General features: G+C 42.6%; 2 pseudogenes; one reads left to right on the top strand and one right to left on the bottom strand.

Moving 5' to 3' along the window:
* Positions 1–12087: 12087 nt before the first annotated feature.
* On the bottom strand, positions 12088–12840 carry LOC122676402 (annotated as a pseudogene).
* Positions 12841–35389: 22549 nt separating this feature from the next.
* Positions 35390–36012, top strand: LOC122677465 (annotated as a pseudogene).
* The last annotated feature ends 36077 nt before the right edge of the window (positions 36013–72089 follow it).

The raw sequence follows: 72089 nt of genomic DNA, 5'->3' as shown, positions 1-72089 counted from the left end.
TACATGTACACAAACTCACACAACACTTTTTTTCTGAGCAAATTGAGAGTAAGTTACATACGTCAAGGCTCTTTCCTATAGGTAAGTTTGTATTTTACTAATAGAGATATTCTCATATATAACCACAGTGCAATTATCATTCACTTTTTTCAGTGTAACAGTGTAACTTGCTAGGGTCCACCAGCCTGGGAGTTCCACTCAGCTCAACTAGCACCCATAGTAAACTGAAATTTCTCTGGCTTTCATTCCCTCCCGTTATTAGGAGATTGCTTGTCCACATTTGAAGCCCATAATCCCCAGGGTATGTTCTACACCTGCTTACAATGTTCTACATCTCCATTCCGCACCCAAGCCAGCCCAACTCCTTTCAGCACTGTCCACCGTCCAGACTCTGGCTGACCACTGACCCTATGATACCTCATTTCCGCCACCTCTGCTGCTGGGGCTGCTCTGGGGGATCAGTTGCTGGTGTTCAAGACATTACTTCCTCTCATTCCTGGGCCTCCAGCCCCACATCTCTTTGCTGTCCAAGATGTAGGAGCCCTCCAGCATGTTCAGTGCGGAGGAAGGCAAATGCTTTACACACACATAAACCACTATCTAGTCCAAGGCCTGGAATGTTATTCACAACTTACACTTACCCGTGCACTCTACCACATCACAACCACCTGAGGACATAGACGACAGGGTTGGAGGGAGAGATGGAGAGAGGACTGACCTATCGCCCATACATCTCTGCTGTTTGCTCCAGCCATAGGGAAATGACCACTAACACCACTTAATCAGGGGATTTCTCAGGTCATCATTTGGGTTGTTCACTGTGATTAATTCCCTCTGTTTGGAGCACAGGAAAGGCTGCCCCTCTCCTCTGTGAAGTTAAATGGGCCCTGGGACCTGTTCTAGCCAAGTGAGGTGAGCAGGAAGGGTCAGTTTCAGGCTGAAGCCCTCACCAGGCAGGGCACAAGTCCATACTGTCCTTTTTCCAGCCTCAGGAAACAAGGCAAATACGGAGCCCTGGCTTGGTGGTACGTTTATGTCTGAGGAGGAAACTAATCTTGGAGGTTGGAAGGATGGAGTTCTGTGTTCTGTTTTAGGGGAAATGTTAAATGTGCTGCCTGTGGTATCTCAGGAGGTATGAGATGTACAGACTGCACTGGGGCGTTAAAGGAAGGCCTCGGAAACAATGTCAGCTGACTTGGTTCTGTATTACAAAGGGGAGGGTCTGGGAGAAAAGGTGGTCATTTTGCAAGCAGGAGTGAAAGGAATAACTAATCCTGGGTCTTCAACAGGCAAATGGTATGGAAAAATTTCCTTGACAAATCATTAAATCATCTTCTATCAGGACACACACACACAGAATTATATGTGTGTGTGTATGTTAGTCACTCAGTCGTGTCCAACCCTTTGTGACTCATAGACTATAGCCTGGGGGGCTCCTCTGTCCATGGAATTTTCCAGATAAGAATACTGAAGTGGGTTGCCATTTACTCCTCCAGAAACATAAATATAGATAAGATATAGATATATACCACTCCCAAAATCTTTGTCTCCATCCACTTTAGTCAAGAACAAGTATATACTATTTAGTATCTCATGTGCAATATAGTAAGTAGTGGCAAAAACACAACCTAGCAACTGAGGGAGCTGAGAAATATTGTTCCTGCACTACATATCAAATTTCTAAAATTTTACTAGTAAAATTTGGGAGACTAAAGCAATACCTTTTTAATTACGTTTAGACTAAGCATGTTTCCAGACGTTCATTCACGTACTGACATTCTGAATTACTGTGCTCTTAAGTTCCAAAATACCAATATTTGCGGTATAATAACATATTATAGTATTTTTCAAGAATATGAAATCTGATTTTTTACATCTTAATTTATATATCCAAAGGAACAATTTACATTAAAATTTCAAATTAAAACTACACTCCTTCAAAAAATTGCCATCATACCCATTTTTCACTTAAAACCCCATCTTGGTTTTACCCTACACTAGCATTTCAGTCTGGAGAAGGCAATGGCACCCCACTCCATTACCCTTGCCTGGAAAATCCCATAGATGGAGGAACCTGGTAGGCTGCAGTCCATGGGGTCGCTAAGAGTCGGACACAACTGAGGCGACTTAGCAGCAGCAGCAGCATTTCAGTCTTACAGAATACAACAGTGTACTTGGATACTGAAAGCTTGTTTGTTAGTCACTACATCCTGCTGGCAAACCCAGGTTTTAGGCCTAGTTATGGTCCATTCTTGCAACTCGTTTAATTCTTACCCCTATACATCTAAGAACTCTTTTTTATGTTAGTTCACCCGGACTTATTGAGTAATTCATTTCCTTCATGTCCTCAAAATAGAAAATGTTACCTTAGCAAACAAGGGAAACAACCAATGTTTTCTTGAGAATTGCATAAAAGATAAATAAATATTTGAAATGCAATGAAATCAGGTACATAATAAAAGCTTGTCTTAAAATTATGAAATTACATACAAGGAAGCAGTTGAGTTTGTCACTGGAAAAGGGAGATAAAAATTTGTTCTTGAAGAGCTCACTGTCTCCAGAGTATGAATAATGTCACACTGTTTGATCATGAGAGGGGTTTGTACTAAATCAAAGATTCACAAATTGCCATCTGAAGTTTGGGGCAGGTCATGACAGTGTTAGGCATACAACATAAAAAATATAAGAACAAAAATATAGGTTTTCTATGGAACTAGATATATTCAAGCTAAAAAACTACATTTACTCTGTGATTATGGCCCTTCTATTTTGGTGTTGTTAAAATACCTTTCATGTAAAATAATACTGATAACAGATGTTCTATTTTTGCTTTTTAATTTTTAATAGAAATTTTTTTTTAATTTTGTAACAACTTTTTCTTGTTTCCCATAGAAGTAAATAAACTTTGTGACAAGTCCTAAGCTATGATTCTGTGTTGAGCCTGGTCTAGTCCTGAGAAAACCCATCTTCATCTCCATGGGGCGAAATACGTGGTCAGAGGCACCACTGGCTTTTCCTCCTAAAAGACCCAGCAGCAATCCCTAGAGACTTTATAAAACAAGGAAAGGATCCCAACTTAACAGGGAATTCTTCACTCCAAGAAGCTCATGAAAGGAGGGAGAGAGAAGGGAAAGTTCCTCTGCTCTTTGGAAGGAGAATTCTGGGGCTGTTCTGGTTTGGTTATTAAGTTTCCCACTTCTTTCCCTTTGGGGTTGCATGCCTATTGTAGAACTATCTCTCAGTTATGTCCATCTTTGCTTTATATATTATAGTGGTATGTTATTAGTTGTATAAATGTTTATAATTGCTGTATCATTTTGCTGTACTGAACTTTATAAATGTATAATGTCCTTTGTCTCTTGCTACTGGTTTTTTTTTTTTTAATCTATTTTGCCTGATTCAGTATGAATATTTGCATGGAATGTCTTTTTCCTGCCTTTCACTTTTATCCACTTTCAATCTATTTGCATCTTCAGATCTTAAAGTGAGTCTCTTGGAGATATCATGGAGTTGGATCATGACTTTTTTTAACTTTCGGCTGTGCTGGGTCTTTGTTGCTGTGCATGGGCTTTCTCTGGCTGCAGCGAGCAAGGGCTACTTCCTCCTCATGCTGACGGGCTTCTCATTGTGGTGGCTTCGCTTGTGGAGCACAGGCTCTGGGTGTGTGGGCTTCAGTAGGTGTGGCACACAGGCTTAGCTGCTCCATGGAATGTGGTATCTTCCAGTACCAGGGATCGAACCCAGGTCCCCTGCATTGGCAGGCAGATTCTTAACCCCTAGACCACCAGGGAAGTCCTGATCATGACTTTTTAATCCATTCTGCCATCTCTGTCTTTTTATTGGAAAATTTAATTCATTTATATTTAAAGTAATTACTGACGAGGGGGGATTTACTCCTTTCGTTTTGTTTTGTTTTCTATATACCTTACAGGTTTTCCCTTCTCCATTGTTGTATGGCAGAAACCAACACAACATTGTAAAGCAAATCTCCTCCAACTAAAAAGAAAAAAAGATTTTCCTTTCTCATCACCTCATTACTGTCTTCCTTTGTGTTCAGCTGGTGATTTTTTTGTAGTGGAACACTTAAATTCTTATCACATTTTCTTTTGTGTATATTCTATACTATTTAATTTGTGCTCAACATGAAGATTACATGTAATCTGCTAAAGTTATAATGCCATATTTGAATTTTAACAGCTTAACTTCAGTATTATGCAACTCTGTTTCTTTAAAGCTCTGCCCCCACCCCTTTCTGTTGCTGATGTCACAAAATTACAGCTTTATACCTTGTGTGTCCTAAAAGTTAAACTAATAATGTTTTTAATGCCTTAATCTCTTAGATTGTATAGAAAAAAGTACACTCATAGCGTTTGAATAATTTGCTTACATGTATGTCTCTCCCTGCCATTCCCTTGACTTCACCCTCCATCCCACTGTACTCTACAGCTCAACGAACATATTGTTTTCATCTGTTTCAGAGTTTACCACAATTCATAGTATAGTGATTATTCAGCAAAAGTGTCCCAAAAATCTCTTTTTAATAATTGAGTAAAACAGAATTGAAGTAGACTTTTCAAAACTCTTAAGAATATAATAATGGTTAACAAGTATCAAGCAGTTATCACAATCCAGGCACTCTTTTAAGGGCTGTAATGCTATTTCATTTATTATTTATAAAAACAAGTGAGGACTCTACTATTATTATCTGTACGTTATTAATGTCTGTATGACCTGTATTCAGTTAAAAAAAAACTAAGACTGATATATGAATAAATTTCTAAGGGCCAGGTGAATTTCAGGAACCATGATTTGGACTAAATACACTTATGAACATTTTTTAATGTATTGTCCACCTGGAACTTTCTGCCAATTTTTGTTTCTACCTGTAGAGAATTAGAGGATCCATTTATTTCTCTTTTTTTAGGAGGCATAATTGACATACTATATTAGTTTTAGGTATACAACATAGCAATTCAACATTTATGTACACTGCAATATGGTCATCACAGTAGGTCTATGTACCATCTGTTACCTCACAAAGTTAACAAATTCCCTACATTTTATCCCCATGACTAAGTGCATTATATCCACATGACTTACTTTTTTTATAACTGGAAATTTGTACATCTTAATCCCCTTCATCTATTTCACTTTCCCACCCCACTCCTCCTCTGGCAACTAAAAATCTGTCCTAAAAGAGTCCATTTTTTTTTGTTTGTTTGTTTTCTTTTTTACCTCACTGTGCGGCTTGAGGGATCTTAGTTCCTTAACCAGGGATAGAACCCATGCCCCCTGCAGTGGAAGCATGATGTCCTAATCACTAGACCACCAGGGAATTCCTAAGAGTCCATTTTGTGAACCTTTTGTCAAGGATTATATTTGGCTGCAAATAATAGAAAAACCTATCACAGCAGCTTAAATAATTCAGTGGATTTATTTATCACAAAATAAAAATTCCAGGGGTAGGCAATGAAGGACTAGTGTGAGACTCAGCTACTTCAAGAGGATACTTGACTTCTTTGATATTCCAACTTCACCTTCTATTGCACATAATTTTTTTCCATCCTCCTGATCACACAGAATGGCTACTGTCTCTCCAATCATCCTATCTGTTTCCAGGGCTAAAGAAGAATAAAGGATGAACAAAGAACATTTAGACTTCTACTCACTAGCACTTGTATCATGGCAACTCTAGATACTAAGGAGTCTGAAAATTTTAATATTTTGTACTGACATTAGAAGAAAGGGGGGAAACGGATTGGAATGATGAGCTGAGTTCACTACTAGAAACTATGATTTATCATGTTTTTGTCAATTTCAATTTTTTTTTAAAGTAAACTTGTCATCTACATTTCTTTGATTATTAATGAAGTTGAAAAATGGTGACTTGTGGAATCTTGCTCTGAGTTTTACTAAACCAGGAAAATAATTTAGAAATAATGGTAATCACTTCTGCCTCCTCGGCCATGCCACATGGCTTGCAGGATCTTAGTTCCCCAACCCAGGCCCTTGGCAGTGAGTCCTAACCACTGGACCACCAGAGAATTCCCAACCTTTAAATATGTAAACCCATGCTCAGCTCACTGGCCATAAAAAAACAGGTCACGGGCAATGGTTTGCCAACCCCTGATCTTGACAAGAATAAAGCATTAATGTTATTCCCGTCTGTTTCCAAATCTACCTGCCTTCTGGAATTTATCACGACTTTGTCTGGGTAAAATCTCAGTATATTATTATCAAATCAATGAATCTGACCTGTGCTTGTGAGTTAATTCTCTACCTCCCAAGGCTAGTTATTCCACTTGGGCCCTCTTGATTGCAAAAAATAATTTTATGTTCCTTTGTCTTAAATATCTTCTTCATTAGTAATATTTCTGTGATGTGTTATGAGAATTGCAAAATTCCCAGGAGGCACCCACACCTTCAGAGGTGGGCCATTCCCGCTGGAAGTCTTATGGCTTTGTGTCTAATGGCTTGTGGGCTTGAGAGGAGAGAAGAGGGCTCAGATGACAGTAGGATCTGGGGATGCCACCATTGCCCAAAACGTCCCTGTTTCCAGGGATCACCAATTGGTCCTTTAGTTTTTAAAGTCAATGCCTACCCATACTATAAATTATCATGGTGGTGTACACTCAAATTTCAAGACATTTCTCTGGCAATATAACAAAATTTTAGCAAAACTAATTTTAAAGAGCTATTCTGCAATATTAAATATTTCCAAAAACTAAAGTGATGAAGGAGATGATGGCGGAGGAGTAGGTGGACGTGGAGTACATCTCTCTCCATGGAAACATCAGGAATACACCTTCAGACACAGAAGTGCATACAGAACACCAGCTGAGAGCGGACACGCTTACCTGACTAGCAGAGAAGAATATATAGAACCACGCAATACTCTGTAGGATGAAGGAACTAGGGGGAGAAACAGGAGTGTTAGTAGGACTGGACCTGCCCTTGGAGGGTAGGGGAACTGAAGCAGGGGTCCGATCCCCACATCGGGGCATCTGAGTCAGAGGAGAAACATTTAAGGCTGAGAGTGAAACAGCTGATCTGTGGTAACCTAAATGGAGTGAAAATCAGACCGTCCTTGCCGCAGCCACACATACCCCAGACAGGGACACAGGTCCCCTGAGAAGACACAGCATCTGGGAGCTGGAGTTTAGGGACTGTGGAGCAATCCCAGGGTGAGGGCTGCTGTTGACTGTGGAGAGGCTGATCAAGGGGATGTGAGGGAGGAGACTGTGGTGGGAAATGCCTGTGGGGGAAAGCCAGGCAGAGATGGAAGCAAGGCGATACTGCTGAGTCACGCATAGGGGGTGGAGTCACCACCATAGCCTCTCCTTCACCACACGCCAGCATCGGCAGCTGAACAACAGACAGGCTGGACCGCCAAATGTTTGAGGCACTGAACTAGAGTAGGACCCACCCAGGGTGCTCCTTTAAGTGACTGATGTGCCGATCTACAGAGTAGGACCCCGGCCGGGGGACCACTCCACGTGCCTGACACGCGGAACAACAGAGAAGGACCCCAGCCAGGGTGCTCCTTTAAGTGACTGATGTGCCGATCTACAGAGTAGGACCCCGGCCGGGGGAACACTCCACGTGCCTGACACGCGGAACAACAGAGAAGGACCCCAGGCAAGGGAGACCTCTTAGCGCCTGAACAGGCAGAGTTACGGAGAAAGACTGGCCAAAAAGGACTTCTGATCGCCAGCTACAGGAGGCTCAAAAAAAGACTCTGGTAGGGCCATAACTCCTGTGGCGGAGGCAGTCTGTGTCCCTACCAGGCTTTTTTGTCCATGCGGTCGCAAAGAGTCAGACTTCACTTTCACTTTCAGTATGTAGTTCAAAGACATTAAATATATTAATAATGTTGTGCAGCCATCATCACTGTTCATCTCCAGAACTTTTCCATCATCCCATCCTGTCCTCATTAAACAATGACCTCTATTTCTCCCTCCTAATTTCAGCCCCTGGTAACCACTGTTCTACTTAAATACTTAATATACTTTAAAATGGTATATTTTATGTTATGTATGTTTTGTGACAGTTAAAAAAGTTGTGATAGGTTATTACTTGAAAGATACTGAGGAGTCTCCACTCTGGAACTACCCAAGGGTTTTAACTAGAGCTTGAACTATCTTTCCCTTGAATCTACCCAAGAAAAGTCTTTAGTTGGCATAAGAAATGATAAACATTTTTTTCTTTGGTGATGTTCCTAACCAAAGAAATGGTGATGAATCAGACTTAGAAAATGAAATTATGGTTGCTGACAGCTAAAGAAATAGTTAGGGAGTTTGGGAAGGACATGTACACATTGCTATATACAAAATGGAAAACCAACAAGGACCTATTGTGTAGCACATGCAACTCTACTCAAGCTTATGTGCCAGCCTGGATGGGAGAAGGGTATACATGTCTATGTATGGCTGAGTCCCTTCACTGTTTACCTGAAACTACCACAGCATTGTTAATCAGCTATACCCCAATACAAAATAAAAAGTTTAAAGTTTGGGGGAAAAAAGAAATGGTAATGAGTGATGTTCCTCTTAGAGGAAGGGCTAGAAATGCTGTACAGACCTGATGATTGGCAGTATGCCTTCAGCCTGAGACTCTTGCATTCTGCCATTTAAAGGAGGAGTCTGATCCTGATCCAATTAAAAGGAATGCTTAGTCCTGCAATAGAATATTGTCACATCTGGCTCTAGTGAACCTGAAGTGCCTAAATGCAGAGTGCTGTTACTTCACTGAACTCCAAAAAACAAGTTGTATATTTGGTTTGCACCTCTTCCATAATAAATAGTATGGTAGATTTCAGTTTGAGATTTGCTTTCCTTTTAGTATATCAGTTCAGCAGGGGAGGCTGTGGAAAAGCAGACCCGTAGCCTTCACTGCCTCAAATCATCAAGATCACTTACACCTACCAAAAAGAACTTGGTAGCAACTGTGAACAACCAATTTGGCTTAGGTCAGTTTACAAACACATCCTTAATGACTCATTGTCTATAAATAATCTCAAACCATGGTTCTCTCTCAAGGGTGATATTTCAGACAGTCTCATTGGACAGATCCCTTTGACATCTCCATATAGTCATGAGTTGAAGAACACTCTAAGGTACCTGAGACCACATCTGTTTTTACTCACTATTCTACCCTCTGTGTGTGCCATGTCATAGGTGTTCAATAAAAACTATTAAATGTATGTTTTAATAAATGAATATGTAACACATTTTAGCCAGAATGTCCCCAAGTCCAAATCTTCCAACTTTCATTGAACAACAAAAAAAAAAAAATCTGCTGACTCAGCTTCCTGCTCTACATACTCTGGAAAAACCCCATGCCCTCTCTGAGATTTCAAGGGATTCCCAGGGACCCCTCATGGCTACCTCTGGCTCTGACTTCCTGTTCTTGCTGAATTCTCTCACGTCTCTCCTCCCACACAGTTCTCATCCTTACACTGTATTTAGGACCAAGTATGAAGCCTCCCCTTTTATCTGCAAAACATCACCAATCCAAGGCAGTTGTTGAGATTGCTACTGAAGCTTTTGAGATAATAGAGAGGAATTACTGCCAGCCCCAAAAGTAAATAAATATGGGACATTAGACATCTCTGTTCTCATGTTCCTCAGCATCCCTGAAACAAGGAACTTCCTACTGCTGAATTTCCCCCTCAGAAGAGTGACCCTGCCTCTGGCTCCCAGAGCTATAATGACCTCTCGCTAACCTCCGACATCAATTATTAACTTCCCAATGTTGTCTTATACAGGGAAGCCTAACTCTTCTTTGCTGCACCATCTCCTGTCTAGGCTGAGTTTTTGCAAGCAAACTGGCCTGTTTAGATGTTTTTCCTAACCCAGGAGTTTATATCTCCCCCACTAGGCCATGCTCTATACAAGAGCATTTACTGTATATATTCTATGAACAAGGTGTCCTAATAGATGCCAGGATATAAGATGAATAAGAGCTTTCATGGTGGCTCAGTGGTAAAGAATCCACCTGCCAATGTAGGAGACACAGAAGATGCAGGTTTGATCCCTGGGTTGGGAAGATCCCTTGGAGAAAGAAATGGCAACCCACTCCAGTATTCTTGCCTGGGAAATCCCACGGAGAGAGGAGCCTGGTGGGCTATGATCCATGGGGTCACAAAACAGTAGGACAACCTAGCAACTAAATAACAAAAAGGATGAATAAAATATAGTTTCTAGGGAATTCCCTACCTGTCCAATGGTGAGGACTCTAAGCTTTCAAGCTGAGGGCCTGAGTTCAATCTCTGGTTAAGGAACTAAGATCCCACAAGCCACACAGTGCAGTCAAAAAAGAAATATATATATAGTTTATATGTATATATATAGTTTCTATGATAAAGAGACTCAGTTGTCATTTCTTAATCTCAGTATCTCATTTCCATGACCCAGCTGTCTGCTTACATTAAAACGAAGTAAAATGAAGTCAGTCTCCATCCTCAGCTTCAGCATGTTGTACTTTGTTAATAGCAGTCAGGTTGGTTATACATACTGATCTCCAAACCTCCCTAACTATCCCTTCCCTCCACCCTTCCCCCCCGTAACCATAAGTTTGTTCAAGTCTGAAAGTCTGTTTCTATTTTTGTATATAAGTGTATTTGTATCATTTCTTTTTAGATTCTACACATAAGGGATATGGGATATCATACTTTTCTTTGTCCGAGTTACTTCTGTCTGACTTACTTCTGTCACTCAATATCACAATCTCTAGGTACATCCATGTTGTAATGAAGTAATGAAGAATGGCATTACTTCATTCTTTTTAATGGCTGGGTAATATTCCACTGTATACATGTACCACTTCTTCCTTATCCATTCCTTTATCAATGGGCATTTAGGTTTCTTCCATGTCTTGGCTACTGTAAACATATTGCAATGAACACTGGGGGGCATGTATCCTTCCAGACTATGTTTTCCTCCAGATGCATACCCAGGAGTGGGATTGCAGAGGCATGTGGTAACTCTAGTTTTAGCTTTTTTTAAGGAACCTCCATACTATTCTCCATAGTAGCTATACCAATTTACATTCCCACCAACAGTGCAGGAGGGTTCTCTTCTCTCCACACCCTCTTCAGCACTTAATGTTTGCGAATTTTTTGATGATAGCCATTTTACTGGTGTGAGTTGATATCTCATTGTAGTTTTGATTTGCATTTCTCTAATAACTAGCAATGTTGAACATCTTTTCATGTGTCTCTTGGCCATCTGTATGTATTCTTTGGAGAACTGTCTATTTTGGTCTTCTGCCCATTTTTTGATTGGACTGTTTGTTTTGATGATATTAAGCTTCAAGAGCTGTTAGTAGATTTTGGAGACTAATCCCTCATCAGTCACATCATTTGTAAATATTTACTCCAAGTCTGTGGGTTGTCTTTTGTTTTGTTTATGGTTTTCTTTGCTGTGCCAAATCTTTTAGGCTTAATTAATTCCCAATGATTTATTTTTGTTTTTTATTTCCATTATTCTAGAAAATAGATCAAAAAAGATACTGGTGCCATCTATGTTAGGAGTGCTCTGCCTACGTTTTCCTCTAGGAGTTTTATAGTGCTCAGTCTCACCTCTAGGTCTTTAATCCATTTTGAGCTTATTTTTTGTATGGCATTAAAGAATGATCTAATTTGATTTTTTTCCATGTTGCTGTCCAGTTTTCCCACCACCATTTGTTGAAGAGACTGTCTTTTCAAAATTGTGTCGTCATGACTCCTTCATCATAGATTAATTGACCATGGGTGCGTGGGTTTAGTTCTGGGCTCTCGATCTTGTTCCATTGATCTATATTTCTATTTTTGTGCCAGTCAGACCACACTGTTTTGATGACTATAGTTTTGTAGTATAGTCTGAAGTCAGGGAACCTGATTCCTCTGGCTCTGTTTTTGCTTCCACAAGCTTGTTTTGGCTTTCCCTGAAGCATTTTCAGGAACTGAGGACAAGAGACCAAACGTTATCCCAGTGCTCTTATCACTCAATGGACTCCAAGGGTTTAGAGAACTGTAAGACAGGAACTGTGGATGAAGACCAAATATATATTTCTCATATATTCTGATTATCACCTGAATGATCAAGTTTATTTTCTATAAATCACAATATCATAGGCACTCTTGTAACTTCCATATCTTTCATCATAATATTTGGTTTTGGGTTTGGCCCTGATGCCCACCATGATCCTCGTACCGCCTGGTCCCCCAGCTGCAGCTCCCCTTCCTCCTGTTGCTATTGCTGCTTGTACATCTCTTTGGGTTGTGCTTTTTTTTTTTTTTAAATTTACTCATCACAAAACCAATTTGATGATATGTGCTTTCTAACAATTTCTTTATTGGCTCTTCATCTGTATATGTGATTTTTTTTTAAATCCTCATTTTTTCATTTATTTTTGTATCATGGAGAGTTCAATATTTCAACCCTTCCAAAATCTCCAAAGTATTCTTTAATTTGTTCTTCAGAAGTATCTGGGCTCAACTACCCACAAAAATCTTTTTAGGAGATTCCTTGCCTCTTAAAGCATTGACTTTGGCGGGGGGAGTCTATCAACTTGCCGTCTAGTTAGTGTTCTTTCACTTCCAAAGTCTTATTAACACTAGCAGCATCTCTGAAAAGCACAAATCCAGGTCCTCTTGATCTTCTAGTAATTGGATCTGTTTTGATTATGCAGTCTACAGCTTACCAAGTGAGATAAGTATTCAGTCAGGTCCTTCTTGCTTATATACAAACTTAAGGCTCCAATAAACATTTTACTATCATCCTGCTAATCCTTACTGATGTTGATCTTGTAGCCCTCTGCAAATTCTTCTGGGTCATCATACTTATTTACATGCTGCATGGTGGGGGTGCTGGTGCTCAGCCTGAGTCCAGGCAGCAGCGATGATGGTGCATTTTATGGAGTTGAGTTTAAAATGATGGCAGAAGGACCCATTCCTTGAATTTTTTTAATATTTTGACTTCTTGGGGGCCTTACTTGCCCTGGAGGAACTATCCCTGTCAGGGTTAGCTAATTCCTAAGGGTAGCAAACAACTTGCCTGTGAACTTTCCTGTCGTGTGCAAACCAACCAATTCAGAGCTGGTACCCTCAGTCTCCTGTCTATTAGGGTCTCACATTCCAGGACACTATCAACCTGCCCCAATCACCAAGGATCAGGAACCAGACAACTAGAGACAGCTCCTCTGCCCCAGAGCCCGCTGAAATTATTCAAACTAGCCAATACTAAACCTGCCTGTCCTGCTTTACCTCTTCCTATGGAAACCACAATAAGGGCTCTTGCATAAAATTTCCCCTCACTATCTCTGCCTCCTGATTGACCCAGTTTCTGCCTTTTGCGGCCCCTCACTCTGATGCTGGGAAAGACTGAATGCAAAAGGAGAAGAGGGCGGCAGAGGATAAGATGGTTAGGTAGCATCACCTACTCAAAGGACATGAATCTTAGCAAACTCCAGGAAATAGTGAAGGACAGGGAAGCCTGGCTTGCTGCAGTCCATGGGGTCACAGAGTCGGACGTGACTTAGTGACCAAACAACTACAGCTTGTGGGACTGAGCACTTTACCTGTGGAATCTGATTCTATCTCTGGGCAGATAGTGTCAAAATTGAGTCAAATGCTCAGACACTCTGCTGGCATCCAAATATTGCTTGTTGGTATAGGGAAGCCTATACACACACACACACACAGGAACTGAGTCTCAGAACCTTATTTAGTGCCTATAGTGTTGATCAAAACTATAGTGGTTATGGGTGGTATGAAGATACTGTGTAGAACTATGGGAAATCTGGATATGGACTAGAATATGCAGATATTGGCAAACAGAGCACTTATGGAAATGCATCTCAAGCAGGAGACAATCACCAAAACAAGTTCCAGCCATACTAGTCGGGGGCATTGGAGAAAGCAAGAGTAGGTGCTAAGGCATTAATGATTGTTCTTCTGTTGATTTAAAATGATTATTTTGTAAAACATTTTCTACTGTACAAGACAAAACTATGTCCCACTGCATATAATTGAAACAGGAGGGAAGGGGGCAAAGCACATTCTTTAAAAGAGTGACATAGCCTGAGGACATGACATAAGCTGATTAGAACCAAACAGGTCCAAGATGGAAGACAAGTTGACTTCCACTAGGCCATAAGCCTTCAGTATATGTTCATTGTAACATATCAGCAAGCTAAATGACATACCTACCAGGGAAAACCACTAGACCATTCAGGTATAACCTAAATTAAATCCCTTACAATTATACAGTGGAAGTGAGAAATAGATTCAAGGGAATAGATCTGATAGAGTGCCTGAAGAACTATGGATGGAGGTTCATAGCATTGTACATGAGGCAGTGATCAAAACCATCCCCAAGAAAAAGGAATGCAAGAAGGCAAAATGGTTGTATGAGGAGCCTTACAAATAGCTGAGAAAAGAAGAGAAGCGAACGGCAAAGGACAAAAGGAAAGATATACCCATCTGAATGAAGAGTTCCAAAGAATAGCAAGGAGAGATAAGAAAGCCTTCTTCAGTGATCAATGCAAAGAAATAGAGGAAAACAATAGAATGGAAAAGACTAGAGATCTCTTCAAGAAAATTAGAGATACCAAGGGAACGTTTCCTGCAAAGATGGCCACAATAAAGGACAGAAACGATATGGACCTAACAGAAGTAGAAGATATTAAGAAGAGGTGGCAAGAATACACAGAACTATACAAAAAAGATCTTAATGACCCAGATAACCATGATGGTTTGATCACTCACCTAGAGCCAGATATTCCTGGAATGAGAAGTCAAATGGATCTTGGGAAGCATCACAAAGTTAGTGGAGGTGGTGGAATTCCAGCTGAGCTATTTCAAATCCTAAAAGATGATTCTGTGAAAGTGCTGCAACTCAATGGGCCAGCAAATTTGGAAAGCTCAGCAGTGGCCACAGGACTGGAAAAGGTCAGTTTTCATTCCAATCCCAAAGAAAGGAAATGCCAAAATATGTTCAAACTACTGCACAATTGTACTCATCTTATATGCTGGCAAAGTAATACTCAAAATTCTCCAAGCCAGGCTTCAACAGTACATGAACCATGAACTTCCAGATGTACAAGCTGGATTTAGAAAAGGCAGAGGAACCAGAAATCAAATTGCCAACATCCATTGGATGATCAAAAAAGCAATAGAGTTCCAGAAAAACATCTACTTCTGCTTTATTGACTACACCAAAGCCTTTATGTGTATCACAACAAACTGTGGAAAATTCTTCAAGAGATGGGAATACCAGACCACCTGACCTGCCTCCTGAGAAATCTGTATGCAGGTCAGGAAGCAACAGTTAGAACTGGGCATGGAACAATAGACTAGTTCCAAACTGGATAAGAGGTACATCAATGCTGTATATTGTCACCCCGCTTATTTAACTTATATGCAAAGCACATCATGCGAAATGCCAGGCTGGATGAAGTACAAGCTGGAATCAAGATTGCTGGGAGAAATGTCAATAACCGCAGATATACAGATGACACCACCCTTAATGGCAGAAAGTGAAGAGAAACTAAAGAGTCTCTTGATAAAAGTGAAAGAGGAGAGTGAAAAAGTTGGCTTAAACTCAACATTGAAATAATGAAGATCATGGCATCTGGTCCCATCACTTCATGGTATATAGATGGGGAAATAAAGGAAACAGTGAGAGATTTTATTTTGGAGGGCTCCAAAATCAGTGCAGATGGTGACTGCAGCCATAAAATTAAAAGATGCTTGCTCCTTGAAAGAAAAGCTATGACCAACCTAGAGAGCATGTTAAAAAGCAGAGATGTTACTTTGCCGACAAAGGTCTGTCTAGTCAAAGCTATGGTTTTTCCAGTAGTCATGTATGGATGGGAGAGTTGGCCTATAAAGAAAGCTGAGTGTCAAAAAACTGATGCTTTTGAACTGTGATGCTGGAGAAGACTTGAGAGTCCCTTGGGCTGCAAGGAAATCAAATCAGTCAATCCTAAAGAAAATCAGTCCTGAATATTCATTGGAAGTACTGATGCTGAAGCTGAAGCTCTAATACTTTGGCCACCTGATGTGAAGAATTGACTCATTGGAAAAGACCCTGATGCTGGGAAAGATTGAAGGCAGAAGGAGAAGGGGATGACAGAGAGTGAGATGGTTGGATGGCACACCCACTCGATCGATATGAGTTTGAGCAAGCTATGTGAGTTGGTGATGGACAGGGAAGCCTGGTGTGCTGCAGTCCATGGGGTTCCAAAGAGTCGGACATGACTGAGTGACTGAACTGACTGACTGACCAGTGCCATGACCATTCTGAGGTCAACCATCAAAGGTCAAAAGGTGGGTGGTGGCCCAGTTCCTGGAAATCCCTACCCCTTCCTCAAAAGAGTTGAAATAACTCTCCCACTCATTAGTTTATGGAACTACTCAGCCCATAATACTAACCATGCCATATTTCAGGGCCTCTCACCTTCTGAGATAGCACAACTCTGTAAAGTATGTTTCTCTCTAAATGAAACCACTTCTTACCTGTCACTTTGTTTCTCACTGAATTCTTTCTGCAATGAGACATCAAGAAACTGGGCTTCATTAAATGCTGAAGCTAGGTGTATGATCTCCGTAGGAAGACTGTGAGTTTTGACTGGATTTGAGTCCCAGCCTCGTTGGTTCAAGTCCCAATTTGAGTTACATGGTTTCATAGTCACCAATTGATTTTCTTTGTTTTTACTTGTCATTTGTTATCTGTCTTATGACTGAATGTGGATTTGTGTTTATATAAATTTTATTTGTAAAATTTCATGTTAAGCCTCAAATAAATGTTACTGTTGGGGAGGGAGAAACTTTCCCTCACCCTTCTCAAGTTATTTTGACTGGTCTAGTAGTTAAATTCACACAAGACAAATTAACAAGAGGGGAAAAAAACAAATTTGTGTGCACAGAGATCCCAGGAATGGTACCTATAAAGCAGTTTTTTAGACTTTTTAGTGAGGAATTGATAAGACAAACATAGGCTTTGGGTGCTTACCTAGTGAAGAATCTACAGAGATTACTCAAGTAGCAGTTTGTTTATACACACTTCTTGGCCCCAATATGACTAACTCTGTTGATAAGGGTATCCTTATATCTCCAGGTGCAAGGAGGGTACCTTTCACATGGGAAATTTATTTTCTACTTTCAAGGAGACAGAGAGGAAGGTCAGGGCATTCCTCTTGCATTGACCTTTCCTTAAGTATCTTCCATTCAAAATAATCAATATGCCATTTTGGCATATCTGGGGGCAGCCTGCCCTGAGTCCCAACACTCCCTTCTGTGAAAAAAGAAAAACGAAACAAAAGAAAAGAAATGATTAGTATACCTCCACTCCCTTAGCCTGGGTTAGGTTGTACCCTAGATACACTTCTGTCATCAGATTTATTAAACTACATCGTAATAATCATTTTGTTGGGTTCTGCCTATTAGACATAATTCTTGTGGGTAAACATTCTGTCTCCTTCATCCCTGTGTTCTCAGCTTACAGGGCAGTGCATTGCCCAGAGTTTCCCAGCTCCTGTAACTTAGCACCTTTGTAGAGTGTAAACAGGTTACAGGTGTCCCAGGAGAGCCTGAGGGCTGTAATTTTTTATAATGATACAAAAGCTAAAACCATATTTCATAACCACTTAAATGTTCACTTCAATTAAAATTATATTTGAATATTATTTATATGGCTTCCCTATTCTCAGTTATTATCTTAGCAAAAGACTTTAGGTATAATGCCCACCACCAGAATGTCCTCTATTGGCAATACTAAGGAGCACCTCCCTCAGTAATGCCATGCAAATATCATCCTTGTTTGTGTGTGCCAGTATTCTGAAAAGGGATTTGTATTAAAGAAGATTGCATGAATGAACTGATGAATGTACTGGCTTTGCCTATTAGTAACTGCAAATCACCAGCATCCCCAAACCTTGGTATTCCAGCTGAAAAGACAACAATGACTATCGTATAGAATTATGATGATTAATAATAAATGATCTAAGTTCAGCTATAAAACATTATATAATGTAAATTTAATTATTGACTTTGGCAGTAACAGTTACACTACCATTTCCCTAACTGATCTCACTTTCTTCAGCCTCACTCCTCTGCCGTTAAGAATTTTGCACCAAAAAAAGAGAGAATTCTGCACCCAATTCTAGTAGGGGGAGGAGGGTTTCCCCACACTGCCAAGCACCACTAATTGGGTGTCCTACAATTAAACACAATTCTGATGCTATCTAGTGAGAGGTTAAAGATTCAGTCTGACAAGACTTCCCCCTCTGCCCACTTCAGACATCAGTTGCAAGTGCAGATTGCTATCTGTGCTTCTGACTTACTTGCTATAGATGAGAGGTTCCACTGACTCCTTCCTTGGGTTCAATTAATTTGCTAGAACAGCTTACAGAACTCAGAGAAACATTTTACTTACTAGATGATCAGTTTATTATGAAAGGATATAACCCAAGAAGAGCCAGATAGAAGAAATACACAGAGCAAGGTATGGGAGAAAGGCTCAGAACTTCTACGCCCTCTCTGAGAATGCTATTCTCAAATCTCCACATGGTCACCAACCCAGAAGCTCTGAACCCTGTCCTTTGGGGGTTTTTGGAGGCTTCATTACACAGGCTTTATGGACTAAATCATTGATCACTGGTTGATTCAACCTCCAACCCCTCTCCCCTCCCTAAGGGTCAAGAGAGGCGGGAGTGAAAGTTCCAACCCTCTAATCACAGCGTTGGTTCTCCCAGCAACCAGCCCCCATCCCTAGGTGGGGCTCAAATTTCACCTTATTTGCATAACAGAAGATATCTGTATCCTTCTCATCACTTAAGAAACTCCAAGGGTCTTAGAGCTCTATGCCAGAAATGGAGATGAAAACCAAATATATGTATTTTTTTTTATTATCAGTCACAAAGTCAGAGCCATATACTCTGCTCTTATGAGCAAACCATTCATTCTTCAAGTCTTTTTCCCCAAATCACTCTTTAAATTAAAAATTTCTAGACATCTCCCCTTTGCCTACAGTTTTTTGCAGTTAAGCCTAGCTGAGGTCATGAGGACCTTCAATTTTTAACTTTGAAGCAGATCCCTCTGTTCACTATGACCCTACAACAGGTCCAAGGGGGAAATCCAAGACCAATAAGCCAGGTACACCAACCACTAAGGGTGGAAGATCCCAGAGTCAAGCTATATTAAACAAGTTTATCCAGAGAAGCAGAAGCAATGGCGCGAAGGCAGGCTCAGTAGATGAGGTCAAAGCTGCAGCAGCAGTAATGGGTTTAGAAGTGAGGTAAGGACCTAAGCAATACATTTTCATCAGAATGAGCTCCGTTATGTTCCCCTAGCAAACAGCTTCCAAATTAAGTGGCTTATCACAGCACAGGTTTATTGTTTGCTAATGCAAAGTCAGTTGCAGGTCTGGGGATTGCAAAATAATGGAGCAAGTCACAGTAATTACACCATGAGGCCTTCTTAGTTGCAGAAGAGATAACACACCTGGAGTATCTTGCAGGTTTTTCTTTGCTTTAGCCTGGAAATGAAATATGTCATTTTTGCCAACAGCCCATTGTCCACAATGTCAGATGGCCCCACCTAATTTTAAAATGACTGATAAATGCGGGTGTGGCAGATAGAATCCAAAGATGTAACCCACATTCCTTACCCGTCAATTACACACATATCATCCCTCCCATCAAAAGATGTAGCCTATTTTTCCTGTCTCTAAATCTGACCTTGTCACCTCTGTGACCAGTAGAATGTGGCAGAAACCATGTGGGTGTAGCCTAGCCCTTAAGAAGTGGCACTCCCTCTCTTGGACCTCAGTCTCCATGGATAGGGAAGTCCAAGCTATCCTGTTCATGGATAGAGAGGGTTCATGGAGAGTGAGATACAACGTGGAGAAAGCAGCATGGAGAACTAAGGAGCCCCTGCCAAATTCCCAGCTGAATGCAGCCCCATAACGGCTGACAATATCCACAGTTCAGTCAACACAAAAAAAATCAGAGGAATAACCTGAAAATCCACCAACTGGCAAGTGGATAAATACAATATAGTAAATTCATAAAATAGAATATTTTTGGTGATAAAAAAGAACTAAGTATTGATACATGCTACAAAGTAAATGAACCATTTATGTGAAATATTAAGAATAGTCAAATCTTGTTAATACAAAAATTAATCTTTCTGCAAAAGTTGTCAGTTGTGTTTATCTAAGAACTTTACCCCATACTGACTCTGCGGCTTCGGTGAGGCAGCTTCTGCCTAGCACTCTTGACTGACAATTAGCAACCATCTCATTGTTACCACACTAGGGCTAAGTTCTTATTTCTCTAGATCTTTAACTATATTAACAATGGTTTCTATAACACAACCTTAGCACATTAAAAGCAAAAACACAGCAAGAAAAACACAGCAAGCAAATCACAACCCAATAACCACCTATAGAATAATTTTTCTTATGTTTTCTAATAGGGCTCCTTTACCCCTTAAAAGGGCTCTATATCTATTAGGGCTTTTATATAATCAGGTTCTTTATGCTATTTTATGATTAGGATATTATAAGCAATCATGCATATTAGTACCAAGGGCATAAATGTATTTGGCTAACAAACTACCAGCAAAGGAGTTTAAATTAAAACACTCCTTTCACCCTGGATAATCTCATAAAATACCACCACCTGGGAAAATTATTGATTAAAGTTCTAAATTGATTCTTATTTGGGAAGAGATTGGGGAAGGCCTTCCTGCCTGTGTCAGAGAAATTAGGGAGTAGTCCATTGAGGCAAGCATCAGAAAGACAGATATCATCTTTAAGGTGAGCGCCGGGGGCAGCTTTTCGAAATCCCTGAAAACCTGATCTGCCTTGCCCGTCAGGTTTTCTCCCTTATGGCCTTTTTAGGGGTAGGGTCTCGTGTGTTGGCTCCCGGCATCTCTCCCTTTTTTAACTTTTTAAGACAGCCAGATGGATCTCAGCCGCAAGCTTCTGAGTGCTCTGTCGGAGAGTTCTGACGATGCAAGGAAGGATTATAATGAAAAGTAAAACAAGGGCTGCTACAGCAGCGTAACTGAAAATAGTTGATAGGATATTTTTTCCAGTAATAAAGTTAGAAAAGGTATGAAAAAAATCATTAGCAGCTCCTGCAGCAGTAAAGTCCAGGCGGGAATGTTCTAAGGTTTTTATCTGACCGTAAAGCTTTTCAAGATCCAAACTAATGCTGGAGCTATTCCATACACCTGAAACATGATTTTTAATCTTTTTCCAATTGCAATCTGTATCATTTACTTTTAGGGGCATTACACAGATACACCAATAGTCAGCGTGACAGGATAACGCTAACTTTACCCTTAAAGCCTGCAACTCAGTTCCAATATGCATGACTGCTTCTTCTAGGGCATCTATTTTTCCTTCTAATTTCCTATCTATAATCTCTTGTGTAGCTAGAGCTAAAGAAACATGTTTTGACATATCATTGACATATTGAGCAGTATGTATTTGTTGAGTCAAGGATATCGCCGCCACAGTGACAGAGGTAATTGCTGTTATCAAAGCTGAAATCCCTAGAATAAGTAGTCCTACAAACCGTTGGGAACGCATTAAATCTTGTAGTTGTTGCAGAACGGCTAAACCATAATTGTCATACCAATAGGCATTCACTGTGACGGGCACCATAAGATAAGGTGGACGTTGCAGCACCACAAAAGAACAAATATTATATTGAGGGGCTGAATAGGATGAGAGCATGCATGGTTCACAGTAGACTATATTTGGTCCACCTGAATAATTCATTTGTATATGAAGTCTTTTTGAATCATTAGTAAACAAACAAACCAAAAAAAAAAAACGTAAGGGGAGGGTAAACAAGCCAGCACAGAATAGGTGGAATTGTTTTCTGGCCGAGTTAAAGTAACAATGGAGGTGGGAGCAAGGGCTCTCCAAATTTCTGGTTGCCAAAAGGTTTCGCCCTTAGTTGTATAGGACAACATGGGGGGAACAAATTGATTATAATGCCATCTGCTGGGCACCAATGGCCAAGGGAGGGGATCACCTTTCCAATTGCTAAACCTGCTGACATGATCAGAAACAGATCCTAGATTCTGACTTGGATTTGGATTGCTCCAGTCTTGTACCGAATAGTTTCTGCCTCCCAGTATTCTATAATCTATTTTTGAATTATAAGTACAAGATTTCCATACCGGATATCCAAGGCGGTTGTCTATAGTTTTCCATATGACATCTGATGGGGCAACATCAATACAATTTGGATATTTTGGTGGAGCATTAAGAAACAAGGATTTATAGGGGTCAAGGACCCCAGGCATATGGGCCTGTAATATCCAAACCAGCCGATCTCCTGTTTTGTCTGAAAATTTTGATGTTGGAGGATCTGTCAGAATTGCTTTCTTGGAGGCTCTAATACACCCCTCCTTAGAGAGAGTGATGAGATCACTTGTATGACTATGGGGGAAGTTAAAGCAAAGGGGAAGATCATCCGTTAATCCCCTAAAAGTATAGTTAAAATTGATGGGGTAGTGATCTTTATCATAAGAAGTATAGGATCCTCCCAAGAGATGAGGCTGGTCTGTGTTGACCCGTATAGGGTTGCTATTCCAAGTAACTACTTGGAAGGTCGGGGGATCAGGGAAATATGCCCAGTATTTTTTTGAAGTAGAAGAGGTAGCACTTGCCTGACAAGACAGTAAAGCAAGCATGGCAATAAAAACCCTTTCAGGAGAGGCTGAAGATCGCTGCAGGGAAGCTATTCCCTGTGCTTGATGACAGAGTGACTTAATTTGTCCCCATGTGGGTATGGAGGCTTGTTGAGCTGCCCGCGCAGGACGTCCTGGTGGTTTCCATTTGTTCTTCTGGGATCTCCATTGCTGGTTGTTTCAGAGTCTGCTGGACCTTCTAGGTGGGCGGTGGAGGCAGGGGCAGAGGAGTGTCCTTCTTCTTTTGTGGTCGAAGCAATGGGGGAACCGGATGTCTGGGGGACTGCGACGTGGGGAATCAGTCTGTCTGGGATCCAAATTGGCTACTTAGCACCCTGGGGGAAAATACAAGCACACCCTCGCCCACTGGTTAGCAAGGGATCAGGTCCCTTCCATAGTCTGGAAAGGAGGTCTTTCCACTCTACTAGAGGTTTCATATCTTTTTGTTCTGGGTTCCAGTGACGGAACTTAGCTGTTAAACCGGCTTGATCAGCATTAAGGTTATTGAGCACAAAGAGGGCATGCTGCAAGACGTGCTGTGGAGAACTGCATTTGAACTGCCCTTCCTGTAATTTAGAAATTTGTGCCCACTTGTGGAGAGCAAATCCCAGCCAGACTGGTTTTGAACTTTTGTGATAGAGTTGAGCCGGAATGTCAGGGAGAGGCAAGGGTAAGACCTTAACAGCAGAGTTTACTAAATTTGCATTACAAAGAGTCAGGGTCCTAAGCAGACCTGAGAACTATGGGTGCAAAGCAGTATTCTGTGGGTTGTGAGTGGGAGGGAGAAAGGGAATTGCGAAAAGAGTTGTTGTTCAGTTGCTCAGTCATGTCCAACTCTTTGCAACCCCATGGGCTGCTGCATGCCAGAGTTCCTTGTCCTTCACCATCTCCCAGAGCTTGCTCAAACTCATGTCCATTGAGTTGATGATGCCATCTAACTGTCTTGTCCTCTGTTGTCCCCTTCTCTTCTTGCTTTCTATCTTTCCCGGCATCAGGTCTTTTCCAAGGTCTTTTCTGTGAAAAGTTACTAAGTGAGATCAAGCATTTATCCCTTTTCAGTGTCCTTTGGGGGGCAAGGTAAATTATTTTGTATTGAAGGGGAGCAGTTTCTCACCCCAAAACATGCCTCTTCAGCCTGAGGGTTATTTCAAGGTAAAGGTAATCAAATCTAACAGATTCTGGAAAGCCCTTTATCTCTCCCTAAAAAAAAAGAAATTTGTATCTTAAGTGTCTGATGTATCCTTTTTACAATTGCTTGTCCCTGGGGATTGTAAGGAATTCCTGTAGGGTGGGATATACCGAATTGGGCACAGAAATTTTTAAAGGACTTAGATGTATAAGCTGGAGCATTGTCTGTCTTAATTGATTTTGGCATTCCTAAATAGGAAAAACAGGCAAAAAGATGTTGAACTACATCTTTATAGGCTTCTCCCGTTCTGGCAGTAGCCACAATGACATGGGAGAAGGTATCTACAGTAACATGCACAAAGGATAGTTTTCCAAAAGAAGGAACATGTGTTACATCCATCTGCCAAAGCACATTAGGTAGTAAGCCACGGGGATTTACCCCAAAAGGCAAAGTGGGAACTGAAATAGGGCAAAGTTGACATGTCCTAACGATCTCGCGTGCAGATTCTCTAGGAATATGGAATTGCTATCGAAGGGCAGTTGCATTTTGATGATGCATAGCATGTGAGGTTTTAGCATCCTCAAAAGCACTGGCCACTATGGTTCGGGTTAGCAAATCTGCCTCTTGGTTAAACGTATGGAGGGATCCAGGTAAATTAGAATGAGCTCTTATATGTTCAACATAGAATTGCTTTGACCTTTTCCAAATTTGCTGTTGAAGGGTAGATAACAATATAAAAATTGTGGTTTTAATTTCTGGCAAAACAGCCGTTTTAACTTGAGGAAACAACCTAACTACATACTGCGAGTCAGAAAATAAATTAAAAGCCTGGTCTGAAAACTCTTTGAAGCCTCTATCACGGCTGTTAATTCTGCTTTCTGGGCTGACGTTTCCCCAGTATTTAAGCTTGAAAAGATTTAGAAGTGTAAGCAGGGGCGTTGTCAGTTTTAAGACATTAAGATAGCACAAGTCTAACAGTGAGGGGTTATTTTTTGTAGAAGCAGAATGAGCTTTTATATGTATGATAATCTTAAATAACACTTATTTACTTTACTAAAGTATCAAAAGATTTTAAAAACAAATATAAATCACTTAAAGGCAAAGAAATTCATAATTTGTTATTGAAAGATTCATTCTAAGAAAACTTTGTTCTCTTAACATAGAGAGTATACTAAATTCCAGTCTGTTACCAATTTACCGGATAGCAAACAAACAAAATTTTTCAGTTAATCTTAGAAAAGTCTTTTTATAAATCTTTAAGAACTAGCAGTATTTTTTTATAAAGGCATGAGAGTGAAATCATACAAAGCATGTTTAAAATCTAATTAAATTGTAATTGACAAAGTGGCCTGGTCATTGCTGTGACTTGTAACACTTTAACGTAATAAGTAAAATTATAACTGACGACATTTTACCAGGACATATCAGATTTTCATGAATTTCACATAATTTCTGGGATATCTATATAAGTAACATCAACCATACAATATAACCTGAGAAGATTTATCACTCCTCCAACAATAATTCCCATGCAATTTAACATGTCAAATGAACTCAGGTAGTTTAATAGCTCTTTGGGATGTCTCAAGGGCCCTCTGAAGCATCCCAAAGTCAGCTAGAAGTCAAGCTATTTAGGCAGTTTTGTCAATAAATATCAAAAAGGTTTATAGTACTCTGTCAGGTAGAATCATATAGATCACTGTGAAATAATATATTTACTTAGCCAAAGTAAAAAAGATTTTAAAGGTAAACATAGAACAGATCACTTCAGAGGTAAAGAAACTTAAAATCCATTATCAAAGGCAGTTCAACGTCTCAAGAAAACTTGTATTTACGCACAAAACTCTTCCCTTGGAGTGTACTTTCCATCAAACCTTCTTAACACTTTCTGTACCCATTACTTTGTTCTCCCATCCTGAAACAGCCACCTGTAAGTCAGACTTACTTCCTTTTCCCTTCATAAAATGTAACTTTATTTTTCATACCTTTTTTACTGAACACACACATCCTACTTTCTTTAAGCAACCAAGAATTTACCTTTATATTAGCATTCTATAGATTGGTGAACATAAATACCAGTGATAATTTTTTTAAAAATTCTAATGAACATCTCAGGATGGCATCAAACATTATTTATTAATAGTCTAAAATCTTTAGTTTCTCTGTAAGTTAGTATTCAGTATGAATGTTTCAGAATCTTATTTTATTTGGAAATGACCTACCTATTTAATAAACTTCTGTTATTAGTTTAGCACAACTTTAGAAATTTAGGTTACCAAAATCTAGAGAAACTGTTTTAGACAGACATTTTTAATCTTAATAAAGTTCAAAAGCTCATATCTCATTTACCTTTTTTTTTTTTTTTTTGAAGTTTCTTTACTTGAGGTACTTTCTTTGCTGACAAACTTGTAACAGATATTACAATATAACAATATTTAACTTATAATAAACCTAGGCATAATGAAAATATTTTACTAGATGTTAATTTTTCTAAGACATGTCCATATTAGATAGGTCAACAAACAAACATTAATATCAGGTATTTAATACTGAATATTTCTCAGTTTACCTGAACCTGGAATTTATTGTTTAATTTAGAATTATTTGATTTGTAAGCACTTACCTTTTTATTAAGCCAATTAAATAGAGCTCATCTACCAATTAACCTAAAAAATATTACCCAGAGACAAGGACATACCAAGACATATTTAGACAGACACAGTGTGAGATCGAGCTTTATAGTCTAAGTTTGGTGATGAATTAGATATTACAATATAAAATTTACTAGTTTATAAAAAAGTTGAAATAAATAAAAATTTTTAAAGGCTTTTCCCCTTTTTCCCTCAGTCTCAGGAGTTAGAGATGGTCTAGATAAGTGTTCCTGAGAGCCCTGGTCTCAAGGCACAGGGTAAGAAAATCAAGTTCTAACAAAAAGCAAAATGACTATCACAAATCACAACACAGAACACAGAGTTAAAACACACACATAAACCTGGCAGTCTGCATCAGACACTCCCTTACATACAAGAATACAGTCTCTCAGAAAACCTTCTATAGAGACACAGAACTTTAGATGTCTTCAAAGGTTTTTTTTTTTTTTTTTTTTTTTTTTTTTTTTTGTCTTCAAAGGTTTTAAGAGGAGGAAAGGAAAAGAAGGAGGAGGAGGAGGTGGGAAAGGGGGCAAAAGGGGTGGCCTTACAGACGTCTCCTACCACCTGCAGATACCCAGGCATTATGGGACTTTTCCCTGGGCTTCCAGAGAAGGGAGGACTAGAACTTGGCCCTACTGGAATTCGAGTTCTCTGCCAAGAGGAGGAGATCAGTCTCCAATCCTCAGCTCAAACTGAGGCCCTTCGACGAAATTCCTGCATCCAGGACCAGGGGATTAGAAAAATGGGAAGGATAGGAAGGGCTAAGGAAAGGACAGAGAGAGGGAAGGGGAGAGAGGTCAATAAAGTCTCTTGTTCCTTACTAGTCGGGGCACTCTGGCCAGTTGTCTGCATCAGGAGGAGACCAGGGACAAAAGGGTCCCAGTTGTGGCCGCTGGGTCTGGTCCATTGGCAGGCAAGCTGGCCTCTGAGTACCCCGAGTGGTCAGGATGTCAGTCTCAGCAAAGAAGAGTCCCCACCAGTTGCAGGAGGGGGGACCCCTTCTAGGGCCCGTAACTGAGCTCTTATAAATGAATTGTCGGAGGAGACACACATGCTGAAAAAGCAAGAGATTTCATTGGAAAGAGCACTGGGGCGGAGGGCAGGAGGGTAAGGGAACCCAGGAGAACTGCTCTCTTCTGGAAAACAAGGACATTGCTCTTGGACAAAGGTAGAAAAGGACTGAACACTGGTCTTTTTAACTTTAATTCCTCTGCGGTTAAGGAGTTGAATTATGATTCCAATAAAAAGCTGTCTTTCTTTTGACTCACTGTTACCCATTTTTGTTACTAATTAGAAGAAGAAAAAAAAGAGAAAAAAGGAAGAGGCTTAATTTAGAGAAGAAGGAAACTGAAACATACCCACTTTTCTTACCCTACCTTTCTTATGCAGGGGGGCCTGTAGCACCCTAGTGGGGTTTTAAAGAAGAAACCTAAAGCCTCCCCACTTTCTTCACCCTACCTATCTTATGCAGGGGGGCCTGCAGCGCCCTAGTGGGGTCCTAGCCATCCCGAACACTGAACAATGGGGGGGGATTACCTTTGGGTCCCTGTTCGGGCGCCACTTGCCGGGGTCCAACCTTGGGAGGATTCAGGGGGTACCCTCAGGATGAATGGCGTCGGCGAGAGAGAGAAGACACGTGAGACTAGCCTTGATAGGGCCAAGTCTGTGTTTTACTTTTTGACAACCGGTTTTATACCCTTTCACAGAACGTTTTCAAGGTACAAGATGCTTACTCATGATTACACAGGATTAGCATTACATCATTTTGATTTTTAGGAAAAGCAGGATTTTTTTGCTTTCTAATTCTATAGTAATTTTTAGCACATGACCTTCTGGCCTTGGGGCTATTAACATTTTATGCAGGTCAGGTGATTGTAAACCTATTTTCCGTTTTTATGGTGACCTTAACTGAAAGGTAACAGTGTCATAGGGAAATAGTACAGAGTAGAATTATATTCTTGTTAATACAAAAATTAATCTTTCTGCAAAAGTTGTCAGTTGTGTTTATCTAAGAACTTTACCCCATACTGACTCTGCAGCTTCGGTGAGGCAGCTTCTGCCTAGCACTCCTGACTGACAATTAGCAACCATCTCATTGTTACCACACTAGGGCTAAGTTCTTATTTCTCTAGATCTTTAACTATATTAACAATGGTTTCTATAACACAACCTTAGCACATTAAAAAGAAAAACACAGCAAGAAAAACACAACAAGCAAATCACAACCCAATAACCACCTATAGAATAATTTTTCTTATGTTTTCTAATAGGACTCCTTTACCCCTTAAAAGGGCTCTATATCTATTAGGGCTTTTATATAATCAGATTCTTTATGCTATTTTATGATTAGGATATTATAAGCAATCATGCATATTAGTACCAAGGGCATAAATGCATTTGGCTAACAAACTACCAGCAAAGGAGTTTAAATTAAAACACTCCTTTCACCCTGGATAATCTCATAAAATACCACCACCTGGGAAAATTATTGATTAAAGTTCTAAATTGATTCTTATTTGGGAAGAGATTGGGGAAGGCCTTCCTGCCTGTGTCAGAGAAATTAGGGAGTAGTCCATTGAGGCAGGCATCAGAAAGACAGATATCATCTTTAAGGTGAGCGCCGGGGGCAGCTTTTCGAAATCCCTGAAAACCTGATCTGCCTTGCCTGCCAGGCTTTCTTCCTTATGGCCTTGTTAGGGGTAGGGTCTCGTGAGCTGACTTTTTTGAAACCCCTGAAAACGTGATTTGCCTTGCCCATCAGGTTTTCTCCCTTATGGCCTTTTTAGGGGTAGGGTCTCGTGTGTTGGCTCCCGGCATCCTTTGGATCATAGAAAAGGCAACAGAATTCCAGAAAAACATCTACTTCTGCTTCATTGACTATGCTAAAGCCTTTGACTTCAAGGAACACAACAAACTGTGGAAAATGCTTCAAGAGAATACCAGACCACCTTACCTGCCTCCTGCGAAACCCATTTGCAGGTCAAGAAGCAACAGTTAGAAGCGGACAAGGAACAATGGACTGGTTCCAAATGGGAAAGGAGTATGTCAAGACTGTATATTGTCACCCTGTTAATTTAGCTTAAATGCAGAGTTCAGTTCAGTTCAGCTCAGTCGTGTCCGACTCTGCAACCCCATGAATAGCAGCATGCCAAGCCTCCCTGTCCATCACCAACTCCTGGAGTCTACCCAAACCCATGTCCATCAAGTCGGTGATGCCATCCAGCCATCTCATCCTGTCATCCCCTTCTCCTCCTGCCCCCAATCCTTCAAGCATCAGGGTTTTTTTCCAGTGAGTCAACTCTTCACATGTGGTGGCCAAAGTATTGGAGTTTCAGCTTCAACATCAGTCCTTCCAATGATTATTCAGGACTGATTTCTTTCAGGATGGACTGGTTGGATCTCCTTGCTGTCCAAGGGACTCTCAAGAGTCTTCTCCAACACCACAGTTCAAAAGCATCAGTTCTTCAGCACTCAGCTTTCTTCACCGTCCAACTCTCACATCCATACATGACTACTGGAAAAACCACAGTCTTGACTAGACGGACCTTTGTTGGCAAAGTAATGTCTCTGCTTTTTAATATGCTATCTAGGTTGGTCATAACTTTCCTTCCAAGGAGTAAGCATCTTTTAATTTCATGGCTGCAGTCACCACCTGCAGTGATATTGGAGCCCAAAAAAATAAAGTCTGACACTGTTTCCCCGGTTCCCCATCTATTTCCCATGAGGTGATGGGACCAGATGCCATGATCTTAGTTTTCTGAATGTTGAGCTTTAAGTCAACTTTTTCACTCTCCTCTTTCACTTTCATCAAGAGGCTCTTTAGTTCCTCTTCACTTTCTGCCATATGGATGGTGTCATCTGCATATCTGAGGTTATTGATATTTCTCCCGGCAATCTTGATTCCAGCTCGTGTTTCTTCCAGCCCAGTGTTTCTCATGATGTACTCTGCATATAAGTTAAATAAGCAGGGTGACAATACACAGCCTTAATGTACTCCTTTTCCTATTTGAAACCAGTCTGTTGTTCCGTGTTCAGTTCTAACTGTTGCTTCCTGACCCACATACAGGTTTCTCAAGAGACAGGTCAGATGGCCTGGTAAATGCAGAGTATGTCATGAGAAATGCCAGGCTGGATGAATGATAAGCTGGAATCAAGATTGCCAGAGAAATATCAATAACCTCAGGTAAGTAAGTGACACCACCCTTGTAGCAGAAAGTGAAGAGGAATTAAAGAGCCTCTTGATGAAGGTGAAAGAGGAAAGTGAAAAAGCTGGCTTAAAACTCAACATTCAAAAAATTAAGATCATGGCATCAGGTCCCATCATTTCATGCAAATAGATGGGGAAACAATAGAAACAGTGAGAAACTTTACTTTTTTGGGCTCCAAAGTCACTGCAGATGGTGACTGAAGCCATGAAATTAAAAGATGCTTGTCCTTGGAAGAAAAGCTATGACAAACCTAGACAGTATATTAAAAAGCAGAGACATCACTTTGCCAACAAAAGTCCATATAGTCATGTATGGTTTTTCCAGTAGTCATGTATGGATTTGAGAGTTGGGCCATAAAGAAAGCTGAGCACTGAAGACTTGATGCTTTTGAACTGTGGTGTTGAGGAAGACTCTTGAGAGTACCTTGGACTGCAAGGAGATCAAACTAGTCAATCCTAAAGGAAATCAACCATGAATATTCATTGGAAGGACTGGGGCTGATGCTGAAGCTCCATTATTTTGGCCACCTGATGGAAAGACGACTCCCAGAGAAAGACCCTGATGCTTGAAAAGATTGAGGGCAGGAGGAGAAGGGGACGACAGCAGAGGACGAGATGGTTGGATGGCATCACCGATTCAATGAGCATCAGTTTGAGCAAGTTCTGGGAGATGATGAAGGACAGAGAAGCCTGGTGTGCTACAGTCCATGGGGTCGCAGAGTCAGACACAACTGAACATCAGCATCGTCATCTCACCAACTGTCTGTTTCACACATAATAGTATGTATACGTCAATGCTACTTTCTCCATTCTTTCCACTCTCTCCTTTCCCCACTGTGTCCATAAGTCCATTCTCAACATCTGTGTTTCCATTTGTTATTTTTTATTTACTTTTATTATTTGGCCTTGCTGTGCAGCATGTGGAAACTTAGTTCCCTGACTAGAGACTGAATCGACACCCGCAGCATTGGAAGCAAGGAGTGTAAACCACTGGACCACTAGGCAAGCCCTAGCCTTGCAGGATCTTAGTTCCTCAAACAGTGAAAATGTCAAGTCCCAACCACTGGGTCGCCAGGGAATTCCCAGTATATTTTTAACTAGACTTGGAACAACTTTTGACTGCAACTTTTATGAAACCTAAATGCAACAACAATTCCAATGAATATGTAACATACAAATTGAGTGGAGCTTTATGTGAGTATTAAATACACAGTAGATTTTGAAGACTAAGCAAGAGAACAAATTTTTTACATTGACTACCTATTGAAATGATAATATTTTGGCTACACACACACTAAAATTAATTTCACCTTCTTTTTTTACTTTTTTTTTACAGAGTTAATAGAAAATTTTAAATTACATATGCAGCTTGCATTATGCTTCTGTTGGACAGTCCTACTCTAAGGTATATACCTTTAATTTACTATTTAAAATTAATTAGGGCTTAAACTGAAGCTACACATTAATTTGTCAATTTTTGCCTGATAGAAGCATAAATGATTGAAGACTACCCCAAAGTTTTGTAGTCTAGTTTGTTTCTTGGTTGACTTATTCCAGACGGCTCCTCCCGACTAACATATAAATCTCTATTCCACAAATTCTTTTTGAATCAGCTTTACTATCCACTAGATTCCTCATTAATGAGTTAAATAAACATCTGACACATGTTCACTTTATAGTCATATGAATCATATTTTGAACTTTTTTAAAATTACACTTTTGCCTGGGAAATCCCATGGACAGAGGAGCCTGATAGCTACAGTCCATGAGGTCGCAAAGGAATTGGTCAGTATATTAATTATTAAAAAAAAATAAAATAAAATAAAATAAAATTACACTTTGGCAGAGCCCACTGGCAAAGTTCTACATGATCAGATCACTTCTTCAATAGAAAAAACTATAATCTACTATATCATTCAAATAAAATTTCTAAAAGTAAAAACACTTTACAACCTTGCTACTTAAGGAAATTATTTTGATTCATCCAAATCATCTACCAACATTGTCTGTATGACATTTTTCCACATAGATGTAATTACGATGGATGCTATTTTGTATTTTGTATGTGCAAAAATCATAAACATTTTCATGTTTATACCTGTGCTTTGTAATTATCATTTTTAATAGCTGCATACTATTTCATTGGCCTTTGTGTTCTAACTCAACAATTTGTTTATTGTTAAGAATTTGGTTTCTTTCCAGGTTTTTACTCTTATAAATCATGCTTACAATGGACATCTTTCACATATATGTATATATATTTATACAACCTTTTGCTTCTGTTTAATTGCTTCCTTAGGGCAGATTCCCATGAAAGGGATTACTGAACTTCAGGGTGTGAACAATTTTATAGCCATTGACGTATGCTGCTGTAATGCATCCAGAAAAGTTTGTAACCATTTCTACCACTATCAACAGTCCATTAACTTTTTAGTTTTCCAAAAGTTCCCAGTCTTGGTGAAAGAATGTATTTCGAGGTTTCTTTGTTTATTTTGTTTTTTCTATGAATTGATAGATCCAAAACAAGTCCTCAATTTAAATGCATCTCATAATTTCCTGTTTTCTTTCTTTTTTGATCAAAAGAAAAACCAGCATTCTGGGGACACCTAACCTGAGAATGATTCTTAAATAATCCTTTTTGTTTGTTTGTTTTTGAAGATTAAAAAAAAAATTTATTTCAATGCCCAACTCCAGTATTCATACACACTGATGCCAGGGCGTAGGCAGAGCAAGAGAGGTATAGTTGGTTTATCTTGTCCCCAAGAAGGGGACATAGCTAAGTCACCTTTCACTCCCAGTACAGACCCTCAGAAGTCCCAGATCATGGTTAAATAATTCTTAAACCTAGCCCTCAGCTGTATGAAGCCAACTGAATGTGTTAACAAGTGTAACCACACTCTGCTCAACCCATGACAGGCCAGTGAATACAAGAGATGAGGTGTTGAGGCAAGGAATACAACTTTATTCAGAAAGTTGGCTGACTGCAAGAAGATGGCAGACTAATGTCTCAAAGTAACCATCTTTTCAGGGTCTGGACTCCAGGTTCTTCTATAGGGCCAGAGGGAGAGAAGCAATGAGGAACTAACATCAAAAGGCAAAATAGGGACTTCCCTGGTGGTCCAGTAGCTAAAACTCTGTGCTCCCAATGCCAGGGGCCTACGTTTGGTCCCTGGTCAGGGAACTGGATCCCACAGGCTGCAACTAAGAGTTTATATGTATGCCACAACTAAGACCTGGTGCAGCCAAATAAATAAATATTGAAAAATTGAAAGGCAGAATAGAGAGGAGAGGCAATGAAGAAGTAAAGTAGAAAGGGTCTTCAGTCTTGCAAAACATCTCTGGGAAGGGCCAGCCTTAGGAAGGGGTGTGTTAATCTCTTCTTTTTTGCATCCATTCACAGGTGGGCACCATCAGATTATCTTTCTATGAGCTGAACAAGTTAAAGGCAAAGGAGAAAAAGAAAGATATACCCATTTGAATGTAGTGTTCCAAAGAACAGCAAGAAGAGATAAGAAAGCCATCGTAATGATCAATGCAAAGAAATAGAGTAAAACAATAGAATGAGAGAGACTAGAGATCTCTTCAAGAAAATTAGAGATACCAAGGAAACATTTCATGCAAAATGGGCACAATAAAAGACAAAAACAGTATGGACCTAACAGAAGCAGAAGATATTAAGAAGAGGTGGCAAGAATACACAGAACTGTACAAAAAAAAATCTTAATGACTCAGATAACCATGATGGTGTGATCACTCACCTAGAGCCAGATATCCTGGAGTGAGAAGTCAAGTGGGCCTTGGGAAGCATCACTATGAACAAAACTAGTGGATGTGATGGAATTCTAGCTGAACTATTTCAAATCCTAAAAGATGATGCTGTGAAAGTGCTGCAACTCAATGGGCCAGCAAATTTGGAAAACTCAGCAGTGGCCACAGGACTAGCAAGGGTCAGTTTTCATTCCAATCCCAAAGAAAGGCAATGCCAAAGAATGCTCAAACTACCGCACAACTGCATTCATTTCACATGGTAGCAAAGTAATGCTCAAAATTCTGCAAGCCAGGCTTCAAGAGTACATGAACCTCAAACTTCCAGATGTTCAAGCTGGATTTAGAAAAGGCAGAGGAACCAGAGATCAAATTGCCAACATCCATTGGATGATCAAAAAAGCAAGAGTGTTCCAGAAAAACATCTACTTCTGCTTTATTGACTATGCCAAAGCCTTTGACTGTGTGGATCACAACAAACTGTGGAAAATTCTTCAAGAGATGGGACTACCAGACCACCTGACCTGCCTCCTGAGAAATCTGTATGCAGGTTAAAAAGCAACAGTTAGAACCAGACATGGATCGATGGACTGGTTCCAAAATGGGAAAGGAGTACATCAAAACTGTGTACTGTCACCCTGCTTATTTAGCTTATATGCAGAGTATATAATGTGAAATTCCAGGCTGGATGAAGTACAAGCTGGAATCAAGATTGCCGGAAGAGCCCCTGAACCTGCCACCAACAAGCAGGAGGAGGAGTCACCGATGTGCCAGAGACAGCCGGGGGAGCTGAGGAGGTCACCCTACATGGTTGCCCTCTCCCTCTCCTGAGATGTCAGGAAGGAGGGGGCCACCCGTGTCCCCAACAGGGGCCCCCTGAGCCTGGGGGTCCCCAGCCCTGGAGCTCAGAAGTAAGGAGGTGCTGACAGGTGCTCAGCGAGATGCTCGCCCACCCCTCAGGCTCCCTTCCCATCCTCCTATTTTTCCTCCTACCCAGTGTCCCAGTGGAGCCCCACCCCCAACCCTCACCCCTGCCCCCATTTCCAGCATCTGAGTGGGACTTTTTGTGCCCCCCGCGTAGCCCTGTCCAGGGGTACCCTCATGGGGCCCCCTCTGCTCTTTCTGCTGGAGTCCAAAGCCTTTGGGGAGCCAACCCAGAGCCCAGCTAACCGCAATCTGCGAGGGGCGAGCAAGGCAGCACCAGCCGGTCGCTGTGGAGAGCTGGCCTGTGTGATGCAGTCAGTGGCTGGTGACAGATGTCGGACTGCTGTGGACCTGCGTCGGCGCGAGGTGGAGGTGCTGGAGGCGGTGCCTGCGCTGGTGGCAGTCCCCTGTGGCAGTACTTCTTTGAAACCTGCTGCAAGGCTGCCAGCGCTGAGGAGGTGGCCCTGGTGGGGGTGGAGGAGGCTGCCGGGGTGTGGAGTGGAGGCACTGGGTGTCTGAGTGTAAAGCCAAGCAGCCCTACATGTGGGCATTGACCTCTGATGCCAGGGCCGGCGGGTGATGGATTTGAACTGATACTGCCTATGTCTACATGCTCCTAAGCCAGACTGGCCAGGCCTGAGACCCATGCCCTGGAAGTGGGCAGGTAGAGGAAGAAGGAGCTGGATGCTGAAAGACCTCAGGAGTGACCTGGCTGCTCTGGGCCTCAGTCTAGGAACTTGTCAAATGGTCACAAAAATCATTGAGAGTTCATTCTGGGCAAGACAGATGGTGAAACCAAATGGGGTTTTGAAGGATGAATAAGAGTTATCCTGGATGAACTTGAGGGTAAAAATGATGATGATGATGATGATGATGGTAGCCAAAAAAAAAAAAAAGATTGCCAGAAGAAATATCAATAACCTCAGATATGCAGGTGACACCATCCTTATGGCAGAAAGAGCCTTTTGATGAAAGTGAAAGAGGAGAGTGAAAAAGCTGGCTTTTTCAACATTCAAAAAACAAAGACCATGGCATCCTGTCCCATCACTTCATGGCAAATAGATGGGGAAACAATGGAAACAGTGGCAGACTTTATTTTCTGGGGTTGCAAAATCACTGCAGATGTGACTGCAGCCAAGAAATTAAAAGACGCTTGCTCTTTGGGAAAAAAATCTATGATCAACCTAGACAACATATAAAAGGCGGAGATATTACCTTGCCAACAAAGGTCCATCTAGTCAAAGCTATGGTTTTTCCAGTAGTCATGTATGGATGTGAGAATTGGCCTATAAAGAAAGCTGAGTGCCGAAGAACTGATGCTTTTGAACTGTGGTGCTGGAGAAGACTTGAGATTTCCTTGGACTGCAAGAAAATTCAACCAGTCAATCTTCAAGGAAATCAGTCCTGAATATTCGTTGGAAGGACTAATGCTGAAGCTGAAGCTCCAATACTTTGGCCACCTGATGCAAAGAACTGACTCATTGGAAAAGACCCTGATGCTGGGAAAGATTGAAGGCAGGAGGAGAAGGGGATGAGAGGATGAGATGATTGGATGGCATCACCAACTTCATGGACATGAGTTTGAGCAAGCTCAGGGAGTTGGTGATGGACAGGGAAGCTTGGTGTGCTGCAGTCCATGGGGTCACAAAGACTGAGCAATTGAACTGAACTGAACTAGTGACTTCATTTAATAATTGTTACTGAACTCAGGTTCAACAGTTCACCACTTGAAAGCCAATATTTGAGAGACAAGTGCTGGTTAGAAAGGAAAGTTTGCTTTATTCAGGAGTTCAGCAACCTAGGGAGAAGGTGGACTCCTATCTAAGAACCAACTCAAAGACTCTGTTCAACCAGGAAAGTTTTTAAAGGAAGAGAGGAGAAGCTTATCTCAGTTAATCATTTGGAAAGGAGGCTCAGAGTCTTTGTTATCTTCCACTGTGTGCAGACTTTCTCCTGATTGGTTGATAGGGAGGTAGCAAGGCAGTGTTCCAGGAATCTTGTACTCAGTCTGAAGTATCATCCTCCGCCTGGGTGGGGGCTTTAGTTCCTGCAGAAGAACTCAAACATATTGTTGTATATATCACCTGAGTAGAAACCAGGTCCCTGTTTTATCACTGCACTGTAGTTTCTTAACCATTCTGAGGCAGGAGATAGATAGATCCACCCCTGGGTAAGGTGATAAGAGATTCATTCTCTGTGGACTGAAACTGCAAGATGAGGATAGCAGAGAATTTCAGAGAAGAGGCTAGGCCTTACCCAGACCACATATTTCTCATTCTCGAAGCCAGGAGATCTCCCTGACCATGCATGTCCTTGGAGGTCAAAAGGGGAGTGATGCTAAGTGGGGACTGACATCAGGCTACCCATAGGCCTCTGGCAGTAGAATCCATCTTGGCTAAGAGGTGCATGCACACATATGGGAGGATCCTGAGATATACCAAATATGGACTCTGAGCCAGGCAAATCAAAATGATAGGCCTAAGAAAAACCAGAGTGATGTTCCACAAAAGTGATTTCAACTACCACAAGGGCAAGACTCAGGGATTTCTCTCTGAGCTCACCCTTGTGTCTATCCACACATACTGAACTCTTTTTCCACCTAGTAAATACTTAACTTGCCTCACAACTTTCTATCTTTGTGGGAATTCTTTTCTGCAAAGCCAAAGAGCCAGGGCCTTGTCACTGACCACTGGTCTAGGGGGTAGGATTTGGTATTTTCACTTCCGTAACCCACTTCAGTCTCTGGCCGGGAAACCAAAGGCCCACTTCAAGCTGCTTCAGGTTGAGGCTACCAAAGATCAGTTCCTCTTTTCATTCCCCATTACCTCACTATTCACTATTTTTATTAACAACTGTTTGAATTTACCCTTTGGTAATCAGGGAAGGTCTAGGAGGCTGAAGCTTCTTTCCTACCTACAAGAAACTGAGGACACGGAAAAGATTTGTACCAGGGGAGGTTCTGATAGGGTCCTGCTCAGTTTTATAATCACTTCTTTAAAGGCTTTATGCACAAATATAAAGATAAACCATGTTTATGTTTGATTGACAACTTAGGTGTCAAATTCTAAACTGGGTTAGAACTTCGGTTTATGAATTGGATTCGGCAGGTAAGGGCAGGCAGACACAGTTCTGCCCATAATGGTAGTATTAGCAATATTTGTTACAATTTGTAGAAATAAAAGTTTCAAAACTGGTAAAGTTAAAGCCCCTAGAAGGATGGTGTTTAGAAAAATCACAATTCAAATAAGCAGTGTAAGGGCAGAAAAAATTTCCCAGCCTGCCTTCTGTTGCAGGAGAGTGGGGCACAGGAGGATGGTCACATCCCAGTTCCTGCAACAGCCACCAAGCGTGTGTTCTTGGTTTCATGAAACAAAGAATTCAAGAACAAGACATAGTAAAGTGGAAAAGGTTTATTTAGGAGGGAAACACACTTCTTTGACAGAGTGGGCCATCTCAGAAGGCAAGAGAGGCAAAAAAGTCACCAGGGTATGCTAATCTAATCCTAATCTGAGTTCAAGTCCTAATATGAGTTGTATGATTTCAATAGTCCTGAATATGGAATTGTCAGTTTTTATAAAGGTGGGTATTTCACAGGCTAATGAGTGGGAAGAGTATTCCGGCTCTTTTGAGAAGGGGTGGGGATTTCCAGGAATTTAGCCACCGCCCACTTTTTGACCTTCATGGTCACCTGTGGACGTGTCATTTAGCATGTTGATGTGCTACAATAAGTGTATACTGAGGTTCAAGATACAGTAGAAGATGACTCATCTGCCATCTTATACCTAGTTTGTTCTAATCAGTTTAAGTCCTGTTCTCAGGCTGTGTCATTCTTTTAAAGGTTGTGCCCTGCCCACTTCCTGTCTCAGTTCTATGTTCTTTGACTGGTCTAATAGTTAAACTATATAAAACAGATTAACAGAGGAAAAACAAACAAAATCACATACCTCCAGGAGTACGTGAAGATATGAAGAATCAAAGGCAGCCAGGTAACTGAAGCTTATATAACATCCTGAGCTAAAAAAAGGGGTGGAGATCTAGAGATACAAAAGTGTGAATGAGGAAGGACAAAAAAAGCATTGTTCACTACCCAGTTCTGCATAAGTCATGACCCTCTACAGTTGCCCACCAACAGGGTAAAAAACAGAGTGAGGATCTCTGTGCTTTGGCCTAACAGCTCTTTATGAAACTGAGCAAGACCCTGTGGGGCTCCTGGTCTTGGAAGCCTTTCCGTGTCCCCTATTCTTTGTAAGGAACAGACTCCAGGCTCCATGACCTTCCCTGATTTCCAGAGGGCAGACTCAAACAGTTGCTAATCTGGGAAGGAGGGGATGTAGAGACAAGGGAGGAACAGCCAAGAATCAAGTGTGTAGCCTTGGGGCAGGGGCAGGTTCCGCCTCAAGGGATACACATAACAGTACCTTTATGCTCTTTATAGAAATAAAAACACCAACAGATGAAAGATGTATGTATGCTTGACTGCATGTATTCCCTAGACCAAAAAAAAAAAAATTGTACGTATACTGACTCTTCCTCTACCGCTTCTGAGTTCTGGGCTTCATTAAGTCCTAAGATGAGGTGTATGATCTCAACAAAAGACTGTGTGTTCAAGTCCCAGTATGAGTTGCAAGATTCAGCTAGTACTTGCCTGTCTCCTCCTTTACCAGTACTCGTCTACCAATCCTCTATCCAAATTACCTTTCTGAAACAAGAGGGAAGGGTCAGGGTAGAGTCTTTAAAAGAATGACATAGCCCAAGGACAAGACATAAACTGATAAGAACAAAATAGGTCAAGGTGGAAGATGGTCAACTTCCACTAGACCTTGAGCCTCAGAGTATGCTCATCTAAACACATCAGCAAACTAAGTGGTACACCCACCAGTACCATGACAGCTTCAAGACAAACCACCAAAAATCAAACAGTGAGCAGTGGCCTAATTCCTGGAAATCTCCACCCCTTCTCTAAAATAGTTGAAGTAAAAATAAATAAATAAATAAAATAAAATAAAATAGTTGAAGTAATCCTCCCACTCATTAGTCTATGACTTTACCCGACCCATAAAAACTAACCTCTCCATATTCAGGGGCTGTTACCTTCTGAGATAGCCCACAGTATGTCAGTGAAGGGTGTTTCTACCAAAGTTGTTCTTGCTTTCTGAGACATACCCCATCCTGTCTATGGAATATGTATCTCTCTAAATAAATCCACTCTTTACCTATCAGTTTGTCTCTCATTAGACTTTATTCTGCAACAAGACATAAAGCACCTGAGCTCACTGAATCCTGAGACCAGGTGTGTGATCTCAATTAAAAGACAGTGGGTTGAAGTCCTAATATGAGTTGTACAGTTTCAAAAGTCCTAAGTAAGCCCCTGATTATGTAGCCAAGCAGAACCATATGGGACCTTCTCAGTTCCCCCATAATTCTGTTTTTTCTCCTCTCTTAAGTATCTAGATAATGATATCTAATGCATATTTCCTAAGTTTTTCAGCTGGTAAAACTGCCACCAAATGGATGAAATTAACTATTAATACTTGATGATCATGAGCAGTAGTAGCTTGCTCCTAGTGCCCAAGGATTGATCACCATCAGTCAATCAGAGAATTGTGCAAGAGCTGATCACATACCCTGGGACCCCTCTTCCTCCCCTTGCCTTTAAAAACGCCTTGCTGGAAAAAAAAAAACAACACCACCTTGCTGAAACCCTTAGGGAGTTTGGAGTTTTTGAACACAAGCCGCTTGTTCTTGCTCAGCCCTCTGTCAGCTACAAATAGGCAGTTGATTGGGTGCTTGCCATCTACCTCTACAAGGATTAAATCATGTGCTGCTACATCTGTTGATTTTCAACACCCTCTGAAAGGAGTTCAGGGTAGAGAGCAGAAACTGTTGCAGGTAAGAGCCTTGACTCCATGCTGGATCTCTTTCTTTGACTTTAATCTTTATTTTTTTGTTTTTGTTATTATAATCATACATAGTGGCCTGCCTAAAAGGACCCCACCCCTCTGCTGGACTATTAAACTAAAGTGCCTTTACTCAACACACAGAAATACAACCTGATTCTGCCCACCTGTTAATGGCTGCAAGAAAGAAGGTATTAACACATCCCTTCCCCAATACTGGCCATTCCCAGAGATGATTTGCAAGACTCATGGCCCTTTTCATTTGACTTCCTCATCTCTTCTCTCTCTCGTTCTATAAAAGAAACTGGCATCCAGACCCTGATAAGATGGATATTTCGAGACATTAGTCTATCATCTTCCCAGTCCCTTGGCTTTCTGAATAAAGTCGTATTTCTTGCCTCAACATCTCATCTCTCAGCTAACTGGCCTGTCATGTGGCGAGCAGAGTGAGCTTGGATTCGGTAACAAAATGAGGCACTCTGTGCTCAGGGGGAGAAACTAATAAGACAGGGCTTCAGATAGTTAGATATTTTCAGGTGCCAATTTTTTTTCTTTTTTTTTTTGGTTGTGCTGGTTGATATACAGGTTTTTCTCTAGTTGCAGTGAGTGAGCTCTCTCTAGCTGTGGTGTGATAGCTTCTCTTGGCAGTGGCCTCTCTTGTTGCAGAGCACATACTCTAGGGCTCTTGGGCTTCAGTAGTTGCAGTTCCCAGACTCCAGAGCACAGGCTTGGTGGTTACAGAGGTGCACAGACTTACTTGCTCCGTGGTATGTGGGATCTTCCCAGGCGAGGGATCAAACCCACGTCTCCTGCATTGGCAGGTGGACTCTACTACTGAGCCATCAGGGAAGCCCCAGGAGTCCGTTTCTTGAGCCTAATTCTTGTGTCTCCTCTCTGGAAAAGTATTAAAATCCATGGTGACAGCTCCTCCTGATGACTAGCAAAAGCTTCACAAGACCAGTAGAAACCTTCTGGGAAGTATGTGCTTGATTGCATGTATTTCCCCTTTACCAAAATTACATATATACTATTTTTCCCTCCTACATCTTGGGAGTCATTTCTCAAAGGTATCTGAGATGCCATCTCCCAGGCTGCAGTCCTCGTTTTGCCCCAAATAAAACTTGACTCACAACTCTCATATTGTGCTTTTTCTTAAACTGACACCTCCAATAAACCTTTTTGTGCTCTAAACTCATTTTTGTTTGTTTGCCCTAGAGGTAGGAGATACATTGGCCCAGGCTCAACAGTTTCTCCCCTGTGGACAGAAATTCCATAATAGCAGAAACTCTATAAAAACAGGGTAATGGAGGAGGCTGGGCCCTGTACAGATAAGAGATGAAAGACCACATATTCCTCATTCTAAAGTTAAGGAGACCTCCCCGACTACACATGCACTGAAAGGCTCCTTGGCGGTTGAAAAGGGAGGGGGGATAACCTCAAAGTAAGTGATGTCAACTACCCATAAGCTTCTTTACTAGCATCCTTCTGGGCTAAAAGATGTACACATACACGGGATGACCCTGAGCTATGCCAAATATGGCATCTTTACCAAACAAAGCAAGATGATTGGTCAAAGTAAACTGGAAAGAAATGCCCCCATAGAAGTGATTCAAACTACCACCAGGGTGCAGCTCTCTCTCTGAGCCTACCCGTGTATCCATCCACAGGCACTGTACTCTTTTTCCTCCTAATAAATACCACCTCTGTGGGAATTCCCTTCTGCAAAGCCAAAAGGCTAGGACCTTGTCACTGACCACTAGTCTACAAGACAATGGTGATGCAGGGACTCCAGCCACTCCCCACAGCAGATCCTGCAAAAGTAATTGAAATCACCCTGGGACCTCTTCAATGAAACATGGTGAGAGCTCCATGACTCCAACTAGGTAGGGTCTATGAGGCCCTGTCAGCCTGAAGAAGTTACAGAAAACAGACCTTTACCTGTCATTTTCCCAATAAAGATTTTTTGGGGTTTGTGTTTCTCAGAGGGTGTGATGCAGGAGGTAGATGCACCCCCAACACAGTAGAGCAATTGGAGATTCTTCCCTATGGACTGAAACTCCAAAACAAGAGCAGCAGGACAATTAAAGGAGGAGGCTGGGCCCTATCCAGGATATAGATTTCTCGTTCTTGAAGTCAGGAGACCTCCCCAACCACACATGTGCAGGAAAGGCTCCTTTGAGGTCAAAGAGGGAGTTATGTCAAAGGATATTCTCTACATGTCAGGCGAGTGTATGCTCCTCAGTTTTTGTCTCGTCACAACAAAGATTTGGAGTGACAGACATTAGAGTCCCTTGGACTGCAAGGAGATCCAACCAGTCCATCCTGAAGGAGATCAGTTCTGGGTGTTCATTGGAAGGACTGATGCTGAAGCTGAAACTCCAATACTTTGACCACCTCATGCGAAAAGTTGACTCATTGGAAAAGACCCTGATGCTGGGAGGGATTGGGGGCAGGAGGAGAAGGGGACGACAGAGGATGAGATGGCTGGATGGCACCACCGACTCGATGGACATGAGTTTGAGTAAACTCCGGGAGTTTGTGATGGACAGGGAGGCCTGGCATGCTGCGATTCATGGGGTCGCTAAGAGTTGGACACGACTGAGTGACTGAACTGAACTGAACTGGCATGTCACAGTTCTCTATTTTATTTAGATAATAGCAGGAAAATCCATCTTCAAGGCGTGAGGGCATGTCGACCCAAAGACGCAAAGAGTGCCCCAGCGCGCGGGAGAGAGAGCTAGCTTTGGCTCCTCTTTCTGTATGTTTCTCCCTCCCTGGGCCTGTCCTATGTAAATTGGGCCAGCCAGGAGTGCAGTTTGTTTTACCTGAGGTCCTTACTCTGGTCCTTGAACCTTCCTTTGTTCTATTTCCTCGGGCTTTTCCCTTCCAGGTCTTTTAGCCACTGCCATTCTGGACTCCTTTTCCCTATTCTAACTACCTAACATGCCCATACACCTACTCATCTTGGCTAAAATCCATCTTGGCTAAGAGATGTGTATGCACACATGAGAGATCCTGAGATATACCAAGTACGAACAGTGAACCAGGCAAATCAAAATGATTGGCCAAAGGAAACTCAGAAGAAATGCCCCATAAGAGTAATTCAAACTGCCACAAGGGTGCAACTCAGCAATTTAGACACTCTGTCTCTCTCTCTGAGTTCGCCCATTTGTCTCTCCACACATGCTGTACTCTTTTTTCCTCTTAATAAATATTTTATTTGTTTCCCTATTTTCTATCTTTGTGGGAATTCTTTTCTGTAAACCCAAAGAGCCAGGCCCTTGTCACTGACCATTGGTCTAGTGGTTAGGATTTGGTGTTCACACTGCTGCAACACAGCCTCAGTTTCTGGCTGGGAACCCAAGCCCCGCTCCAAGCCACAGCAGGCTAAGGCCACCCAAGATCAGCCTCACTGTGCACTGGGCTCACAAATTTGCATTCAGTAAAAAAAAAAAAAAATTTAAATCTGCAATTTCAGTAAGTAGACAAAGGGGAAGAAAACTATTCACAGGAAGGCAGAGATGTTTGGAAAACAAAAGGTGAATAAATTTCTTTAGGTGTCTCAGGTAATAGCTCTCTTCCTGGTACAGGCCCCCTTTCCAATGTAAATTTAAGCAATTAAGGGAGAGATAAAGGGCTTTCCAGAATCTGTTAGATTTGATTACCTTTACCTTGAAATAACCCTCAGGCTGAAGAAGCATGTTTTGGGGTGAGAAATTCTACTCCCCTTCAACACAAAATAATTTACCTTGCCCCCCAAAGGACACTGAAAAGGGATAAATGCTTGATCTCACTTAGTAACTTTTCACAGAAAAGACCTTGGAAAAGACCTGATGCCGGGAAAGATAGAAAGCAAGAAGAGAAGGGGACAACAGAGGACAAGACAGTTAGATGGCATCATCAACTCAATGGACATGAGTTTGAGCAAGCTCTGGGAGATGGTGAAGGACAAGGAACCCTGGCATGCAGCAGCCCATGGGGTTGCAAAGAATTGGACATGACTGAGCAACTGAACAACAACTCTTCGCAATTCCCTTTCTCCCTCCCACTCACAACCCACAGAATACTGCTTTGCACCCATAGTTCTCAGGTCTGCTTAGGACCCTGACTCTTTGTAATGCAAATTTAGTAAACTCTGCTGTTAAAGTCTTACCCTTGCCCCTCCCTGACATTCCAGCTCAACCCCATCACAAAAGTTCAAAACCAGTCTGGCTGGGATTTGCTCTCCACAAGTGGGAGGTGGGGCTGATGGTGGGGTCAAGTGTCAAACACTGGAGGAAATCAAGTTACATCTTGTTGGAAAGCCAGATGACTGGTTTTGTTGTTGTTTAGTCTCTAAGTCCTGTCCCACTCTTTTGCAGTTCCATGGAAGTTACTGGAGGAGTAATAGTTATGCGCTTGCACTCAGCCCCCACCTCCATCTTTTCTGAGAGCCCCAAAGAGATGCTGAATACCCCCAGCGTGCAGCCCACTGCCTCTGCACTCCCTTCTACAGCCAGTGCACAGTTCCTGTCCTCATTTGAAAACACCTGGGGCCAGATTTCTCCATTCCCACAAAGTCAGGAACTGTCCTAGGATCCACACGACCTGCTCAATAGTTTCCTCCAAGATTACTGTCATCGGCACCCCAAGAATAACAAAAGGGATAGGCAGCCACTAGATGGCCCCCTTTGCCTTACCCACAGCAATGCAGGGCTCAATTACCTCCCAAAGTTTGATATTCATTTATCTCCAACTGGGGATTGGGTGACTGGCTTCCTCTTTGGAAGCAAGTGTTAACTACAAATCGGCACTTGCCGTCTCCCTCTATAAGGATTAAATCATGTGCTGCTGCTGCAGCTGCTGACTTTCAACACCTGCTGAAAGGAGTTTAAGGTGGAGAGCAGAAATGAGGCACTTTTTGCTGGGGGGAGGGGTGGAGTGGGGGAACTAGTAGGAGAGGTCTTCATATATTTAGATATTTTTAGGAGCTGGTTTCATGTGCCCAATCCTTGTATCTCCTCATATCTAGAAAATCACCAAAGTTCTTTATGGTGACGACTGTTCCTCATGACTAGCAAAAGCTTCAGGAGACTAGCAGAAACCTTCCAGAGAAGCATGTGCTTGATTGCATGTATTCCCTCTTCACCAAAATCACATATATAATGACCTTCCCCCCTGCTTCTTTGAACCAGTTTCTCAGAGCTATCTGAAGTGAAGTGCTGATTCCTGGGCTGCAGTCCTCATTTTGCCCCAAATAAAACTTAACTCACAGTGCTCAAGTTGTGCATTTTTTTAAGTTGACACAAATTAAGGGACATAGTCTTCTACCTGAGCCCTCGACTGGCTTCACAAGAGGTGGCCCTGGGGCAGTCTGAAGAATTTCCTGAATCCACCCTCAGGGACTTTACATACAGATCTTTAGGGGCCAACTTAGGCCTGCATCACTCACAGGTCCCCATAGCGGGGAGTGGGCATCAAACTAAAAGACTTTGTGTTGTCTGCATCTTTCCAGGTTATCAGATTCTAGTGAAGGGAACAGAATCCTAGGGGGCTCTTCTGAGTACATATCCTTTCTGTGTCTCCCATTTCATGTTTGTAGGAAACAGACTTCATTCAGCCTCCTAGACCTTCCCTGAGCCCCAAAGGGCTAATTCAAATGGTTGGTAATCAGGAGAAGGAGAGAGGAATATTACCAAAAACTCAACTTCTCTATACTCCAGTGCTGAATCATATCCTGGAGACAGAAGTAGAAACGAATAGCTTTCTTGCTTTGCCAGGCAAAGGGAGACACATCAGGCTTCTGCTTTGAAAACCTATTTGTCTCAACCCCAGAGAACTTGATGAGTGCTTTTATACCAGTGGGTCAAAGGTAGGGTCTGACAAGATTAGGGTGTGTGCAGGGTTTGCCCTCCTTTAATCCTGTCTCAGGTGGTCAGATGGTGACCTTCTCTGGTTCCTTTCATCTTTGCCTCAAGTGGTTTCTTTGCTGATCCTCCCTTGATTAGCAACCATTCCAAGCCACCATTTGAAACTCAGGGAAGGTCACAGAGGCTGGAGTCTTGCCTACAAGAAATGGGGGACAAAAAGTCTCCACCCTTGGGAGCCCCAGAGGACTGGGTTTCAGGAACAGTCAAGGAATAATCATGTAGCCCTGGGGCAAAGTTCCAGTTCCTCCTCAGGGGACAAGCACAACAATGTCTTTAGGTTCTTCTGCAGAAAGTAAGGGTCCCCACTCAAGTGGAGGATGGTAACCTCATGCTGAAGCACAAGATTCCGGGAGTACCACCCACCCTGTTACCTCACCACCAACCAATCAGAAGAAAGCCACACTCTCTGCAGCTCTCACCCCAAATTTTGCCTATAAAAACTTTTCCCTGGAAATCCTAAGGGAGTTTGGGGTTTTTGAACACGAGCCACCATTCTCCTTGCATGGCCCCACAATGAACCTAACTCTGCCCCTAACTCCAACCTTTTGGTTTGTTTGATCTCACTGTGCATCAAGCATATGAACTTGTGTTCAGTAATGGTTGTAAGGTATAGTTCGGACGAGGCAGAAAAGGAAAGACGACCTCAACAGAAGTAGGTTACCTTTATTCAGGCAAGGAGGGGCGACAGTCAGCCTAAGGACCAGGCTGAGCTACGAGAGGGATCAGGGAGGCTTCTTATTTATAGGGAGGTTTGTGGAAGTGATAAGGGAAACATTAACCAGGTGGGATATTTTTTGAGTATTCTTTTGTTGAGATGACATTTGTAGTTTGGCAGGGGGTGATAAGTATTCTGGGCAGGTGTAGGGGGTGGAAGGTTTCCGGACAGGGGGTGATAAGTCCCAGATAGATGCAACCGGCCTGGAGCATCAGGGTGGAACTAAAATTCTGCTTTGTTTTCTCTGAAGTTAGATGATTCAGCAAGGGGCCTTTGAGACTGTTGTTTTCTTTTCTAGGCCCAAAAGACTCCTTCATTCCAGACCCTGAAATCATAAAAAAAAAAAATGGGGGAAAGGGCGCCGTATCTCTCTGGCTACTTCCTGCTGGATAGGGGCGACAGTTTGGGGTCTGGAATGGAGGATCATCCTAGGGCCCAGGGTCTCCTTTTTCTGAGCTTGGGGTGCAGCTCTTGAGAAGAATGGTCTTGACCTGATCTCGAGAGATGGCCTGAATCCATTCTTGGAGAAACATTTGAAAGAGATTGAAGAGACAGGGTCCAAATAAGAGGAGTAGAATGATAAGTACCAAAGGTCCCAGGAAAGGGAGCAACCAAGGGAGGATCTGTTGGAACAGGTTTTGGGGAGTGTAAAGGTTTTGTAACTCTTTCCTGCGGCGTTCAATTCTGTTTCTAAGTTCTTTGACTCTGCCCTGGACTATGCCCGTCTCATTAACAAAATAGCAGCACTCCTCTCCCAGGAAAAGGCAGGTCCCTCCCTTTTCTGCGGTGAGAAGGTCCAGGGCTCGCCTATTTTGTAGGGCCACAGAAGCTAATGAGTTAATTTGTCTTTGGATTGAAACGAAGGACTCCACTACCTGCTCCATGTCCTCATTAAGTTCTTGGGACAGCTTGTAGTAGAAATGGACAGAGGTCGAGATGCCTCCAATCCCGGTGCCTAGGGCTGCTGCTATGCCAGTCCCAATCAGGAGGGGGGCTATGACAGCTCGTCCTTTCCTGTGGGAAAGTTCCCCTTGGGGGTAGACTATTTGTTCTACCTCTTCTTCTTTGAGGAATGTTAGGCCTGGGGTCAGGAAGACCAAGATGCAGGGTCCAGGGGGGTCTAAGGGGAGGCATGAATATGCATAGGTCCCACAGAGAATGAAGATTCCTGGATTGGTGCAATTATTTGTGCTGTTCCAAAGAACCCAAGTGGAACAGAAGGAGGGAGCGGAGTTTGTAAGACCAGTGTAGTTGGGACTAGAGTAGTTAATACAGGTTAAGTTTGAAGATGCTGAGAGTAGGACATTGTCAGAGACTGGCCCAATGAGTTGTGTAGTTTTCCGTTGGGAAGGGGAGGTATAGTTGCCCTGTGACAGCCAGGTTGAGGGTAAGGGAATTGCTATGTGTGGTGAGGGAGACAGTGACATGCATATCCAACACTGGGATGTATGCTGTGTGTACTGGAAGAATTGGAAGGAAGAGTTGAGAAGGCGGGTCAGGTGTTGGTTGCCAGAGGGAGGTTTTAGGAGAGGCCGTAATTGGGAAAGGAGGTCTAGGCGTTTATAAGGCTCAGGGGTCGCCTGTAACCGGGAAATTATGTTCTTTATGACTTGCTCTTGTTTCTTTTCCCGATTTTGATCTAGTACCCCGCCCCCGTCTGAGTACCCCCAGTGGGTAATGGGATAGAAACATATGTTTTTTCCATTTGGTTTATGGCAGGTACTCACGAAACTCCCTCTCTTTTGTACTTTAACAGTGAGTAGGGATTTGGACTTCCCGCCCCCGAGGTTCATGGTGCATGGTTTTGGAGCTGTGTTATAACATGAGGAATGTACATAGGAATAAATGTCTGAGCAGGGGCAGGGAGTAGCCAGAAGGCTGGGGAGTGCAGCAAGGATAAGGAACAGGGGAGTCATGGGCTGTTGGTTAGGCAGTGCAGAGGAAATAGCGCCCTAGGAGTAGAACACAGCCAGCAATGTAGGCGATACCCACGGAAAGACGAAGGATAGGTGGCCAGTCCTGAGGGGAGACAGTTACTAGGCCTATAGCAAGGATTAAGATTAAGAGTGCAGTTATGGTTAGAGAGACAGGGAGAGGCCAGTCAGGGCGAGGGGCAGAAGGCCCCAAGTTGGTGATTGTTTGAATCTGAGGAGGAACAATTCTACATCCTCATTAGGATGTAGAATGATGTAGAGAATAAGAGGAAAGAAATCAATTTCGTCTGGAGTCAGGTTGTAGAAGGTTCCCTGGAGCCACAGTTGAGACACCAGTGTAGTCAGGTCTTTGAAGGAGGTTCCTGTTGGGGCGCTGATCCAGAGGTCTTGTAGTAGTTGGGTCAGGAACTGTTGTAGGTTGAAGAGAGTCTAGGTCATTCAGTGTCCTCTCGGATAGTTGACAGGGGTTGTCGCCAGGTGAATTTTAAGGAGGTGGGTCCTGTGAGGGAGACTTGATAAGTGTCATTTAAGGAGGGCAGCACAGGATTGGAGGTGACCTGTTTTAGGCTAGAGAGGTGTACACAGGAAGTGACCTTCTCGAGTTTAGCTGCAGTCGGGGTAAGGAGGATGACTTTGAATGGTCCCTGCCACTTTGGGGTTAGGTCCCCCTGGGGACTATCAGACAGATAGACCATGTCCCCAATTTGTAAAGGCGGCAGGGAGGCTTGGAGGTCAGGGGCAGGCAAATTGTGGTTGACATATTTCCAGAGGGTATTGCGGAGTTGCGCCAGCAGAGGGGAGTGTAGGAAGCTTGGTATGGGAGGAGGTTCGGGAGGGAGTCCAGGAGGGAGCATGGGCCTTCATACATCACCTCAAAGGGGCTCAGCCCCGCGGGCTTTCTGGGCAAAGCCCATATTGAGGAGAAAAATTGGCAAAAGTTTAGTCCAGTCCAGATGTACCTCGAGGATTAGTTTGGTAAGGGTTTCTTTGATTATTCTATTCATCCTTTCTACCTTTCCTGAGGACTGGGGACGGTATGGAATGTGAAATTTTCAGGGTATCTATAAGAATAGGACAAGTTGTTGGGTGACCTTGGATGTAAATTCCGGGCCATTATCAGACTGTAGGGATGAAGGCAGGCCAAACCTGGGGATAATTTCTCTGAGAAGGATTTGGGCCACGATGTGGGCTTTTTTGTTTGTAGTGGGAAATGTTTCTACCCATCCCGAAAAGGTGTCCAAAAAGACTAGAAGGTATCTGACTCTCTGGACCTGGGGCATATGAGTAAAGTCTATCTGCCAATCCTGTACTGGGAGGCTGCCTCGCATTTGATGGGTTGGAAAGGATGTCGGTTTAAGGTTGGAATTGGGGTTAGTACGTTGACATGTTTGACAGGAGCAGGTAAGGTTATCTAAATATGGATATGGGGAAGTGGTTACGGAGGAACTGTTGGAATGTCTTGGATGAGGGATGAAAAAGTGAGTGTAGATAAGAGAGGATTTCTCGGGTGGAGTCAAAGATAAGATGACAGGGGACTGGAGGGAAGGATGGGACAGTGCTATCTCCTTTGTCTTCTGGTCTGCAGCATTGTTGTTGGCTGATATGAGACTTCCCTTCTGATGTCTCCTACAGTGGAGGATGACAGCTTTGGTAAGAGTGCTGCCTCTAGAAGTTTGTGGATCAGGTCTGAATTAATAATGGGGGATCCTTTTTGGGTTAGGAAACCTCTTTCTCTCCATATTAGGATGTGTGAGTGAAGTATGTTATAGGCATTTTGGAGTCTGTGTGGATGTTAACCCTTAGATTTTTAGCCAGAGTTAAAGCTCTGGTGAGAGCTATCAGTTCTGCCTGTTGGGAGGTGGTGTGAGGTGGCAGCGGTGAAGCTTCAATTGTCTGGGTTCCGTGATTGTGACGAAGGTCCCCCTGGATGATGGCATATCCTGCTGCAAACGGTGGGGATTTTTGAGAGCTGCCATCAACAAACCAGTGTGGGGTGTCTGGGTCTAGGATGGGCTGATCTGTTACATGTTGGAAGGGGTTTTGGGTAAGATCGACTGTTAGGCTGCAGCTATGTAAGAGGGAGTCTGTTGTAGAGGACATGGGTAATAAGCTGGCGGGGTTAGGGGGAGAGCAGGGGGAGAATGAGAACTGAGGGTCGAGGAGAAAGGTATGTAGGACCTGTACCCTGGAAGGGGGTAGGGAGAGGAAAGCCCGATGTGATAGTAAGTCTCGGAAGGTGTGTGGAGAACAGACTGTTAAAGGGGCATATCTAGAGAGTGTATTTGTTTCGGGTACAAGGGCTGTGATAGCAGCCATGGCATGTATGCAGGCAGGGAGGCCAGCCCTTGGTCACAATGTCCAGCTGTTTGGATAGATAGGCTATGGGAGCCCAGATGCGCCAGGGTGTCCCTGTGGACATTCCACTCTCCAGGTCTGGGAGGTGGGGACCTCCCCAGGGGTGCCAGGGCGCCCCTGGGGACAGTCCATCTTCCAGTGACCCCATTGGCCATAGGTTGGGCATGCTTTTGTGGGGAGCCGTGGGTTTGGGCATGCCTTTGCCCGGTGTCCTGACTGGTTGCATTGGAAGCAGGGTCCGGGGGGAGTCTTAAGCCCCGTTCTGGGATGACTTGGGCCAGGCTGATTTCTTTCTTTAATTGCTGCTGCCAAAAAGGCATATTTAGCTTTTCTCTCATGTTCTTTTTCTCTCTTAGCCTCCTCATCTCTATTATTGAACACCTTGAAGGCTACTTCTAGAAGGTCTCTTTGGGGGGTCTCAGGGCCCTTTTCTAGTTGTCAAAGCTTGTATCTGATGTCAGGGGCAGATTGGCTGATGAATTGAACGTGAAGGTAGAGTAACCCAGCATGGGTAGTGATATCTAGGTTGGTATACTTCTGGACTGCCTCTGTGAGGCGTGCCAAGAATAAAGCTGGATTTTCGTCTGCCCCTTGGGTGATTTCCCTGACTTTATCATAATTTGACATGGATATGAGTATTTTTCTGCATTCCTTCTAGAATGCAGGTGATCATATGATTGAGTCTCCTGATACCTGGGTCACCGGGCTGGTAAGTCCAGTGGGGATCTAACTGAGGCACCACCTCATCGGCAAGTGGACTGTCCCGGTCTTGGTTATGTAAATGATCAGCATGAGATTTTGCCACTTGCCAGATACGGTCTTTTTCATCTGGGGTGAGAGTGGCATTTAGGATATAATATACGTCACTCCATGTGAGGTTATAGGCCTGGGAGAGTCTCAGGAATTCTTTTCTGTATCTGGTAGGATTTTCAGAAAAAGATCCTAACTTTTCTTCTATCTGGCTCATATCTGACAATGAAAATGGCACATGGACTCGGGTGGGGCCCTCTGGTCCTGCCACCTCTCTCAGGGGAAACATGTGCTGGGTACATGACTGTGTGTGGTGGGGGGGAGGAAGCGGGGAGGAGGAGTCGGGGAGATGGGGTAGTGGGACTGAGGGGGAGTCAGGAGAGGTTTCAGTGCCAGTAGGTGAGTTGGATGAAGGGGAAGGAGAGGGGCGGCGGGGTGACGGGTAGGGAGGGGGCTCGAACTCCGGGGGTGCGGAAGGTTGCGATCTGCGGTTAGTTGAGGAAGAAGAGCCCTTTTGCTTGGGAGGCAAGGTGCATAGAAGGACCTCATGGGTGGAGCAGGCCTGGCATAGGGAGGGCCTGCTCTGAAGGGCCCAAATGGCTTGGGCATAGGGGATCTCCGACCACTTGCCATTCCGTGTAAGGAAGTCAGTGAGATTTTGGAGAATGTTAAAGTCAAATGTGCTGACTTCAGGCCAGCGGTCTTGATTGTCTAGTTGGTATTGAGGCCAAATCTGTGTACAGAGTTGTTTTAAGCAGTTAGCTTTGAGTTCAGTGAGTGAGAGTGGTTTGAGATTTTTCAGAACACAGGTCAGAGGGAAATCTTTTGGAACAGATTGGCCAGACCCCATAATTGAAAGGCAAGCAGAGGCTCCTATTGGGAACTTGAGTCATCACCCGTAGTTGCAATAGGAATTATGAGAAGAGAGCTCTGGGACGAGGTGGAGCGTCCCCCACTGTCACCTACAGAGTGGCCCTGGGCCGGGGGTCCCCAGGACCTGGAGAGGACTGACCTCTAGGGCGCCTCTAGAACTCCGTCCGGATCGGATCTTACCTTAATCTAGGGGCCGGCTGGAGTGGAGTGTTGGCATGTAGAGCGGTCGAATGGCAAGAGGTCCCTATTCTGGAGGTCGTCAGAGAGAGAAAAGGGGGTAAAGCCGAGGCCTGGGGGTACGCAAATCATCAATAAAGCCTTAGCACAAGGCTTGCACCGCTCACGAAGGCACTAGGTGTCCCCGAGGGGAACTCAAGAGCCCTGGCAGAAAAGTGAGCTCGGAGGATGTTCGTGCTCCCAGACTTCGAGGGAAAGGAGAAAACAGTGAGAGGGAAGGAGAGTGAGAGAGAGTGAGACAAGTGCCCCACCCCTTCCCGGCTTTCGGCACCAAGAATGTAAGGTATAGTTCGGGCGAGGCAGAAAAGGAAAGATGACCTCAACAGAAGCAGGTTACCTTTATTCAGGCAAGGAGGGGCGACAGCCAGCCTAACGACCAGGCTGAGCGCCTAGAGGGGTCAGGGAGGCTTCATACTTATAGGGAGGTTTGTGGAAACGATAAGAAAGATGTTAACCAGGTGGGATATTTTGAGTATTCTTTTGTTGAGATAACATTTGTAGTTGGGTAGGGGGTGATAAGTCTTCTGGGCAGGTGTAGGGGGTGGAAGTTTTCCGGACAGGGGGTGATAAGTCCCAGATAGATGCAACTGGCCTGGAGCATCAGGGTGGAACTAAAATTCTGCTTTGTTTTCTCTGAAGTTAGATGATTCAGCAAGGGGCCTTTGAGACTGTTGTTTTCTTTTCTAGGCCCAAAAGACTCCTTCAGTGCTACCCTCTGTACATTGAGGAATTTTAAGTTAGAGGTAATTAATATGTTCAGTCGTGTCTGACTCTTTTTGTTCATGGAATTCTCCAGGTCAGAATACTGAAGTGGGTAGCCTTTCTTTTCTGCAGGGGATCTTCCCAACCCAGGGATCAAACCCAGGTCTCCCACATTGCAGGTGGGTTCTTTACCAGCTGAACCACCAGGGAAGCCCAATTAATATGGTGAGTTCCTTGATTGTTGCCCTCTCGAGGGAAAGAATTCAGTCAAGCAGCATAGAGAAATTGTAAGTAGCAAGAGTTTTACCAAGCACAGCAAAAATACACTCCCAAGAAAGGATGAGAGTGGACTATAAAGAAGCCAGAAGCAGCCCTGCAAGGAGGTAGTGTTGGGTTTTTTAGAGTCGTTGCTGTTCCCTGGGTCCTGAATCATTTTGAAACCATTCACCCCAGATTGAGACTTGAACCCCTGTGCCAGGACTCAGCCAAAACCCAGGTTGGGACTCAAACCTATGTGTCCAGGACTCAATTCCAGCCAAAACCCATTCTCTTCCAACTGAGACCACAAACCTGATTTCAGGACCTAAAGAAACTCTTGTTATTGATGTCTCATTGCAAGAAGAATTCAGTGAGAGACAAAGTGATAGGTAAGAAGTTAATTTACTTAGAAAGAAACACACTCCACAGACAAGATGTGGGCTGTCCCAGAGAGTGAGTGTGGCCTCAAAATGTGGAGTGGAAAAAAAAAATGTGGAGTGGTTAACTTTTCTAGGCTGGGTAATTTCAAAGCCTAATGAGTGGAAAGATTATTCCAACCATTTTGGAAAAGGGGTGGAGATTTCTAGGAATTGGGCCACCACCCACTGTTTGGTCTTTGATGGTGGACCTTGGAAATGTCCTGGTGCCTCTGGATGTGTCATTTAGCTTGTTGATGTGTTACAATGAGCATACACTGAGGATCAAGGTCTAGTTGAAGTTGACTTGTCTGCCATCTTGGACCCATTTGATTCTAACCAGTTGATGTTGTGTCCTCAGGCTATGTCATTCTTTCTAAGATTGCATCCTGTCCCCTTCTCTCCTGTTTCAGCATCATGTGGCCGAAGTATCAGAGCTTTAGCTTCAGCAAGAGTCCTTTCAATGAATGAAATTGCCCAGCATATAAAAGCTAACCATACATTTGAGGCTGCACTCACCTTCTGTGGTGGCTCACACTCTTGTCTGTGGAGTGTATCTCCCAAGGCTGCTCTTGCCTTCTGAGATGGCCCAGACTATGTGGAGTATTTCTCTCTCAAAAACAAAAAACAAACAAACAAACAAAAAAAAACCACACTTCTTACCTATCACTTTGTTTCTCACTGAATTCTTTCTGCAATGGAACATCAAGAACCTGAGTTTCACTAGGTCCTAAAACCAGGTGTGTGGTCTCAGTTGGAGGACCATGGATTTTGGCCAGGTTTGAGGCCCAACCACATGGGTTCAAGACCCAAGCAGGTTTTTGCCTGGGTTCAAGTCCTGACATGTGGATTCAAGTCTCAATCTGAGGTGAATAGTTTCAATGCAAAGAGCCAACTTACTGGAAAAGACCTTAACGTTGGGAAAGACTGATGGCAAAAGGAGAAGGGGGAGACAGAGGATGAGATGGTTAGATAGCATCACCATCTCACTGGACATGAATCTGAGCAAACTCTGGGAGATGGTGGAGGACAGAGGAATCTGTGTGCTACAGTCCATGGGGTCACAAGGAGTCAGACACAACTTAGTGACTGAAGAGCAACAAAAATTTCACAGGCTAACGAGTGGGAGGATTATTTCAACTATTTTGGGGACAGGGTGCAATCTCCAGGAATTGGGTCACCACCCACTCTTTGGTCTGTGATAGCTGACCTTGGAACTGTCCCGGTTCCTCTGGGTGTGTCATTTAGCATGCTGACATGTTACAAAGAAGGCTTCCCAGGTGGTTCAGGAGTAAAGAATGTGTCTGCCAATGCAGGAGATATAGGAGACAAGGGTTTGATCCCTGGGTCAGGAAGATTTATCAATTTATGTAGTGTCTTCGGGTTAAGCCATTCTTTCAAATGTAATACCCTGCGCCCCTCCCTCCTTGTGTCATTTCTTGCTCAAATTTTAGTCCCATATTCTTATGGGAAGCGAAAAGACAGTGGTCCATCTTCTGTAACTGCTTCACGGCTGAGTAGGGGCGTTGACCCTGCCTGTCAGGTAGTAAATATCTCTGGATGCCTGATCTCACAGCCTCAGGGACAGGACAGTTTGCTGTTTTAAGTCAACATGAGCTGGAACACTCCCCATAACCATCATCTTGATATGGAACTGTTGTAAATGCTTCACAGCTTTCTTTATGAATCTCCTTGATAATGAAGCATCTTTTCTAAGCACCAGAGTATAAAAATATCTATAAATGACAAAAGACTTAAAACACAGAGTTAAACATCTGATTATAGTATAATTGATAAAGAATCCTGATTGCTGTTGTGACACACAATATTTTAAGATAACTAGAACTATCACATTATACCAGGACATATCCCAATTTTAGAAACTTTATATAATTTTTAGAATGTCTATATTAATCAAACCAACAAGCTTAAGCCACCTTCAGTACCAGATATTAGTTTTGTTCTGAATATTTTCCAGCTAACATGAATCTGAAATTCATTCTGGCCAGATTATTTTGTATTTCTGAATATTATGTAAGTGCTTAATTTCCTTTAAGTCAATTAAATATGGCTCTTTTATGAATTAATTTTTGGCAATATCATCATCTATAACACTTATAGACACATATGAACACAAAAGCAAACACAGAAGCCTATCCAGAATTTCAGCCATCATCTTAGACCCAAACCATTTTCCCAAAATACTTTCCAAATCTAGGTGAGGGTCATTTAGGGCCTCTATCTGTTTGTGCATGTGACTCAGTAATTGAGATACACTAACAGAATTATCTGGAATAAAAACGCAATATTCTGTCTTAATGATAGCACAGGTTACCTGCCCTGCTCCCCCCCACCCCATGCCATGAAACTGTGATAATGTCCAAGGCCATTCTACTTTGTAGGATAGCTTTCCTCATTAGAGGTCTAAATTCTTAAATAGATGTGCAACAGGCTGGTATGTAGGTCCTAAACATTGAGTTAACACACCAAGGGCCATACCTCCTCCTTCAGTACCAAAAGAGAAAAAATGTTTTTTCTAAATTAGGCAACCTCAGAATTTGGAAGACCTGTTCTTTTGTATCCCCCCAATTTAATGGTCCAGTTTCTGCATTTTGTTTTAGGAGCTCACATAATGGTTTTGCATCTAGCCCATAACCAGGAATCCAACCCAGCAATATCCAGTTTACCCCAAGAAGGTCCTAAACTGTTTTACTGTCTTTTGAGACTTTAATCTTTGAATTAACACTATTCTATCAGCAGATATAGACCTCTTCCCTGGGGTAAGCATGCATCCCAGATAATGAAACTTGTTTAGAAATTTGCACCTTAACTTTGGACACCCTATTACCCTTTTTTCATAAATGAGTTAGGATCTTAACAGTATTCTCATCTGATGCCTTCTTGGGGAAAACTTCCTATTAAAATATCATCTACATATTGCAGAATAACTCCATTTGTTCCCTTTAATTTTCAGTCATGGGACAAGAATTCCCAGTTCTTGCGCCAAGGCAGTCCCCAAAATATGTGGGCAATCCCTAAATCCTTGGGAAAGTCGAATCTAAGTATATTGTCCAGTTTCTTTTGTATCTGAATCTGTCCACTTGAGGGCATAAGAAACTGAGATTTTTGGCCGATGGAATGTAGAAAAAGGTATCCTTTAAACCTAATACAGTAAGCCAGTTGGCTTCCTCTGGGTACTGAGTTAGAACAGTGTAAGGCTTAGGCACAATAGCGGAGAAGGCAATGGCACCCCACTCCAGTACTCTTGCCTGGAAAATCCCATGGATGGAGGAGCCTGGTAGGCTGCAGTCCATGGGGTCTCGAAGAGTCAGACATGACTGAGCGACTTCACTTTCACTTTTCACTTTTATGCACTGGAGAAGGAAATGGCAACCCACTCCAGTGTTCTAGCCTGGAGAATCCCAGGGATGGGGTCGCACAGAGTCAGACACGACTGAAGTGACTTAGCAGTAGCCGTAGCAGTAGGCACAATAGGCTAGATGGTTCCCCTGCTTCATTAATAGCCCTTAGATCTTATGCACATCGATATTCCCCAGTGGGTGTAAGAATGGGTAATATAAGCATATTATGCAGAGTGAGGTACCAATAAATCATGCAAAAGGTATGTTTTAACTAGGGGAGAGATTCTTCTCTGTGCCTCTGATTTTAGAGGGTTCTGCTTTTTGCAGAGAAATTTCCACCCAGGTCTTAACTTAATAACCACTGTTTGGATATCTTTGGCCAAGCCTGCTGCTGCTGCTAAGTTGCTTCAGTCGTGTCAGACTCTTTGCGACCCCATAGACGGAAGCCCACCACGCTCCCCTGTCCCTGGGATTCTCCAGGCAAGAACACTGGAGTGTGTTGCCATTTCCTTCCCCAATGCATGAAAGTGAAAAGTGGAAGGGAAGTCGCTCAGTCATGTCCGACTCTTAGCGACCCCATGGACTGCAGCCTACCAGGCTCCTCTGTCCATGGGATTTTCCAGGCAAGAGTACTGGAGTGGGTTGCCATTGCCTTGGCCTGGACCCTCTATATTCTACACTCCAGAGTCTAAAAAGGCTTCTATCTCAGCTTCAATCTGTTCCTTCCTACTTTCTGTTAGAACCATTTGGCAATAAGGGTGGTTCCTTAGTCCCTCAAGAAACAGAGAAACCCCTAACTTTAGTTAATAAATCACTTCCTATTAAAGGGATGAGACAAGCAGGTACAAACAGAAAGGAATGTAAACACAGCTAGCCATTGATGTTGCACAAAAGGGTCTCCAAGAAACTGTGCCCCTGTTTTTTCCCTGACAACCCCATTACATATCCCTTATGATTGCTAAGGTCTCCAATTCTTTGGGTTTCAACCAAGAAGTTTGCATCAGTGTCTATAAGAAATTCTATCAAGTGTCCCACTACATCAAAGACCACCCAAGACTCGGCATTAGTTACACAGATGGTATCTCTGGGTAGAGTCACTTTCAGCCTCAGGCCCCATAGATCTTCTGATTGCAAAACCATCAGTGGCTGAGGGGCCTCCCTTGCTCTCTGGCATCTGGAGCATGCCTTATGCCAATGCCCTGGCTATCTGCAAACGGCACATCAACTATAATCCTTCCTCCAGTGCCCCTTTTGTCCACACAAAGTACACTGAGGTTGTATGGATACCCATGGACATTGTGGTCTGCCAGAGTCAGATTGGCCCAGAAAAACCAGACTCTCAGTTGGTGGTCTCTGAGCAGACAAAGCCATTGTAATCTTTGGGGCCTTTTGCATATTTCTCAGGGTACATTCAGCCTTTTTGGCCATATCCCTGTTTTTGAAAACCAAATAAGTCAATTGGAGCAAATTGCTCATTGGAATCTGAGGACCAGCAGTTGCTTTCTGAATTTAGTGCCTGATATCTGGGGCAGACTGAGCCGTCCCTCAGGGCAGAAGGGATCCATGTTTGTATATTTCACAAGTCCAGTTCAGTCGCTCAGTCGTGTCCGACTCTTTGCGACCCCATGAATCACAGCACGCCAGGCCTCCCTGTCCATCACCAACTCCCGGAGTTTACTCAAACTCAGGTCCATCGAGTCAGTGATGCCATCCAGCCATCTCAACCTCTGTCGTCCCCTTCTCCTCCTGGCCCCAACCCCTCCCAGCATCAGGGTCTTTTCCAATAAGTCAACTCTTCGCATGAGGTGGCCAAAGTACTGGAGTTTCAGCTTCAGCATCAGTCCTTCCAATGAACACCCAGGACTGATCTCCTTCAGGATGGACTGGTTGGATCTCCTTGCTGTCCAAGGGACTCTCAAGAGTCTTCTCCAACACCACAGTTCAAAAGCATCAATTCTTCGGTGCTCAGCTTTCTTTATAGTCCAACTCTCACATCCATACATGACGACTGGAAAAACCATAGCCTTGACTAGACGGACCTTTGTTGGCAAAGTAATGTCTCTGCTTTTTAATATGCTATCTAGGTTGGTCATAACTTTCCTTCCAAGGAGTAAGCGTCTTTTAATTTCATGGCTGCAATCACAATCTGCAGTGATTTTGGAGCCCAAAAAAATAAAGTCTGACACTGTTTCCACTGTTTCCCCATCTATTTCTCATGAAGCAGTGGGACCAGGTGCCATGATCTTAGTTTTCTGAATATTGAGGTTTAAGCCAACTTTTTCACTCTCCTCTTTTACTTTCATCAAGAAGCTCTTTAGTTCTTTGCTTTCTGCCATAAGGGTGGTATCATCTGAATATCTGAGATTATTGATATTTCTCCCGGCAATCTTGATTTCATCTTGTGCTTCTTCCAGCCCAGTGTTTCTCATGACATACTCTGCATATAAGTTAAATAAGCAGGGTGACAATATACAGCCTTGATGTACTCCTTTCCCGTTTTGGAACCAGTCTGTTGTTCCATGTCCAGTTCTAACTATTGCTTCCTGACCTGCATACAGGTTTCTCAAGAGGCAGGTCAGGTGGTCTGGTACACCCACCTCTTTCAGAATTTTCCACAGTTTATTGTGATCCACACAGTCAAAGGCTTTGGCATAGTCAATAAAGCAGAAATAGATGTTTTTCTGGAATGCTCTTGCTTTTTCCATGATCCAGCGGATGTTGGCAATTTGACCTCTGGTTCCTCTGCCTTTTCTAAAACCAGCTTGAACATCTGGAAGTTCACAGTTCACGTATTGCTGAAGCCTGGCTTGGAGAATTTTGAGCATTACTTTACTAGCATGTGAGATGAGTGCAATTGTGCGGCAGTTTGAGCATTCTTTGGCATTGCCTTTCTTTGGGTTTGGAATGAAAACTGACCTTTTCCAGCCCTGTGGCCAGTGCTGAGTTTTCCAAATTTGCTGGCATATTGAGTGCAGCACTTTCATAGCATCATCTTCCAGGATTTGAAATAGCTCAACTGGAATTCCATCACTTCCACTAGCTTTGTTTGTAGTGATGCTTCCTAAGGCCCACTTGACTTCACACTCCAGGATGTCTGGCTCTAGGTGAGTGAGCACACCATCATGATTATCTGGGTCATGAAGATCTTTTTTGTACAGTTCTGTGTATGCTTGCCACCTCTTCTTAATATCTTCTGCTTCTGTTAGGTCCATACCATTTCTGTCCTTTATTGAGCCCATCTTTGCATGAAATGTTCCCTTGGTATCTCTAATTTTCTTGAAGAGATCTCTAGTCTTTCCCATTCTGTTGTTTTCCTCTATTTCTTTGCATTGATCACTGAGGAAGGCTTTCTTATCGCTCCTTGCTATTCTTTAGAACTCTGCATTCAAATGGGTATATCTTTCCTTTTCTCCTTTGCTTTTCACTTCTCTTCTTTTCTCAGCTATTTGTAAGGCCTCCTCAGACAAACATTTTGCTTTCTTGCATTTTTTTTCCATGGGGGTGGTCTTGATCCCTGTCTCCTGGTACAATGTCATGAACCTCCGTCCGTAGTTCATCAGGCACTCTGTCTATCAGATCTAGTCCCTTAAATCTATTTCTCACTTCTACTGTATAGTCATAAGGGATTTTATTTAGGTCATACCTGAATGGTCTAGTGGTTTTCCCTACTCTCTTCAATTTAAGTCTGAATTTAGCAATAAGGAGTTCATTATCTGAGTCACAGTCAGCTCCCAACCTTGTTTTTGCTGACTGTATAGAGCTTCTCCATCTTTGGCTGCAAAGAATATGATCAATCTGATTTCAGTGTTGACCATCTGGTGATGTCCATGTGTAGAGTCTTCTCTTGTGTTGTTGGAAGAGGGTGTTTGCTATGACCAGTGAGTTCTCTTGGCAGAACTCTCTTAGCCTTTGCCCTGCTTCATTCTGTACTCCAAGGCCTGGTGTTTCTTGACTTCCTACTTCTGCGTTCCAGTCCCCTATAACGAAAAAGACATCTTTTTTGGATGTTCGTTCTAAAAGGTCTTGTAGGTCTTCATAGAACCGTTCAACTTCAGCTTCTTCAGCATTACTGGTTGGGGCATAGGCTTGGATTACCATGATATTGAATGGTTTGCCTTGGAAACAAACAGAGATCATTCTGTCATTTTTGAGATTGCATCCAAGTACTGCATTTCGGACTCTTTCGTTGACCATGATGGCTATTCCATTTCTTGTAAGGGATTCCTGCCTACAGCAGTAGATATAATGGTCAGTAGTAGATATAATGGTTCTCTGAGTTAAATTCACCCATTCCAGTCCATTTTAGTTCGCTGAGTCCTAGAATGTCGACATTCACTCTTGCCATCTCCTGTTTGACCACTTCCAATTTGCCTTGATTCATTCCAGGTTCCTATGCAATATTGCTCTTTACAGCATCGGACCTTGCTTCTGTCACCAGTCACATCCACAACTGGGTGTTGTTTTTGGTTTGGCTCCATCCTTTCATTCTTTCTGGAGTTATTTCTCTGCTGATCTCCAGTAGCATATTAGGCACCTACCGACCTGGGGAGTTCCTCTTTCAGTATCCTATCATTTTGCCTTTTCATACTGTTCATGGGGTTCTCAAGGCAAGAATACTGAAGTTGTTTGCCATTCCCTTCTCCAGTGGGCCACATTCTGTCAGACCTCTCCACCATGACCTGTCCATCTTGGGTGGCCCCACAAGGCCTGGCTTAGTTTCATTGAGTTAGACATGACTGTGATCCTGTGATCAGACTGGCTAGTTTTCTGTGATTATGGTTTTAGTGTGTCTGCCCTCTGGTGCCCTCTCACAACACCTACTGTCTTACTTGGATTTCTCTTACCTTGGATGTGGGGTATCTCTTTGAGACGTGGGGATGCTCTGGGGTATCTCCAGCAAAGCACAGCTGCTGCTCCTTACCTTGGACGAGGGCGCTAATCTCTTTTAGAACACTATAGGATTTTCATGGGGCTTCCCTGATGGCTCAGAGGTTACAGCATCTGCCTGCAATGCAGGAGACCTGAGTTCGATCCCTGGGTTGGGAAGATCCCCTGGAGAAGGAAATGGCAACCCACTCCAGTATTCTTGCCTGGAGAATTCCACGGACGGAGGAGCTTGGTGGGCTACCATCCACGGGGTCGCAAAGAGTCGGGCACGACTGTGCGACTTACCTAACTAACTAACTAGGATTTTCATCCTGTTCCTGTTCAACCTCTTTCACCTTGTCACAATTAACAGATTTTAAGTGTCTTCGTACCCTCTATTAAACAGTTAATCATAGGGTCTCATCTATCTCTAGCAGCTGAATTAAGCTGGTAATTCCATAGCAGGTTCGCCTCAAGGACAACATCATTCCGCACTCAGAGTACTGCATGGTCCTGCTGGGCTTGGGCTGCCAGATACTCCACATGGGCTCTGGTCGCCAGTATTACACACTTTTCCTCAGGGGTGCAACAGTGGGATAGTAGTCAATAAGATCTAAGAGTCCCACCGGTGACATCAAAAGATCTCATTAGTTGGGTAAATCCCTTTGTAAAAAAGTTCAGGATCCTCAGAAAAACTTCCCAACTTGTCCTCTGCCGTACTTAGATCAGGCGTTGAAAAAGGGACATGGACTCTTATTGTCCTTTGATTTTCATCAGGGCAAAACTGTAAGGGCAGTTTGTTGGTAACAACACCAACTGCAAGGGCTAGCTGGGCTAAGGATGGGCCCTTTGGGGAGCCCAGGGTAGAGAGGTTCCTGAATATGCATGGGCCCTTTTTCTCATCCCTAGCTGTGTTTCCCCTCAGGCAGTAGCCAGAGAAGGGGCTCCTGACTGTTGGTATCCCTCTGAGCTACATACACCTTAAATCCCTGTGAGGTCTCATTTAAATTTAAATACAAGGCCACGAAAATTTGAAGTGCGGAAGCTCACTCCATTCAAATTTCTTTCTACAATATAAATCTAACTGCAATATAGTGTCATAACTAAGGGAACCATTTAGTGGCCACTTTTTTTTTTTTTTTTTGGCTTTCCTTTAGTAGCCACTTTCCTTGGCTTCCTAATTTTTATCATAGCCAAACATGATTACATAAGGCAATAAGTCTTCTTTTTTTTCTTTTTAATCCCTGCAGTCTCAATCTTTCCCAATCCCTGAGGATATGTCCCAGAGGGGTATTATTTGAGACCGATGCAATTTAACCCATTTCAGACCCAAACCTGAGATGATGTCTGTAACTCCCATTCTATCTAAAATTTCACTCTTAAGTCAATATCCATTGTGCAATTTGGTCAAGATTTGCACTTATGATATTAGATGCTATCTTTTCCAACTGGGTGTAAATGCCCAAAAAGTTGTTGCAAAGAAATAGCACAACAGACATCCCAATGATATTGATGAGCTGGAGTTGGTCTAGCTACAAATTGGGAACAAAGGGTCGGCACTTGTAAGAGTCAGAGAGAGGTATAGTAAAAACAATAAAAAGTACAATTTGGTGGTCACATAAGTCTTCTAGGGTTAACAGAAGAAAGAAAGAAATAGAGAGGGAATGAACAAGAATGCAAGAACATAGAAAAACCTCAGTCAAGACCATAGAGATTAACAACTCTGTCCCGGACCTACCGTTGGATGCACATAAGTGTACAGACTTGACCCCACCAATGACATCAGCAGAGCTCCCGCCCCCTGTGGGCTTGTGGGATCCCACATGCCTCTTAAGGACCAAGACCTAATTTTAAACCTTTTCTTGCCTTGTCACTGTCCTTTTGTAGTCACTAACTGAAACCATTCACCTCAGATTGGGACTTGAACCCATGTGCTGGACTCAGCCAATACCCAGATTGGTATTTGAACACAGCCAAAACCCATGGTCTTTCAACTGAGGTCACACGCCTAGTTTTAGGACCTAATGAAGCTCAGGTTCTTGATGTCTCATCACAGAAAGAATTTACTGCGAGACAAAGTGATAGGTAAGAAGTGGATTTATTTAGGGAGAAACACACTCCACAGACAGAATGTGGGCCATCTCAGAAATCAAGAGTGGCCTTGGGAGAAATAGACTCCACAAACAAGAGTGTGGGCTGTCCTAGAGGGTGAGTGCAGCCTCAAAATTTGGTGTGGTTACGTTTTATGGCTTGGCTCAGCTGGTAAGTAATTCACCTGCAATGTGGGAGACCTGGGTTTGATCCCTGGGTTGGGAAGATCCCCTGGAGAAGGCAAAGGCTACTCACTCCAGTATTTTGGCCTGGAGAATTCCATGGACTGTACAGTGCATGGGGTCGCAAAGCGTCGGACACGACTGAGTGACTTTCAGTCTTAGCTTTTATGAACTCAGTAATTGTATAGGCTAATGAGTGGGAGGATTATTTCAACTATTTTGGGGAAGGGGTGGAGATTTCCAGGAACTGGGCCACCACCCACGTTTCAGTCTTTGATGGTGGGTCTTGGAACTGTCATGGTGCCTCTGAGCCTGTCACTTAGCTTGCTGGTGTGTTATAATGAGTGTATACTGAGCTTCAAGGTCAAGTTGACATGTCTGCCATCTTAGACCCTTTTGATTCTAATCAGTTTATGTTGTGTCCTCAGGTTATGTCATTCTTTCAAAGGCTGTGTCCTGTTCCCCTTCCTCCTGATTCAATTTGCCTGACAAGCTGATTGACAGCTTTAGGTTATATAATTTTTGTCCTAGTGCACAGGCACTTAACAATGAGCCCCGGAGTGAAAGCCATGATGGGGGAGGGGGGAGCCAAAATCCAAATTTATTACAAATATGGCATAATGAGCCCAAGGTCACTGTGAGTCACCTTTTAGGTCTTGGTGCTGCCATGCCAACCCGTGCTGGAGTTTCATCTCGTTTGAAACTTAGAGCAAGACTCTCTGGGTGTGCTCTGATTACCAGGGTCCACAGAGCGGAGGGAAGTATGGCCCTTCTAGAATGAGGTGGGACCCACTCATGTCTGACTAGCCACCTAACAAGTAGAAGTGTAAATTCTGTAATTTATGTAAATTTCATAATTTCCCTTCCTCTCCCAAAAAATCAACTTTGTCTCCATTTGCAGGTTATTTCAGCATTTGTGTTTTTTCTATTCTCAGCTGAATTGGTTATAATATTTGCCTAATTCTACTATATGAGTAAAATAAATCTTTTACCTCACATCATTATTATATCTATATGAGATTCAGGGTTTCACCTCCTTGCAAAAATTATCTTTTAACGATGCTTAGAGGTAGATTTGCTGTAATGTTAAAGAAATAAAGAAATCTGAGCTTCAGGTCCTCTCCCAGTGTATTATTTTCTTAAAGAGACCTCCAGATTACATAAAATTCAGGCCCACCAAACTTATATCCACTGCCACAAACTGCCAGCTCCCATTAAGCACTTGAAATTTTATTAAGGTAAAGTCATAACTCCCATAGGAAATTCAAAATGAACACATGTTAACAATTAATTAGCTCATTCATTAATTCTGTATAGCAAAAAATGCAATTTCTGGAATCATCTGCTTACTTTCTAGAGTGGAAATCAGTCCCTACCAAACAAAATTCATTTGCATTTCTCTGAACAGGGATTATATGCATCACCATCAGGCTTCCATGAATTAACTTTTCCCTGTGTGCTTCGTCACTCAGTTGTGTCTGACTCTTTTTGACCCAATGGACTGTAGCCCTCCAGGCTCCTCTGCATGGGGATTCTCCAGGCAAGAATACTGGAGTGGGTTGCCATGCCCTCCTCCAGGGGATCTTCCCAACCCAGGGATCAAACCCAGATCTCCCACGTTGCAGGTGGATATACTTTACCATCTCAGTCACCAGGGAAGCCCAACTTTTCCCTACATAGTTGCAAAATAGTCAAAGATAATAAAGGATGCAAACTCCTATAGAACCAGAAAATTCCAAGGAGGGTCCTCTGGTTTAGACAAATCTTGGTATTCCACTGAAGGGAGGCTCAGTATTTGTTCATTTCAAAATCTTTCACAATTTTTCCTTAATTAACAGCAGGAATTCAGGTAGCATTAAGGTGTTGTTTGTAACAAACATGCTGTTTGTTTCTTCCTAAGAGTGTTGTTTCCCCAAGCCTCCCCCTAAGCCTGTCACCCTGCATCAAGGTGACTGACAATTTGTGGAAATTTTCCCCAAGGTATCTAGAACAGTGTTTGATTTTGGCTGATTGCTGATGCAAGTCGTGAATTGGGAGCATGAGTCACTGTCACTGTCCACCCACCACATACTTGTTCTAGAGGACTGAGACAGCCCTGCCCGGAAGTGCCAGGTGACAAAGACTCTCTCCTTGACCAGACCCTAGTGTACTCCCTCTATCCATGAATCAGTTTCCCTTGAATAAAGCACATAAAATTTAGTATGATATTGTACTGTTTTTTCAGCTGATATTCCTTACGTTCTAGTTTTCTGGGTTCAGATATTACCAAATTGAGACCCCTTGCCAAGACCCATTGTCTCAGCCAGAGAGGTCCTTGCTCCTGCTTGGATTCTCGAAGCCAATAAGGGAACAAAACCCCATGCTGAGACTGGAACTGCACAGTCTTTATTCAATGGCCAAAGAATGGAAAAGTAGGAACTTAGTTCACAAATCAACTTCTCAACCCTGTTAGAGCAGAGACCTCATATTTAAGGGCGTGTCTAGCTAAAAAGGAGGCAATTGGAAAAAGTGAGAGAAATATTCATGAGTCATCCAAGAATAGGAGTGTGGTTTGGAACTGGAACTGATGCAGCTCTCCTTTTTGTTCTTGTATGGTCTTGTTAAGTTGTCACTGGAAACTGTCAACTATCATGGCACTGGTGGGTGTGTCTTTTAGCATAGACTAATGTATTACAGTGAACATATGATGAAGCTCAAGATCTATGGGAGTCAAATCTTCTGCCATTTGGGGCCTAGTTGGCTCTAGACAGTCTTTGCTTTTTACTCTTTGAAGCTTCCTCCTGAAACTTAGACAAGAGAAATTGGTTTCCATTGGCAGGAGAGGCAGCGATATGATTCTGGGGCACAGTCTTGGTAAGGCTTTTTCTTTTAGTCAATCACCTCAGTTCAGTTCAGTCACTCAGTCATGTCCAACTCTTTGTGACCCCACGGACTGCAGCACATCAGGCTTCCCTGTCCATCACCAACCCTCAGAGCTTACTCAAACTCATGTCCACCGAGTCAGTGATGCCATCCAACCATCTCATCCTCTGTCGTCCCCTTCTCCCTCTTTCAATCTTGCCCAGCATCAGGGTCTTTTCCAATGAGTCAGTTCTTCACATCAGGTGGCCAAAGTATTGGACTTTCAGCTTCAGCATCAGTCCTTCCAATGAATATTTAGGACTTTAAGATGGACTGGTTGGCTCTCCTTGCAGTCCAAGGGACTCTCAAGAGTCTTCTCCAACACCACACTTCAAAAGCATCAATTCTTCATCACTCAACTTTCTTTATAGTCCAACTCTCACATCCATACATGATGACTGGAAAAACCATAGCTTTGATTAGATGCACTTTTGTTGGCTGTCTAGGTTGGTCATAACTTTTCTTCCAAGAAGCAAATGTCTTTTAATTTCATGGCTGCAGTCATCATCTGCAGTGATTTTGGAGCCCAAAAAATTAAAGTCTCTCACTGTTTCCTTTGTTTCCCCATTTATTTGCCATGAGGTGATGAGACCAGATGCCATGATCTTAGTTTTCTGAATGTTGAGTTTTTTTTGTTTTTTTTTTTTTACTAGACTGCAGCAGGTTCAATAGTGGCTCCAAAAGTATGCCCAAGTTGTAACCCCCAGAACCTACAAAGAGGACCTGATTTGGAGAAACAGTCTTTGTACACGTGACTGTGGGTTTTGAGATGAGCTCCGTCTGTATTAAGGTGGCCTTTGTCTGTGCTCAGCTGGTCAGTTGTGTCACTTCTTTGCGACCCCATGGGCTGTAGCCTGCCAGGCTCCTCTGTCCATAGACTTTTCCAGGCAACAATACTGGAGTGGGTTGCCACTGAGTGTTGAGTTTTAAGCCAACTTTTTCACTCTCCTCTTTCACTTTCATCAAGAGGCTCTTTAGTTCTTCTTTGCTTTCTGCCATAATGGTGGTGTCATCTGCATATCTGAGATAGTTGATATTTCTCCCAGTAATCTTAATTTCAGCTTGAGCTTCATCCAGCCTGGCATTTCGCATGATGTACTCTGCATATAAGTTAAATAAGCAGGGTGACAATATACAGCCTTGATTTAGAGCCAGTCTGTTGTTCCATGCCCAGTTCTAACTGTTGCCTCTTGACCTGCATACAGATTTCTCAGGAGCCAGGTCAGGTGGTCTGGTATTCCCATCTCTTGAAGAATTTTCCAGTTTGTTGTGATCCACACAGTCAAAGGCTTTGGCATAGTCGATAAAGCAGAAGTAGATGTTTTTCTGGAACTCTCTTGCTTTTTTGATCATCCAATGGATGCTGGCAATTTGATCTCTGGTTCCTCTGCCTTTTCTAAATCCAGCTTGAGCATCTGGGAGTTCTCAGTTCACATATTGTTGAAGCCTGGCTTGGAGAATTTTGAGCATTACTTTGCCAGCATGTGAAATGAATGCAGTTGTGCAGTAGTTTGAGCATTCTTTGGCATTGCCTTTCTTTGGGATTGGAATGAAAACTGACCCTTTCCAGTCCTGTGGCCACTGCTGACTTTTCCAAATTTGCTGGCGTATTGAGTGCAGCACTTTCACAGAATCATCTTTTAGGATTTGAAATAGCTCAACTGGAATTCTATCACCTCCACTTAGTGATGTTTCCTAAGGCCCACCTGAAGAAACTGAAGTTGAACGGTTCTATAAAGACCTACAAGACCTTCTAGAACTAACACCCAAAAAAGATGTCCTTTTCATTATAGGGGACTGAATGCAAAAGTAGAAAGTCAAGAGATACCTGTAGTAACAGACAAATTTGGCCTTGGAGTACAAAATGAAGCAGGACAAAGGCTAACAGAGTTTTGCCAAGAGAACACACTGGTCATAGCAAACACCCTCTTCCAGCAACACAAGAGAAGACTCTACACAGACATCACCAGATGGTCAGTACTGAAATCGGATTGATTATATTCTTCGCAGGCAAAGATGGAGAAGCTCTTTACAGTCAGCGAAAACAAGGTTGGGAGCTGACTGTGGCTCAGATCATGAACTTCTTATTACCAAATTCAGACTTAAATTGAAGGAAGTAGGGAAAACCACTAGACCATTCAGGTGTGACCTAAATCAAATCCCTTACAGTGCAGTAGAAGTGACAAACAGATTCAAGGGATTAGATATGATAGAGTGCCTGAAGAACTATGGACATAAGTTTATGACATTGTGCAGGAGGCACTGATCAAGACCATCCCCAAGAAAAAGAAATGCAAAAAGGCAAAATGGTTGATTGAGGAGGGCTTACAAAAGCTGAGAAAAGGAGAGAAGCAAAAGGCAAAGGAGAAAAGGAAAGATATACCCATTTGAATGCAGAGTTCCAAAGAATAGCAAGCAGGGATAAGAAAGCCTTCCTCAGTGATCAATGCAAAGAAATAGAGGAAAACAATAGAATGGGAAAGTCTAGAGATCTCTTCAAGAAAATTAGAGATACCAAGGGAACATTTCATGCAAAGATGGCACAAAAAAGGACAGAAATGGTATGGACCTAACAGAAGCAGAAGATATTAAGAAGAGGTGGCAAGAATACACAGAAGAACTGTACAAAAAAGATCTTCATGACCCAGATAACCACAATGGTGTGATCACTCACCTAGAACCAGACATCATGGAATCAATCACCTAGTGGTTTTTTAGTTTGCTTCTCACCTAGCACATTCAAAAGGCCGTGTAAGTATCTTCTCCTAAAATGTACAACCCTGACATGTTGTCTTTTCTATGTGTCTTATTAGTACTATTTCAATACTCTCATAGCTCAAGCATGATCAACTCCCAATTCCTTTGTACTGTTATGGCAGTCTCTTCGGCAAGTTATCCCACGAAATTTATATTTTTTTCTTGTTGACTTTTTAAAATATGCAAAACATAATTATAATTCCAAAATTCAAATCAGTAGAAAGTGGTATGCTCAGAGCCACACTCCATCATATTTCTCTTTCACCCTTATCTTACCCACCAGTTGTTTTAATGATAAAGAATTTAATTAACTATTTTTCTTTCTGTGTTTGTTTCTGCAAAAATAAATATAATGTGCTGTCTTATTTCTCATCACTTTTTACCAAAAAGGAAGCCTTGCTTTTTCTTCATTTAAAAAACATACCCCGGGGACTTCCCTGGTGGTTCGGGAGTTAAGAAGGCACCTTCCAATGCAGGGGACATGGATTCAGTCCTTGGTCAGGGAACTAAGA

The sequence above is a fragment of the Cervus elaphus genome, chromosome 20, assembly GCF_910594005.1.
Source record: "Cervus elaphus chromosome 20, mCerEla1.1, whole genome shotgun sequence".
NCBI classification, from domain to species: domain Eukaryota; kingdom Metazoa; phylum Chordata; class Mammalia; order Artiodactyla; family Cervidae; genus Cervus; species Cervus elaphus.
The sequence above is the reverse complement of the archived record's forward strand: the minus strand, read 5'-3'. Positions and strand labels throughout refer to the sequence as shown.